The sequence below is a fragment of the Callorhinus ursinus genome, unplaced genomic scaffold (genome assembly GCF_003265705.2).
Source record: "Callorhinus ursinus isolate GAN/ISIS: 27379988/994484 unplaced genomic scaffold, GSC_fseal_2.0 scaffold1, whole genome shotgun sequence".
Taxonomy (NCBI): domain Eukaryota; kingdom Metazoa; phylum Chordata; class Mammalia; order Carnivora; family Otariidae; genus Callorhinus; species Callorhinus ursinus.
Window position 1 is genome coordinate 86,530,537 of NW_027397063.1, and position 64,439 is coordinate 86,594,975.

The 64,439-nt window shown below is 36.0% G+C and overlaps 1 long non-coding RNA gene and 1 pseudogene across 1 annotated transcript; one reads left to right on the forward strand and one right to left on the reverse strand.

The window, feature by feature from the left end:
• Positions 1–11,672: 11,672 nt before the first annotated feature.
• Positions 11,673–45,163, forward strand: LOC141370174 (uncharacterized). The gene is made up of 3 exons (XR_012374009.1): positions 11,673–11,785; positions 41,110–41,288; positions 41,393–45,163. It is a non-coding gene; the product is annotated as an uncharacterized lncRNA (long non-coding RNA).
• Positions 39,651–39,796, reverse strand: LOC112834842 (U2 spliceosomal RNA; annotated as a pseudogene).
• Positions 45,164–64,439: the final 19,276 nt, after the last annotated feature.

The following is a 64,439-nucleotide window of genomic DNA, read 5'->3' on the forward strand; positions in this document are numbered from 1 at the left end:
CTGACCCCTGTACAGTCCAAAGTCCACGTGTAACTTTTCACTCCCCCAAAACTTAAGCTCTAATAGCCTACTATTGACTGGAAACCTTACCAATAACATAAACAGTTGATTAACACGTGTTTTGTATGTTATATGCATTATACACTGTATTCTTATAATAAAGTAAGCTAGAGAAAAGCAAGTGTTATTAAAAAAATCAAAAAGAAGAGAAAATACAGTACTGTACTATGTTTATTGAAAAGATCTGCATATAAGTAGATCCACACAGTTCACACCTGTGTTGTTCAAAGGTCAATTGTGTTACTAGCAGAAAATATACAAAATATTAACAGTAATATGTAGCATTTTTCTACTTTAGCATATTTTTCAAATTTTTACATTTTTTCTATTATTTATTTTTAACTGTAACAAATAATACATAAATATGTTCTGATGCAGAAAATCACCCCAAAAAACCAATGAAGTGAAATTACCCTACATCCTCACTTAATCCCATTTGTTTCTCTAGAAATAACTATGTATTTGTGTGTGTGTGTGTGTGTGTGTGTATGTATCTCTATAGACTTTTTATAAGAAATATGTGTTATTATTGCAATCAGAGGTAAAGGCTGTTTTAGTGAGTGTTGATCCAAACAGGAGAAAATAATCTTTCTCCTTTACTCATAGGTCTAAATATTAAAGGCAACAACTATGGCAAACTATATAATAATACAGGGAAAGATATTTTGTATTATACTCAGATAAATCCCTAGCTTTGTCCCCATCTCGCCACTCCTTAAAATAGACCTTCTTGAATGTCGCTAAACATTCTGAGTCTACTGAAATGTTCTAGCAGAGGTAGAGAACATTACATTTCCAAAAATGACCATACACTTTATCAGGGAGAAGATGTATTCTCAATCTGCGGGCTTTTGCCTTGAACACAAGAAACTTTTTACATAAATTATCACTCATTTTTAAACAGAAGAAACATATTGCGTGCTCACTCTCACCTTGTAAGAAGCACAAGCAATGGACAGACAGGTGCAGATCAATGATGGATTATCTTGAGTGCTGTCTGACGCAACTGCACCACAGGCACTTACTAACACCACATGTTCACAAGGTTTTTTTGTAAATTAAAGAATGAGTGAGAAATGAGGGTATTACTATAATGAAAAGGCAACCAACTATGCTTTTAAATTGACCCTTAAAAATGGCTACCTCGCCACAGGGAGTATTTGAACTATGCGCTCAGAGGGGAAGCACATGACTCAGCATTTAATTAAAAAAAATAAATAATGTGATTAACTTGAATGTTTTTGATAGTGAGAGGAGAAAGCAGAATCACTTACTTGTTTAACCTTTACTAGTTGAGTGTTTTCTATGGAAAATGCATCATGTTAGGTTCTGGAGGTCTGGTGGGAAGATGGAAAGTTCTTTGCCCTCGTGGAGTCTGTAGCTTAGAAGGGGATATAGATTTAAAGATTTCCACAAAATTTTGCTGTGGTAAATGCTTTGACAGGGGTTCTGGATGCCATGGAAAGACACGAAAAATCAAATGGTGCCCAGAGGAAGTGATATCTAAGGTAAAAAATTACAGGATGAGTAAGAAGCTGGTAGACTGGTGAGGTTGGGACAGAGAAGATTGTTGGTTGAAGAGAGGATGCTCCAGAGAGAGGAAATATCCCCTATTTCCAGAGGTGAGCAGAAACCCGCCACATTGTGAGAACTGAAGACAATTCTCTGTGGCAGCAGAGGTCAGGGTTATGATTGTAGAGGTAAGCAGGGCAGATGATTGGTGGCCTTACACACCCATGTAAAGCAATCAGAACTTAATCCTGTGGGCAGTGTGGTGCTGCAGGAAGGGCCAATGACAGATCAGAGTTGGAATTCGAGAGTTCACTGTGATGGCAGAGGGCAGCTAGGAGGCTGTTGCTGTCCTCCAAGAGGGAGACCACGTGGCCTACAGGCAGAAGAGGCAGAGCAGATGGAGAGAAGCAGAAAGATTTCAAAGGTATAATGCGCGAAGAGAGTTAACCGTGGATTGCTGAGGAAATAATGCTGGACTCAAAGGAAAAATCCAGGGTTCTGGTTTTGGCGTGTAGGAATGAGCAGAAAACAAAACAAAACAAAACAAAACATAATACATGGGCACAGCTATGATGATTTGAAATTGGTTGAATTGAATTTGAAGAGCTTCTAAGATTTCCAATTAGAGATCTACAGAAAGCAATTGTATCTAGAGAGTTGGGAATCAGGGGCGTTCTAAAAGACAGTTGAAGAAATAAGCAGAGGAAAGAAAAAAAGAGAAAATTGTAGGTCATATACTTTTTTAAAAAACAGGCTTTTCTTCTCTAATCCAGAGTATGTGTGTTATAAACAAGAGAAACTAAATAAATATATTCTTTTTTTTATTATGTTATGTTGAAGCATAATTTACATACAATAAAATTCACCAAATTTGGGTGTAAATTTGATGATTTTGACAAATGTATACAATTGTGTAACCATCACCACAATCTTGATATAGAATATGTCCATCACTCCCAAAAGTTCCCACACAGCCCTTTGTTCTCATATCAACCCCACCCCAGTCCCTGACTACCACTGATCTGCTCTGTGTCATTCTGTTTTGTCTTTTATAGAATTCATATAAGTAATATCATACAATATGTATATGGTTTATTTCAATCTGTTTTTGAGATTTGTCCATGTTGTCGTGTGTATAGGAAGTTTATTCCTTTTTATTCCTGGGTAGTATTCCACTCTAAGGATATACCAGAGTTTGGACATGTGGATCGTTTCCAGTTTTTTACTATTACACATAAGGTTGCTGTGAACTTTGAGAATAAGCTTTTCTGTGAACATGTTTTCATTGCTTTTGGCTAAATATGTAGGAACAGGATTGTTGGGTACTATGGTAAATGTATTTTAACTTTACACAAAACTGCCAAACTGTTTTCCATTTTAAATGTGCATTTTGCATTCCTATCAGCCCTGTATGAATGTTCTAGTTGGTCCACATACTTCCTGACATATACCTTTAAATTTTAGCCATTCTAGTGTGTGATATTTCACTTTGGTTTTCATTTGAATTTCCCTAATGACTAATAATCCTAATCAACTTTTTGTGTACTTTTTAGCCATTTATAAACTTCTTTTGGCAAAGTTTCTATTCAAACCTTTTGCCAATTTTATTCATCTTTCTTTGTCTTCTTGTTGAATTGTAAGAATTTTTACATATTTTCAACATAGAACCTTTAAAAAATTTTTTTAAAATATTGTATTTATTTATTTGACAGAGAGAGAGAGAGAGACAGAACACAAGCAGGGGGAGTGGCAGGCAGAGGGAGAGGGAGAAGCAGGCTCCCCGCTGAGCAGAGTCTGACATAGGGTTCGATCCCAGGACCCTGAGATCATGACCGGAGCTGAAGGCGGATGCTTAACCAACCGAGCCACCCAGGCGCCCCTATATAGACCTTTATTAAAAAAAACCTGCAAATATTTTCACCCATTCTGTGGCATGTGTTTTCATTTTCTGAACAGTGTCTTTTGAAGTGCAGACATATTTTATTTTTATCAAATCAAAATAAATTCATTTTATTCATTTTCTTTAATGGCTTATACTTGTGTTCCATCCAAGAAATATTTGCCTAGCTCAAGTTCACAATGGTTATTAACCATTTTAAGCAAACGTTTCTGTATAGTGTGAAATAAAGGTCTGGGTTTATTTTTTTCCCCATGTGGATATCTAATTTTTATAGCACAATTTGTTTAAAATACCATCATTTTTCCAACTGAGTTACCTTAGTGCCTTTGTCAAAAAGCACTGGACAGTGTATACATGTATCCATTTCTGAACTTTATTTGTGTGTCATTGCACCAATACTTTATTACTGTAGCTTTTTTTTCCTTTCAAAATTTTATTTATTTATTTATTTGACACAGAGAGAGGGGGCACAAGCAGGGGGAGCCACACAGAGAGAGGCAGAAGCAGGGTCCCCGCTGAGCAGGGAGGCTGACACGGGGCTGGATCCCAGAACCCTGGGATCATGACCTGAGTCAAAGGCAGACGCTTAACCAACTGAGCCACCCAGGCGCCCCATTACTGTAGTTTCTCAATAAACCTTGATATCAGGTAATACAGGTCCTCAAACTGGACTGTTCTTTTGGTTGTTCTACATCTTTTTTTTTTTTAATCTTTTAATTTTTTATTGTTATGTTAATCACCATATATTACATAATTTGTTTTGGTGTAGTGTTCCATGATTCATTGTTTGTTCATAACACCCAGTGCTCCATGCAGAATGTGCCCTCCTCAATACCCATCACCAGGCTAACCCATCCCCCTACCCTCCTCCCCTCCAGAAACCTCAGTTTGTTTTTCAGAGTCCATCATCTCTCCTGGTTCGTCTCCCCCTCTGACTTGCTCCCCTTCATTCTTCCTCTCCTGCTATCTTCTTTTTCTTTTTTCTTAAAATATGTTGCGTTATTTGTTTCAGAAGTACAGATCTGCATCTTTTGATGTTCCATATATATTTTGAAATCAGTTTATAAATTTTTAACAAGGAAAAATGTGCTGCTGGGATTTTACTTGGGATTCTATGGTACCTATAGTTCAATTTGTGATAATTGCTATCTTAACAGTATTCAGTCTTCTGATCCATAAGCATGGTACATAGCTCCATTTTTTTAAACTCCTCCTTAATTTGTCTCAGGACTATTTTATAGATTTCAGTGTACATATTTTCATTATTTTGATTTATATATCCCTAAACTTTCTGATTATTTGATAATATTTAAATGACATGATCTTTTAAATTTTCATTTCTAAATGTTTATTGTTTATAAAATGTGGTATCCTTTCATATATTGACCTTGATTCCCAGAAGCTTGCTAAACTCACTTATTAGGTTTTGTTTTTTTTTAAGATTTTATTTATTTATTGGACAGAGAGAGAGAGCGAGAGAGCAAGCACACAAGCAGGTAAAGCGGCAGAGGGAAAGGGAGACGCAAACTCCCTGCTCAGGAGAGAGGGAGAAGCAGCCTCCCCGCTTTGCAGGGATCCTGACCCGGAGCTTGATCCCATGACTCCGGGATCATGACCTGAGCCAAAGGCAGATGCTTAACCAACTGAGCCACACAGGCGCCCCTGACTTACTAGTTTTAATAGCATTTTTGCAGATTCTTTAAGGTTGTCTATGTAGACTATTTTAAACTGTATACCTTGTTTTCTTCTATTGCCTTAATATGTTGGCTAGAGTCTGCAATACAACATTGAATAAAAGGAACAAAGGAAATATTTGCCTTCTTTTCAATATTTGCATGATGAGAGCAATAGGTCGATTCCTTTTATCAGGTTGAGGAAGTTGTCTTCTATTCTTAGTTTCCTGAGAGTTTTTATCATAAATAACTTGAGTTTTATCAAACATAAAAATATCTTATCATTTTTCTCTATTAGTTAAGTCGATCACATGGGTTGTCTTTTGTATTCTATAAATACAATGAATCACTTTGATTTTAAAATAGTAAAACAACCTTGCATTGTTTAGTTAAAACCCGCATGGTCACAATCTATTATCTTTTGTATATACTCCTGGATTCTATTTGCTAAAATTTTGTTAGGATGTTCACGAGGCTTTTTGGTCCCTAATTTTCTTATATTGTCTTTGTTTTGATACCAGATTGATATTGGTCACATAAAAAGAGGTGAGAAGTATTTCCTCCTCTTCAATTTTCTGGAAGAGATTTTATAAAATTGATAGTCTTTCTTCTTTATATTTTTGGTAGCATTTACCAGTAATGTTATCTGATGTTGGAGTTTTGTTTCCTTTTTTGAGGGAGGGTTTTTAACTATGTTTTCAATGAAACAAATGTAGAGCTATTCAGGTTTTCTGCTCCTTCTTCAATGGCCTTTTGCAATTTGCATTTTAAAGGAATTTCTTTTTTTTAAAGATTTTATTTATTTGTTTGAGAGAGAGAGTGTGGGAAGGAGAGGGAGAGAGAATCTGAAGGCCACTCCACTGCACGCAGAGCCTGACGCAAGATCATGACCTAAGCTGAAATCAAGAGTCTGACACTCAACCGGCTGACCACCCAGGTGCCCCTAAAAGAATTTCTTTATTTCATCAAACTTCTAAAATTTATTGGCACAAAGTGGTTCATATTTTTTCATTATTTTTAGAGTGTCGGTAGAATCTATCATGATGTCCTCCCTGTCATTCCTGATACTGATAATTTGTGTATTCTCTTTTTTTCTGATTCATATGGCAAGAGGTTTGCCAGTTTTTTCTTTTGAAAGGCATAAATTTTGGTTTTATTTATTTCTCTATTCTTTTTTCTGCTCTTTCACTGATTTCTGCTCTTATTTTTCTCATCCCTTTCTTCATGTTTACTTTGTGCTGAATTTACTCTTCTATATTTAGTTTCGTAAGGTGCAAGCACAGATCATTTTTTATAGATCTTTATTTAAATTGGAAGCATTTAGAATGGTAAATTTTCCTCTAAGCAATGCTTCATGTAAAATGAGCCACTTGGTAGTGGTATTCAAGTCTATAATGTTACTAATTTTTTTGTCCACTTCTTTAATTACTCAGAAAGAGTGTTGAACTCCCCAACCATAGCAATAGATTTCCTATTTATCTTGTCACGCTTTTCCCCTCAGTTATTGCTTCATGTATTTTGAAGCTTTTTTATTAGGTGCATACACATTTAGAAAGTTGTTTTGTTTTTGTCCTCTTGATGAACTGTTCCTTTAGCAGTAATCTTCCTTATTCTGAGGTCTATTTTGTTTGATATTAGTATGGTCACTTCAGATTTTTTTTTTTTTTGAAGACTTGGGTTTTTATTTTTTTATTTTTATTTTTTTAAAGATTTTATTTATTTATTTATCTGACAGAGAGACAGCGAGAGAGGGAACACAAGCAGGGGGAGTGGGAGAGGGAGAAGCAGGCTCCCCGTGGAGCAGGGAGCCCAATGCGGGGCTCGATCCCAGGACCCTGGGGTCATGACCTGAGCCGAAGGCAGACGCTTAACGACTGAGCCACCCAGGCGCCCCCAGGTTTTTTTTATTTGTGTTTTCATGATCTATCTTTTCTCATCTTTTAACTTTTAACATTGCTGTATTTATATTTTTGATGGTTAATTTTATGTGTCAACTTGATGGAACCACAGGGTGCCCAGATATTTGGTTGAACATTAGTCTGAGTATGTCTGTAAGGGTGTTTCTGGATGAGACTAACATTTGAATTGGTACACTGAGTAAATAGGGTTGGGCCTCATCCAATCAATTATAAATGTAAATAGATTAAAAGGAGAAATAAGGAAGAATTCACTCTTCTCTGCCTGTTTTTGAGCTGGAACACTGGTTTTCTCTTGCACTTGAACTGGTTGTTGTACCATCAGTTTTGATTCTCAGGACTTGAGACTTGGATTGAAAACTCGACTACCATCTCTCCTGGGTCTCCAGCTTGCAGATGGCAGACTGAGACTTCCTTGCCTTCATAATCATGTGAGTCATTTCAATATGTATATATATTGCATATGTACATATATGTATATATATGTAAAGAGATCTATTTTATATACATATGTATATATATAATCTGTATTTGTATGTCTGTATATATTCCATTGGTCTGTTTCCCTGTTGAATCCTGATTAACATAATAAACTGAATTTCTTGTAGACAGCATATTGTTGGTCTTGGTTTTTTTTTTTAAGATTTTATTTATTTGTTTGAGAGAGACAGAGCATGAGCAGGGGGTGGGGGGGGGGGGGGGGGGGGGGGTGGGGTGAGTCAAAAAGAGAAGCAGACTCCCTGCAGAGCAGGGAGCCCAATGTGGGACTCCATCTCATGGCCTGAGCTGAAGGCAGATGCTTAACTGACAGCCACCCAGGTGTCCCTAGGTTTTGCTTTTAATGCAATTTAAACCTTTGCCTTTTTATTTTTGGCAATGAATTTTCTGTTTCCTTGTCTGAAAATATATTTTAGCTAGTAAGAAAGTTGACAATTTCCTTCCTTCCTTCCAGCCCCTTCCTTCCTTCCTTCCTTCCTTCCTTCCTTCCTTCTCTTAAAAAATTTACTTCATTATCTCTGGCTTGCATAGTTTCTGACAAAAAGTCTGAAAATATTTCTGCATTTGTTCATTAATATATGCAGTACTGCATCTTTTCAAACCACTTTAAAAACTTTATCACTGCTTTTTAGCAATTTGATGATGATGTGACTTGACATGCTTTTATTAATGTTTATTTTGTTAGATATTCTTTATACTTCTTGTATTGGTGGGCAGATTATTTGGATCAAATATCAAAAAAATTAGCATTATTCCTTCAAATATTTTTTCTATTCCTCTCTTTCACCTGTCTCAGGATCCAACTACATATTTATTAGACTGCTTGGTATTGTCTCATAGGTCACTGAGGCTTTCTTCATATTTTACAATTTTTTTTTCTGTATTGCATTTTGGATAGCTTCAACTGATATGTCTTAATAGTTTTTACTACTTCAATAATTTTTTTCAACAGTCTATTGCTCTATTTTTCTGTAGTGACTAATATGCTGACAATTTAACCCAAATCACTTTTCATTTAATGTTCATTTTTCATCTTCAGAAGTGGTCTTTTTCATATCTTTAATTTTTCTCTTCATCATACTTATGTGTTTTTCTACCTCCATGAACATGTGGAGCATATTTATAACTACTTGAAATGTTTTTCTTGTAATTCCCTTATCTCTGTCATTTCTAGAACTATTTCTTTTTTTTTTAAAGATTTTATTTATTTATTTATTTATTTGAGAGAGAGAATGAAAGAGAGAGAGAGAGCATGAGAGGGGGTAGGGTCAGAGGGAGAAGCAGACTCCCCGCCGAGCAGGGAGCCCGATGTGGGACTCGATCCCGGGACTCCAGGATCATGACCTGAGTGGAAGGCAGTCGCTTAACCAACTGAGCCACCCAGGTGCCCTAGGACTATTTCTATTGATTGATTTTTCTCCTGTTTAGAAGTGATATTTTCAGACTTATTTGCATGTCTAGTAATTTTTTTAATGGATGCCAGACATTGTGAATTTTCTATTATTGCTGGCTGGATTATACTGGATTCCTACAAATAGTGTTGGATTTTGTTTTGGTGTACAGTTAAGTTACTTGGAATCAGTTGGATCACTCTGAGACTTGCTTTTAGATTTTGCTAGAATGGAAGCAGAGGAGGATTTGATCTAGGGCTAAGTCAGCCCCACTACCAATACATGGCCTTTCTGGGGATTCATCCCTATTACTGTAATATAATGCCTTTCCATTCTGGCTGGTGGGAACGCAAACTACTCTCAGACTGATGTAAGCATCTCAGACTGGCTATTTCTCTGAACTTAAGATCATTTTCTCCCGATTTGGACTGATTAGTACTCAGCCAAAAACTGAAGGTTGCTTCTGCAGATCCTTGGAGCTCTCTCTCTGTGGAGCTCCCTGAAGCTCCCTCCTTTCTGGCATTCCACCCCTAAGTTCTAGATGCCTTGGCTTCTGGAACTGTTTTCTCCGTTTCCTTGATTCAGAGACTACAAGGTACTTTTCAGATTTTTCCTCCCTGATTTGCAGCCTGGAAACTGCCTCTAGGCATTAGACTGGTATGACTGTAGGGTTCAGTTTGTTTCCCTTTTCTCAGAGATTCTAGGTCTGTGGTTTTTCAATGTCTGAAAAAATATATATATTTTCTCCCTGGTTTTTCCATTGTTTAAAATGGGAGGGTAAACTGAGTTTGTTGTTCGGTTTTGGGCTACAAGTATAACTCAATATACATTTTTTTATGATGGAAAATTAAATTTTCAAAAACAGATACTCATCTACAAAATGAATTACCCTAGGCAAGCTGCTTAACTGCTGGAAACCTTAGTTTCCTTGCACATCAAGAATTAATAACAATGTTCCCCTACTTGATGAGTGGATTGTAATTAGGATCCAGTGTGACAGAGGAAGTTCTTTGTAAACTGTAGAGCTCTATGCAAATAACAATGTTGAGGGTTGTGGTAGGGATGGGGGGATGGGAACTTTGTTGATTGCTTCAATTCCATAACTATTCAAATAATAAAACTGTGTTTTAGAAAGATTTAACTTCAAAAAATCCTGTGAATAATAATAACATGTACTCTCAGTCTTGTATGTAAGCAGACATCCTTATATCCAAGATGGTTTTAAGCAAGGAGAGAATATATTTACTCATTAGCTGTGAAGGCCGGGTGGGGGCCGAGCCCAGCTAAACCCAGTGTGTCCCAATGCTGTCAGCATTCTCATTCTCTCTTTACGTCTCTGGCTTTCTTGCCTCTGCTGTTCTGCTTCCTTCTCAGACTTTCTCCAGGTGGCAGCAAGATGGTTGTTGACAATTCCACATCATAGTCCAACAGCTCGGACTTGGCAAAATGAGTAGACAGAATGAGTCTTTCAACAATTGCCCTGGCAGAAAATTTCCGAGTCTGATTTGGGTGATTTTCCCATTTCTGAACCAGTCATTGTGACCAGGAAAAAGTGATATTCGAATTGGCCAGATCTCTGAAATCGGGGACATTTTATTAGATACTGGGGATTCAAAACTCAAGAGGATATGATCTTTGATCTTTCAGTTAATAAAGTATTTACAAGGCACGATGAGTCACAAAGGAAGTTATGGTTAGTTCTACTAAGTAATCAGAGAGAAGACCACAGTGTTTTCTGTTCTGGTACTTTCTTTAGTATCTTTGCTTATGCTGTGCTACTTTGCCATATGGATTAATATGAAAACAGGCAACAGGTAAGCAAGCAAGCTTTGACAAAAGAATCTTTATAGCAAAAGAAAACATACAAAATCACTACACTCCATAAATTACATGACTATAAGGGAAAAGCAAAAGCAGCATCAGCCCATCTCTGTCTTCTCTCTTCATATATAACATACTTAATTGATGCTTTTTGAATACTCTCTGACGTTATTTTTGTTTGTGCTGTTTCTCCCATACTAGACAGTTAACTACTTGAAAGCAGAAAAAGACTTTGCCTTTTTATCTTTGCATTCTTATAAGTTCTTGACATAGTGCCGCATCCATATTAGGAGCTCGATGAATTATTTGTTAAATAAATGAATGAGTAGATAGCTAATTATATAAGGTATGTGAAGTATCATTCTAAGTGCTTTACATGTATTTACTCATGGCATCCTCCCAGCAATCCTGTAAAATAGGTTTTACTTATTCCTCATTTTCCAAATGAGGAAATTAATACCCAGAGAGGTTGTTACTTACTTAAGAACTTGTAGGTAAGAATTGGATTTCAAACCCAGGCGACCTGATTTCAGACTGTTCTAGCTGCTCTTATGTTTAAAAAATAAACTTATTGAAATACTTTATTAGAGAATAGGAGACAAAAAAGAAAAAAAAATGAACTTGTACATTTGAACAGCAACAGCAATTGGTCACCTGTGAAGGAAACAGGAAGATTACACTTTGTTAAGAAACTGTCAAAGCACAAGGGTGTTATCCATTAGCTGGATGAGTCGAATGATGATGCAAGGAAAAACTTGTAAGGCTGAGCTAAAGCAGTCATCTGAGTGGTTGTTAGTGTTACACAAGGGCTGAGAAATGATTCCCTTTTGTTCTTAGGTAGGCATGTAGAAATAAACAAAATTAAATGATAGTTTTTTCAACTTTTGGTGATGCAAAGAAACCACATTCTGAGTTTCAGTAGACAGCAAATTACTTGACTCATACGATAAAGCTCCCAGAGGAAACTGAAGGCTTTAACAATAATAGCAACGAGACCACCACCAGCATCATCAGGTAAGCAAGGGACCACCATTAGAGCAGTGTCCAACTCTGGCTTGCAACCATATTTGGAGTCCTCTCTTATTGTTTATCTCTTTGACTGTGGTTATTGCTTTGATCTTAACTTGTATGTCTCAATAACTTGGGTCAAATCTAGTCAGTGATCATGGATGACTCTAGGAAAAATTGTAATTTGAATAGTTTCTCTGTGCTACTTCTTTAATCTCTTTTTCTTTGAGGATTTTCTTAGTATACTCTTGTCTCTAAGTCACTTAAACCCAGACTTAAACTAGTTTAAACAATAATAAAATAATTTTATTCATGTTAGAGGAAGTTTAGAGGTAGGGCAATCTTCTGAGCTGCCAGTTAGCTCACAACGGTATCAGAGATCAATTTGTTTTTATCTCTTTGCTCAGATAGCCACTATATTAGTCAGCCTCTCAGGCGGATTCTCTCTTGGTCACAGAATGGCTGCCAGTAGCAATCGCCATCTGTATTCATGCAGAATGGGTGAAAAAGTCTGGCTACCTGTGACAACATCTTGAGAAATAAAAAGAACATATTATGTGGAAATAAATGACTACAGACCACAAAGTCTTTGATTCAGTAATGAACACAATTATAGTTAAATTCATGAACCATAAGTTGCAAAGCTACCCAACTAAAAACTTTAGTGAAGAAGTTTCTGACACAAGATTTTAGAAAATACAAAGCACTGGATCAGGCATTAGTCTTTTCTTGGGGAGCCGGGGGTGAGGAGAGAGAATATTAGGAAAAATTTACATACCTGTTGCCATAAAATTTAAATATATCTATAGTTAATCTGTGTATAGTTATAAAAAAATTTCAGTCTATTTTGAGTGAATGAGTAGAGTTTTCTTGTGATATTCCAGGTTCATTTTAAAGTAATCTTCTAAATAGTGATTTGAGTCTTTGAGACATTAATTAGAATGTTGTTCAATTTGTTGCAGAGAATTGTGTTTGTTTCCTTAACGTCGTAAACACTTTGTTATTTGAGGTTAATTTTGCTCACCAGCCTTGTGATGCATAAATGATGACCACACTGCTCCGAATGACAAATCAGTAGGTCAGGGTTGAACATTTTCTTATTGAGTCGGGAACACGTTTTGACAGCATTTCTCTTCATGTAATGAAATGCACAACTAACAATTAAAATAAGTGATTGTAACATTTGTTTTAAAACACAATGCAAAATCTTATTTTTCCATACCTAGAAATCTTCAGCACATCCCTTCTCATGTATCATTAACTATACGCACACATGTGCACACACACACCACGCAATTTTATTAGTGTGAGATAAAAAATTGTTTTACCTATCTGATGTTATCTTTGGTTTCCAAAATCTTGGACTGAATGAGCTTGCTTTTACCTCTCAGAGTTGTATTAAATGTTAGAGATCATATAAGAAATGATGGTTGCAACATTCAAGGACCTTACCATCTATTTCAGAAGTAGAAGAGCAACTGATAAAATTGTAAAACTGTGAATAATTAATCCCACATTTTGTGCCGGAGATTACAGGTAACACTGTAATAAAGGAGTGGAGCTCAGTGCAATCTAGTGTCTCATTGTCTCTGAAACTCTCTCTAGTCCAGGAGTTTCAATAAAGGCCTGAAATGGAAATGACTAATCATGTGTATGTGGCATTAGCACCTGGATTCACAAATAAATAAAGGGACTTTTAAAATTGTATGTTGTGTATTTAACCAGAGTTAATATAAAATAGCGATGACTAGACTAAAATCTAAACAGTGGAGGGAAATATTCTGTCAACTCATCCTAAAGATACTGTGCATCAGTGAGAATTGTGGGTTTTATAAAATAAATATTATAAAATATATAAAATCTAAATGTGAAATAAATAAAAATATTTGATATTCCAAATTCTTTTTTTTTTTTAAAGATTTTGTTTAGTTATTTGAGAGAGAGAGAGAGAGAGGTAGAGAGAGAAAGAGAGCAAGAGCAGGGGGGAGAGGGAGAAGCAGGCTCCCTGCTGAGCAGGGAGCCTGATGCGGGACTCAATCCCAGGACCCCGGGATCATGACCTGAGCCGAAGGCAGATGCTTAACTGACAGAGCCACCCAGGCACCCTGATATTCCAAATTCTTTATAATTTTGATTCTATATCAGTTAATGTATGTGATGTCATTTTTGTAGGAAAAAAAATTCATACTTCTAGAAGGGAAAAATCTGTTAGCTAAGAGTCATATACAAACTGTCAGTCAATGATGTCAGCTGTTCTTTAAGATCAGTAAGAAATAGAACACATCGTCCTTGCTCTCAGAAGTTTATAATCTAATCAGGGAGAAAACAATGAGGCATTTGAACTCACAGGAAAGCAGTAAAAAAAAGCAAATCACATCTTTATGTGAACAATTTTACTAATTCCAACATTTTTTTTTTTTAATCTAAAGTAATTCTGCCATGATTCGTTTTACTTGCCTAATTATAGACATAGGCTACACCAGGATAATCTTGAGCCTGGGGAGGATTTGATTTAATAGTTATTTTCTAATATTTATTTCCTCTCCTGAGTCTAAAAATTAATCCCACACCTAGGACTTAGGGAAACTTTAGAAGGCTTTCTATCGAAACTTCAGAGGAAATTCCTATATTTTATATCCTCTTTGCTCAATCCCTGCTCTTACCATGAGCAAAGGTCAAATATAACTATTATAAACTTTTCATCAGGGTTTGTCCTGTCTTTGACATTTTATTTATTGTTTTAAAAGATTTATTTTTTTGAGAGAGAGAGAGAGGGAGAGAGTGTGTGAGCAAGGGGGAGGGGCAGAGAGAGTCCCAAGCAGGCTCCATGCTGAGCACCGAACCCCAGGTGGGGCTCGAACTCACAACCCTGAGAAGAGGACCTGAGCTGAAACCAAGACTCAGGCACTTAACCAGCTATCCCACCCAGGGACCCCTCTCTTTGACATTTTAAATGTTGCTGTGAAGAGGTCTTGAAAGGCCTATAAAGAATATCTACCCTAGTCCTGCTATGGTCCCCCTGAAACTTTGAGTTGGCTTATAAGCCACAGGAGAGGAGAAAAGGAGAAATAAGGGAAGTAAGCAAGCATGAATCAGGCAAGTGCTTTGAAAGGTGAAAGGGTCTATTTTTGTTCTATTTTGTTTTTAAGATGAGGTTAGGAGAAGAAAAGTCATTGGCTCTCCCGCCCAGATCCCACGAAGGGCCAGAGCTCACGGTGGCCGTGGAGTGACAGTAAGGACTCCGAGGGCTCCCTCCTGGGCTCTAACCACTGCACCACCATTTCCTGCTTAGTTTTCAGAAGTACATTTTATCGATCCTACACTTGTTTGATATATAAAACAAATTTAATAAACTTAAGACCCCATAAAAAATAAAATATGATTTATCAATCAGAAGAATTTCCTGACCCAGGGCACACCACGTTACCTTAGGAACAGACCCCAAACCGCAGCATTTCTCTAATGGCGCCTCTTAAAAATTCCTGACCTCCCAGCACTTGTGCTCTCACAGATTTTTCCTGTTTCAGCAGTGTTCTTCTCCCATCAAACAGCTTTCAGGGCATTATTTATTTGGGTAAAAATAACAGGAGTGGAGATGAGGGACTCATCAATTCCCACTTAGACAGAAAAAATGACTGAAATTATCTGGCCGTAGAGTTACTTTCTTTTTCACTTCATAAAACATCCCAAACATTCATCATATATCCACTTTCCGAGTGCATTTCGACGTGACCACTCTGTTTGTCAGTTCAAAGAACTCCCAGGGCCCGGTCTCTGGCTAAAGCTGCTGCTGGCGCCTTCACTTTCGCTCCTGGTCTTCTGGCTCACATGGCGAAGGCGATGGCGAAGCAGGCTTCCCCACAAGCTCCCACCCATTTCTGGCTGCCCATGTCCCTGTTCCTCAGGTCAGAGACCCGGGAAAGAACCGCTCAGAGGTAAAAGGGTGGGGGCCCAGGTGCCTCGTGGTGGGTTTTGGATACACTGGTGATGTACTTCCAGCCTGGTCTGAGCACCTTCCAAGGGGAAATCCGAACAAGATAGGCAACTGGACAGAATGGGAAAAGCACTGGGTTGGGAGTGACCTCAGTGTCCTGAGCAATTACTTAGCGTCTCTGACTCTCAATCCTTTCCTCTTATTAAAGGCAACAGCGATAGCACACAAGCCATAATTCCCACCCTGTTTATCTCGCTGACACAGTAGGGTGATCGAATTTCATCATGTATGGCAAAATCTTTTTAAACTGTTAAGCACGTCACAAATCATCAACTCTCATTAACACAGAAGCCCCAAACACTGGTGAATGGTTTGCCCCGGGACCTCGGCTTTGGAGGTAGCTTCGCTGAGTTCAGTTACGCCGGTCCCTTCCTCCCCCCCCCCCCCGCCCCAAACTAGACCCTACCGCCAGCCACCTGCAAAGGCAGCATGTGATGTCTGTGCATATCTGTGATAAGAAGGCTGTTACCTACCATCCCACAACACATTTCCCAATTAAAACAAAAACCCATCTGTTAACATTTCCCTCTTTCTTCCTCCTTTCATCCGTGGAGGTGACTGTGATAGTTCGGCTCCCAGTGGTGTAAAAAGAGTCATCCCAAGGTGTTTCTCTTGCAGGAAAAGAATCAAGACATCTGTGTATGACGCACTAAGGTAGTCATTGGCAACCTCCCTTCCATTTCCGGGTTGGCTCATTGTTTACCTAATTGCCAGTAATAATATTTCATTGTGTAAAGAATGTTGGCACCCGGGGCCCAGGTTGCAGTTTATTGATGGCTCAGAGTTTATGAATTGATGCCCTCAGCAGGTTGCTGCCCTGATGAATGGCAATTACTGGGCTCCCACAGAGGCAATTGTAGTCAGAGCATTTACTCCTTTCAAATAATTGCCCCTGAGAAGTTGAACAGGTAATTGTAACATCTGAAAACCATGCTTTTGGCTCCGAATCAAAGAGTATTAATCTCCATAACAGAGGTGTTTTGGAATGACCCAAAAGAGTTGTTAAAGAATGGTCTCCAGAGTGTTTAATTTTAAGATGAATTGGAGAAACCTTAGCAAGACCCCCCCTCTTCCTAGGGAAAATTAAAATGTTATAAAGACACCCAGATTGTCGTTAGGGGTGCCCACCTTTTTGAAGTTGTGATACTCTATGGTGATTGGTTGATTTTAGACTTTATGCCTACCATTACTCCTCCTTAAAATTCTTTAAAGCACCTTGCTCCAGCCAGGCTAACCTGCCCATTAACCCCTGAAATGTCGTGTTCACTCTCACCCTAGAATAATTGTTCATACTACTTTCTAATGCCATTCAATAAATGTGTGTGATAAAAAAATGGCAGAAGGTAAAATTATTTGAAATATCATTTAATTGTATACTGTGATTTAGGTGCGTTTAATTAATTACTAAAGGCCTTTCAATACAGAGTGCTAAAATCTTGAAGTCACGCGTATGTCTTCTAGAGAATCCAAAGATTACCTTCTACTCTAGTTATTTCATTAGAGCTTCTACTCTCTTTATTTTGGTGTCATGGGAGAAATGGGAAATAGCCACATAATACAGTTTATTTGTTTAAACTTCAATTTGGAGGGAACTGTTGCACACAATGGGAAAGAAAAATAAAGATACTAATCCATGATGCTTTGGGTCAGGGTGGGGGTGGAGAGAGAAAGGAGTAGCCAAGAAGAATGTAAGTATAGAATCACACCCACAGCTTTGAAACTTTGTGTGAAATAAAAGGTCAGAAATCTTTGAGAGATGACACTGGAGGGGAGGAAGGAAATCAGAAAAAAGAAAAAAAAATCCAAATTATACAAGGGTGTAGAAAAATCATATACTAGTGTTTAATTCTGGAATACTTGATGTTTAAACATTTATTCTTCTCAAATTGTTGGTAGTAAATCCAGTGTGGTGAAATCAGCCAGGTGTCTCTCCTTCAAGGCAATCTGCCCATCATTATTTGAAGTGCCAGGGGTTTAAAAAGTGTCTTAGCATCATCATATTTTGGAACTGGTAGGTAATGCCAAAAGGAGTGATTAGAACACTTCAGACTAAATTATGAATTGGTTCAGAAACATGCAACAATTAGAATAAAAGCTATAAAAATTATTAAGGGAGTAAATACAGGATAAAATTATGAACATGGGTAAACTCAAATATGAAGTAATTCTATAAACACACACACACACGTGAATGCACAACTAGAAGGATCTAAAGGATACCAAATTAAAGATATATTTATCCATAAAACCATAGACATAAATTTCCTTAAACTTGATTTACCTTAAGGCTTCAATTCTCAAGAGTTTCCATCTTATATAATCATGACCTTGTTCTACTAATTAGATTATTGGAACTAAGAGTTTTATAGGCTCATAGAACTAGACATGAATTTTAGAGACCATGTATTCCAGATGCCTGCCTTGAGGCAGATAAATATCTGAACCAAGGATGACAAATAGGTTTTAACTTAGAAACTAATTCCAATCCATTTGTGGTTGACTGGCTAGAGCAATGCATTGAGGTGAATTCTAAGGCTGAGTTTAGCTCCAACAGAAGGAGTACTGAGTCTGATTGATAATGGAGGTCTAAATTGCTCAGGTCCAGGAATAAGAGTCCAGACACATATTGGGATGGAGGTTGGCTTTACTGCCATGCATTTGTCCTTCACAGTATAAACCATGCAGGTACAAAGAAGGGAGCATGCAGTATAGATAGTAAGTATTCTGGGGCATAATTACATAGTACAGAAATATTTAACCTACATTTTCTTTTACTAAAATTGTCGTTGACATATTAGGGGATTTTTTAGTTGGCTTCTATATCTGGAGGAAATCGCAAAGGTTTCATTCCATAAGCTCCTTGCCCTTCATTCCTTAAGGTTTGGGAGTTCAAAACAAAGGGAGAGCACAGAGAATAAGAAACATGCTCTTCTTGTGAATGGTATGCCATGTCAATGGTTATTTTTGACCCCATGCCCTTGTCATTCAGGTGACTACAGTTACCTAAGGCCTCAGCCTAGTTCATAATTTTTTCCATAGCTAACTCGACCTAATGCTCAGTTAAGCCATGCAACCACAAATGGTAATTATAGTCATTTATCCTAACTGCAAACTATTTATACCTAATGATCTCACAGCATAATAAGAATTGTTCATACTAAAGATGTCCAGTTCTTTTTGTGGTATGCTTTATATGATCACAACAATGATCTCTGTTGTTTCCAGTCCCTTTTTCATAGAGGCTCATCTCTTTGGTATGATCTTCTTCCACAATTTAAAGCAATCAAAGGACGTTGAGGGGCTCCACTGAGTCTACTGACCCTGAACTATTCTCATTCTCTTCCAGTGGCATTCCTTCTCTGTGTTCTGTCTTTGTTCTTTTCCTTCCACCTTCACTCTAACACTTCTATTCATAAATCCAGCAAACTCTTCAGTGATAATTACTTTTAACCAGTTAAGGTATTAGACATTGTGTTCTGTCTTTGTTCTTTTCCTTCCACCTTCACTCTAACACTTCTGTTCATAAATCCAGCAAACTCTTCAGTGATAATTACTTTTAACCAGTTAAGGTATTAGACATTGCAGTAGGCATGTTTTTATACTTTCTTTTGGTTCTTCACAGCAGTCCAAAGAATTCAACATTACCGTCCCTATTGATTGGTTGAGGAAATTGAGAATCAGAGATGTCAAATAATTTATTCAATATCACACAGTGAGGGAGTACCCAGATTGGGATTGGAGTTTAGCAATCCTCTTTCTTATGATACTCTTTCACTTACAAATTGCTGCTTAATATTGTGATATCTACAGTAGCACACAAGACATTATCCAAACTTTTAGGGAACTTAAAAATGAGAAAATTATCTAGTTCATTACATACTTGTTTCATGTCCTATATCTACCCAATCATATGTCTCCATTTTGTTCCTTATCACCAGCACCAAGAACCTGGTCCTGCCTTTACCACCTCATGGCTGGGATAAAAGTCTCTTCACGAATACCCTAAACTGTGTTGTATTCTTTCTTATATGTGATCTGCATGCAGATTTCTTTTTCTGCTCAGAAACCTAGAGTGCTATTTCACCTGGTTTGTCAGGAATCACTTAGGTGGGTATAATGCCAACTATGTAATTTATCACATGTATTGTTGATTTCTTTATAGCATACCCATTCATTTGGTAAGTAATTCTTGAGTATGTAGCCCTTATTAGGCTCTGTCAAAGATATAAAGTAGAATCATTTTTGGTAAAGATGCTGTTGGAGAAAAGAGAGGAACTTAGTCCCAGACACCAAGAGCTACAATGTAGAATAAACCATAGTCCTACATTAAGAAAGGTGGAGATTAAGAGTTCATGAAAGAAAAGAACTGGATCGATCAGAAATCATGAAGGAAGAGGTCTGAAGTAGACCTGAAGGGAATACGTTTCTGCCTTGTGAAAATGGTGGAAGAGGCTGAGAACACATTGTAAAGACACAGCCATTAGAGTTGTGTGGGGTGTTGGGGAAGGCCATGCAAGCCATGTGCTTGGAGTTGCTGGGTCATGGAGCACCTTCTGCTCAGACCACTGAGTCACTCTGGGTGGAGGCCAGTCTGCTCTTTGGCTTTGTAATACTCTTCATCTACCAAACTCTGCTTGTTCAGTTTCTGGGGTTCCCTCAATAATTCTGTCGCTCTCGCTCCCTTTTTAAAACCATACCTAAGGTCCTTTCCATACTCTGAAGAGTTTGATTCTATTTGGTCTCATCAATGTTGCTATCATTTCTGTGTGCCGGTTGTTTTCCCAATTGGAGCATAGTCTCTTCGAGGTAGAAATGCATTCTTTCTAATCTCACATAAAACAGAGCCTAGGGCTGTGCACACAGCAGGCAGTCAGTAAACACTGGATGATTTATTGTGTCTTTAGTTATGAATAAATGAAACTGTCCATAGACAATGTGGCTAAAAAATGTTAAATGACTGTTTCAGATTTATCCCAAATTGCTAGCTATGGAAAAAACTAAACATCAATTTAAGAAAGGAGATGACCTTTCTTAAAAAATTCTTGGTACACCCTATTTCTGTAAGAGATATTTCTCCAATCAAAAACACTCATGTTGGACACGTATTATGGTATGTATCTGGCTTTGAAGATCTATCTTAAGAAAATAGGAAAAAGAACTCAGTCATTTCAGTTTTAAAGCAACATTTTTGATTTTATGTTGAAATGATTTATACCTCATTACCTACTTAGACTGAGTAATAAGCTTTCTAACCAGAATTATTTCCATAAATATAAAGAAGTCTATTTCATCTTTCCCCATTGAAATTCAACTTCATTTATTAATGCAGAATTATCACCAGAATAAAATTTAGAATCTAAAACTGCTGGTAATTTACACACATTCTTTTATTGAAATCTGCCTATGGGATCACCTTGGCAGAATTAAACTTAACCAGTTAAAAGAATAACTTATGTGAGAACTATCAGGAAAGATGAGAACCCAAATTATATACATGCAACATGAACATATAGTGCCTGAGCTGACCCAGCAACTGAAGTTTCATGAGTCCTGATATCTGAGAAAATTAAATGAAGAACATTGCATTCTTTCTTTGATTTATACTTGGTCTGATATTGATTGTTTCGGCCTCTTGACTAAGAATGTGTGCAACTCGCCCAGAGAATAATTACCTCTGCTCCCCAATTTAGCAATCTGCTAAATCTTTTCTCATGTGAGAGAAAGTTTTACAAACTACATATTTAGTTTCCTGTTTTTCCTACTGTTATTTATAGTTTCATGCATATTTTCTGTGCTCCCAATTCAACTGTGTCTTCTCTTATGGCAAAACACAGCATTTTTCTTTGTATGCCTATTTGCTCTGTCACAGTGTTTTGAACAAGGTTTATTAGTTTTGTAGAAAACAGTAGAGGATGAAATATAACAACTTAACTTATCTTTTAAAATGTATTTCTAATACAAGTGACAGCTGTTTTTTTTTTTTAACTACCAACTAAGTCAAGCATCTCAAACCATTGTCTATCTAGAAATGTGGCCCAGGACAAGATCAAACTACAGTACAATGGCACAAATTCTAGATCATACTAAAACTGCCTGCTACCAAACACACACTGTTCAGTTGCTGAAAATACACATCCAGCTATTGGATGTATGCCTGGATCAAAAATGCTCAATGAGTTGGGAATTATTCATTGTGGTTGAAGAATACTGCCTTTGGTTAAATAAGTTGGGTTTTATCTCTTGAGAACTCTACATATATACTCTTATTTTTTTGGTAGAGTGCTGTTCCCATGGTGCAACCACATGGATCAGATTAGAAGTGTGATACACTCTCAGACTTCCCCCCAAAACACAGTTAACCTTGAGCTAAAGCAATCTTGCTGAACCATTGATTGAGGTTCTTGGCACCGTGCTTTTATACCTTCCCTTTGACCTTGTAGTTTTATGGAAACTGCCTCTGCCCTCAAACTCTATTCTAGGACACTCATATTAATAGGAATATGTATTTTTCTTGCAGTCTGGTTGCCACATTTAGCTAAAAGAAATTTTTTTTAAAGATTTTATTTATTTATTTGACAGAGACACAGCGAGAGGGGGAACACAAGCAGGGGGAGTGGGAGAGGGAGAAGCAGGCTTCCCGCTGAGCAGGGAGTCCAACGCAGGGATCCCAGGACCCTGGGATCGTGAACTGAGCTGAAGGCAGAAGCTTAACAACTGAGCCACTCAGGTGCCCCCCACGTTTAGCCGAAATTAATTAAATACACAAAAAATCCCAGGTAGTCAAAGGTGCCTTAAAATATGCTTCAAGATGATATGAAACATATGTACATACAATTCAGTTTTCATCACAAACTTAGTGCCAAATAAAGCACATCTTTGTGGGAAATACTTCTTAGATGTTCTAACAAAAGAGTATGTTTTACATATAGAATTATGAACTTAACTCTATGTGGTGATGGGGACAACTCATTATGGAAATGATACAAGAGTTGGATATTAAAGAATAAGCAGGATTTTTTTCCAGGAGAGCGTGGCAGTTTAGGCATAGGGATGTGCATGAGCAAAATGAGCAAATGTTCAGACTATAAACTTAAAAGTCAAAAAGATTCCATTAATTACATTGTATAAACTATGGCCTAAGAGTTGAGGAAAAACAGTGGTGAATAAAAAGTGGTCCCCACCATTATAATCCAGTAGAAAAAGTGATTTAAATAACTCAGTTATAAAAACTAAAAATGGTATGAGTGAGCAGTCATCTAACAAGGGTGAAAATATTGTGGGACTGTAGAGAAGGGGAGAATAAGGTAGTGATACAAGAAGTGTTCTCAGATAAGATGGAATCTGAGCTAGCCCTTGAAAGATGAGTAAGAAGGTAAGAGGTCAAACCAGGGGAAATTCCAAGGCATTTCTGGGAGACGAGAGTGGGAGAGTGAACTGAAGCATATAGAGAATGTTCCTAGACCGGCACAGATGCCATTGGGACAAGACAGTGGGGCTTTTTGGTTGCAAGTTGGGGATGGAGGGGGCAATGTCAGTAAAAACCTGAATGGTACTCTGAAGTTGAGTCTCAGAATTGTCTGAGTGATGGATTGAGGACCTTTGTCACTGGGATGAGAAGAGAATGTTATGATTTGATCTGTGTCTTGAGTTCAATAAAGTCAAACTTCCAGAGATTTGAGCGTCATCCATGATGAATGATATAGCAAAATGATTGTGTTTAATGTGAGGAGACATGGCTGAAGATAAAGGTTGGGAAAGCCTTTCATACAAAGAGAGGGAAGAAGTAGAGAAAAGGGAGAAGATTAAGAAGACTGCAAGAAGACAGGAAGGAATATATTACACACCAAATTTTCATTCTTTGAAAATATATTCAGACACATGGAGAGGGATATTGGAACACTTTGGCCTGCTGGACTTCAGCAAAGACCTGACATATATGCTAAGCAATTCTTTGAAATGTTGGGATGATGTAAGACCCTTTGCTCCCCTCTTTTTTATCCTCTCCTTCACCATGTCATCATCCAACCCAAAGTTCATTTATTCTATCAATCTATGGTCTCACCCTCTACAAACTCCCCATACATAATTTCAGAACAAACCATAAGGGATAATTCTGTACAACAGCTGTTCAAGGATGTCTGAATGGCTTGTGGCTTGTCCTTGTCAATATGAAGGGCAAGAAATGACTAGAATTGTATTCTGAATAGTCCTAAAAGAAATTTCTTTTAGATCCACAAAAAGTATGATCTAAATCAATTCTTTTTTTTTTAAGATTTATTTATTTATTTGACAGAGAGAGACACAGCGAGAGAGGGAACACAAGCAGGGGGAATGGGAGAGGGAGAAGCAGGCTTCCAGCTGAGCAGGGAGCCCGGATGCGGAGCTCGATCCCAGGACCCCGGGAGCTGAAGGCAGATGCTTAACAACTGAGCCGAAGGCAGATGCTTAACAACTGAGCCACCCAGGTGCCCCTAAATCAATTCTTTAGGGTAATTTAATGCCAAGCTAATAATTTAGAACCCTAATGTGTGAAGTCTTTTCTAGACATTTGTCCATTTATTGACATATGCTTTTATTCTTCTTAGTATTAATTATTGTATGACTTACCATTTTTGTTCCCAACATTGGTAATTAACGCCCCCCTGACTGATCAGTGTTGCTTTATTATTACTAACTCTTATTACTATTTTTAAAAATAATTTTTGCTTCTGTTGAGTTTCTCCATTGCATGTTTGTGTCTATTTCATTAATTTCTGCTACTATATTATGATTTCTTCTACTTTCTTTGGCTTTTCTTTCTTTTTTTTAATTAATCTTTTTGAGATGACATTTAGACATTAATTTTTCAACCTTTCTTCTTTATTAATATATGTAATTGAGGGTACGTATTTCCTTCAAAGTGTGGTTTTAGCTGTTGCATTTCACAAGTTTTGATAGTTACAGTGTTACTACACTTTGAAAATACCATTCCTTTGGCTTCCGACCATCATTGGCCATCGGTGCTATTGTTGCTAATTTGTAGGGAGTATGTCTATTTTCTTTGGATTACCTTAAAATATTCTCATTGTTTTGTTTTGAATTTTCACTGTGATGGTCCTACATGTTGTATTTTCTGTAATTATTGTGTTTGGAGTTCATAGTACTTTTGACTCTGCTTAGAGACATTTTTGTTAGGATTTAGAAAATTCTCTTTTCTTCCTTTCTAGGACTCCAATTACAACTATGGTAATTTCCTCACTCCACCATGTCTTAAATGTCTTTTATGTTATTTTCTGCTTCTGGATTTTTTTGTTGTTGTTCTTTTTTTAAAAGATTTTATTTATTTATTTGAGAGAAAGAGGGTTGGGGAAGAGGAACAAGCAGACTCTGTGCTGAGCTCAGAGCCCAACATAGGGCCTGATCCCATGACCTGAGATCATGACCTAAGCCGAAATCAAGTCAGAGGCTTAACTGATTGAGCCACCCAGGCGTCCCTCTTTTTTTGTTTTTTAATACTTTTTTCTCTTCATGCTTTAGTCTGGATATAATTTTCTTTTTCTGATCTGTTTTCCAGTTCAGTAGTCCCCATCTCAGTTGTGTCAAATTAGATACTAACCTCCTCTATTGTGTTTTAATTGCAATTTTTTTATTTTTCACTTCTAGAATTTATAATTTATTATTTTTGGTTTTCAATTCTATGCTGAAATTCTCTTATTGTATTGTATAATTTTTTGAATATATTAATTATGGTTATTTTAAAGTTTGTGCTTGATAACTATTATATCTGGATTTTTTTGAAGTTTATTCCTCTTGTCTTCCCCCCCCCCCCTTATTTTTGGGTCATATGATCTTGCAGGCAGTTAAGGTAAGGACAGGTCATTTTAATCCTATTAGATGAGTAGTCATGCCAAGGCCAATCTAATTCCAATTTACCGCGACACCTAAAGGTGGTCCTCTGGGGTGCCCCAACTAACAGCCAGAGATCTTTTCTATCACTCCTTATTGGTAAGCCTAAAACTCCAATTTTTGCTACCCACTCTTTCCAGTCTATTCAGCCTCTCCATCTCATAGCTTCTTGTGATCAATGTACAGTGAGAAAAATCATCCAGGACATTGGACTCATCTTTTTACCCCTCTGCACTTCCTTTTTTTTTTTGCACTTCTTTCATCTTGGAAATAATTTTGAATTTTTTATCCTTATTGCCTTAATAGCTATCCAATTCCTAAACACAAAAATTTATCTATCTATCTACCTAGAGAAAGAGAGGTGGAAATATATTTGTATGTATATGCATGTTTGTGTGTTGTCCAGTTTTTCTTTTCTTTTTTTTTCATGGAATGGTTCGTCTATTGTAGCTCGCCATTACCAGACTATTAAAATGCCTGATATAAACTCCTAAATATTCAGCTTGTTCAATTAAAAAAAATTTTGTAAGAATAATTTGCAAGAGGTTCTGACATCCAATGCCGACCTTGAAATTCTGTCAGAGAACTGGTTGCTAAAAACAGAAATCAAAAAAGAAGGTAAGGGAGAAAAGAAGAAGACAAAGAATTTTGCAAGAGAAAGTGGAGGCAGAGAAAAGAAAAAGAAAAAGGGGAGATACCATGGCAGAGTTGAGACAACAGATCATTACAGGTCTCCAGATAGGTTTCATTCTGAGGCTGCATTTGTTTGTTTTTTTGTTTTGTTTTGTTTTATTTACATTACATATCTTTTTTGTCCCTGTCACTTCTTGTCACTTCAATGAACCCATCCAAGAAGTTCATGGCCAACCCAGTCACTGGATGCAACCCACTGTCCTTCATTTAGACTCTTTGTTGGACTGTAGATCTAGGGCATATATTACCAGCACTTCTTGTACATACTCCAGCTGGAAATGGGAGTGGATGCTCTCCTTTTTCCTTCCTCCACCTCTGACCCTCCTTCAGGCCTTTCTTGGTGTTCCTGGCCATCTGCCTGACATCCAGAGTTGCCTGCATTCTGACAAGACAGCGTGGCTCACCTAGCTTCAGAACAACATCTAGAGGTGCCAACACAAAGTAGACCAGATACACTATCCAAAATACCCCTCCATGGTTATTCCAAACCAGGACTAAGCCAGGAGTTGTTCCAAAAATATATCACTATATTTTGGCCCGAGTGTCACTTCCCCACTTGGCAAGCTAGGGCTAGAGAAATTGGAACAGAGATTTCCTGTTAGCCTGTCTTATATTCTCTCCTCTCAGATATACATCTTTTACTTGTCCCATCTCTAATAGGACACAGTTGCCTCAGCTTTTACAATTATTTATAGCATATCAGAAAGAAGCAGCAGCTCTACATTTTCTCTCTGACCTTCTCCAAAAGAATTTCAGCCAAACTGTTCCCTTTACACTAAACAAATGTTTTTGAGAGAATAAATGATCAGCCAAATGAATATTTGCTGTATATTTGTACTTTCATACCGTGGTTCACTAACTATGTGTATTTTCTCTTTTTCTTGGCTCAGTGCAATTGTACCCATCCTTTGGGGTCGTCTCAAGTCTCAAATTTCAAAGCCTCTTCTTCCTATCCCAGTCTGCTGAAAATCAACTATTAAAGCAGTTACTTTTTTGTTAATCATCGTGGCTAATCAAAAAACTTACTTTAATTAGTGCCAAACCATTTTATTTAAAGATACCTTGTCTCCAGAAATAGATGAGAAGCTCCTTTGGAGTAGGAAAAACATCCTCCCCTTATAAAACCTATGTTGGCCTCATGCCTATAATTTACAAAGGATTATCATCTATTTAATATTGTCTTTCATATCCTCAAAACCAGAGTAGGGCAGAATAGTGGCTTTATTTCAATTTTCAAAGTGATGAAATTGAAGTACAGGGAGAATAAGTGATTTCTTCAAGGTCATATCCTTGATAAATGAAGTCAGGATACAACTAAATATTCTTACTTCAAAACCAGTGACCCTTCTACTGTAGCATACTCTTTTCCACTTTTTAAAACCCCCTTCAGCATCCAACAAAGTCTTTCATGAGTTATAAGGGCTCAACAAAGAATGAGTGGATAAATGAATATACTTTTTTCAACTCACCATTCATACATCTATTTAGAAATATACCTAGTTGATATTTGCTTCAGAGTAAAAGAAGAATTCTTCTGAGAGGATGTACATATATAAAGACGTGAGCATTAATTGTTGAATGCATATATATAAACATATGAGCATTAATCATTGTAAGAAATAACCAGCAACAACTAAAATCTCAGTGCAAAAGATGGATTCCATGGTGTTGTCAATATTTCTAAGTTTTGAATCAGACTGTTCACAGACTTGGGTAAATGGGTTCATTTACAAACAAACCACTTTCTGATCTTGTGCCTTAACTTTTATTTTATTTGGATACTCTAATAGGCCCTGCCTTGTGCATGGGCACACTTGTCGACATCCAGAACACACCCAGATAACACAGTCAAACCAATGGCTTGATCATCCTCCCTGACCCAGCTCTCTTAGAGATGCTTTGAGGCATTTTGAGTAAGTTCATACTGCTTGAAAAGAAAAAAAAGTTGTTTTTGTAGCCTGAGACCAGATCTTCCAGGAACTGGAGAAGCCAGTTCCTGGAAGGTTTTGAAAATGTTAGACCATCTGTACATTGCCTTTCTGACATGTTGGTAGAGATTGCAAAGTATTATCACCACCACTAATTTACTTTTCTAACAAAGAGAGGGTGTACTTAAAAATGTGGAAAAAAGAGAAAGAAATCCTAATGATAGGTTCTTGAACGTTATCAGCATTACTGTAAATTAGCTTTTGTGTTAGAACAGCCTGTTTGGTGCCAGGAACACTTCTAAAGCTTTACAATACAAAACGGTGAGGTTTTAACACAATGTCGTCTAGACAGAACTGGTGTGACAATACAATCAAATCATTACTGTAAAGTTAAAAAAAAATAAAAGATGCAAAATTACTTTTAATTATTTCTTGGTGCCAGATCCCACCCCTCTAAATGAAGCGATTTTTCACTGTTATTTCTTCTGTTCCAGAAGATTTTTTTCAAGTAACTACCCTGGCCACAGGCAGTGATTTAAAATACTAGGGTTGAAGCTACAGTTTTTACTTGTGCCTTAATTCAGATTGGCCATCAGCTCTTCAGCTCAGCTCTACCATTGCCAGTTGTTTAATATACCTGTGTTGGGGAATTTAGACCTGCAACCCTGCCAAGACCAGGGCCAATTGTTTCATAAGTTGGCAGGCTGGAGCTCTGCTGCAAGTCAGGACAGTGTCCTAGCAACCAAGTGACTCACCTCTTAAATTATCTCATTATTCTCTTACCCTAAAGTGGGAGAAAGCTCATAATTTCCTTCCAATATATTTTCCTGCCACAGTGTAGTTTCTCTTTTAATTATATGCAGGAAAAGAGGTTTTCATTGTGGTGGTGGCTTTCTTTTCTGTACCATTTAGGGCCTTTTAAAATAGAATACATTCCTCAATGAGTATATATGTATAAATATATCCACACACGCACACACACACACACACACACATACACATATAAATTAAAACTTCATCTGTTGCTTCCTTTAATCTCTATTTTTTAAAAAATATACATTTTTTTTTGTTAGTTTAGGACCGGTTCCAACTTCCAATCCCCAATTTAGATTACATGCTCTGAAACTAACTCCAAACATTTACTGAGTTTGAAGGTCACAGTGCTATTGATTGATTTCTACTTATAATGTATGTTGTCCTAACATGAGTTGTGCTTTTTTCTATAACTTTGGGCTAAGTCCAAAAATGCAAGGATCAAAGCATCTGGACTTGTTGCTTTCATGTTTGGCATATAAAGGGGCTGGCAGTCACCAATGTGGTCTTGGCTGGGCCCTACTTGTTTTCATTCTCTGATGTGAAACAGTTGGGAATCACAGACCCTCCAACAACTAGAGTGGACTCAATAAAAATTGGCTTAATAATCTGCCAAGCATTTGGAAGTGCCAGTCTCCACAGTTTTTCGGCAGTTATTGGCCATGACATGTTTCTTTCTTTCTTTTTTTTTTAAGGAAAGAATTTGCTGTGAAATTAGTTTTGAGATCAACATTTGAAATAGGTAAACTATTCATCTCAGTAAACTGACTTTATCATCTTTGATCTCATCTAGTTCATTATTTTACATGTTCTATTTTTCTGATGTGATGATTTCTTTTATCCTTTTGTCTGTTTCTCATGAAAATCAAACATAGAATACAACAAATAATGGGGAGGCTTAAACATTTGACCATTCTATTGAAAGTCCACTAATTTCAGAAAGTTATCTAGTCATCTTAAACTTTCCAGTTCCTTAGATGTAAGATATCCCCTATTAAATAATTGAAGTTTGATTCCAGTAAAAAAAATATTGAACATATTTGTAAAGCACTATGAAATGTGAACATTTATTTTGATTAGGGTGTGGAATTTTCCAAATGGATTTTTTTCCCACTAAACTCCAGGGCAATGCTATTCTTTGCATTGAATTTTATTGCTATGAATATATTTAAAAAGGTGGAATTGTTAGCGAAGGCTTATAAATATTTTCATTATTTACAAATTTCATTGGTTTTCAAGATAGTTTTTCAACTCATCACCATTTTTACCTTTCTTTACTGCCTTATTTTCCACCAGAAAAATAGTTGTAGTTAACATACATTTGCTGTGGGTTGTTAAGATCTTCCAAAAGAAGGCTGTGCCGGGGTAAATTTACTAGCATTCGGGATGGGGGGGGGGGAAGAGAGCAAAATTGGGAGAGTATATTAATATTTTTGTAATTAAATTAGAGTCTTAATTTGAATTTGAACTTCTACGCAAGCCATTGCAATTGGAAAAAAAGGAAACAATAATAAGCTTAACAAGCCATTGCAATTGGAAAAAAAGGAAACAATAATAAACAAAAATTTTTCCTGGAAAGGAAAAATATTATCATTATTTGTTAATCATATGTTTATTTAAAAATTTAAGAAAATGGGGGCACCTAGGTGGCCCATTCAGTTAAGCATCTGCCTTTGACTTAGGTAAAGATCCTGGGGTCTTGGGATAGAGCCCCCCATCAGGCTCCCTGCTCAGCGGGGAGCCTGCTTCTCCCTCTCCCTCTGCCTTTCCCCTTGCTTGTGTTCTCTGTCTCTCTCTCTGCCAAATAAATAAATAAAAATCTTTAAAAAAATTTATGAAAATGAATGAAACAGCTTCACAAGCAATAAATGCATTTGTTAAGCTTGTTGAGGAAATGTTAATATTCTGAAATCATGCTAGCCAGCTGCAGTGGCATGGTAAAAGAGAAAATGGACACTCCTTTTACAATAACAATAATAGCAACCCAAAGTGACATATAGAAGAATAAATAAACAGGAGATGCATAAGATCCGTAAGAAAAAAATCATAAGATGCTACTGAGGAAACAAAATAAGATTTAAATAAATGGAAATGTGTGTAATGCTTTCGAACAGGGAGACACAGTATCTTGAATATTGTTCCTTAATTAATTTGTAACTTTCCTGTTAAATGCATAAGAAAAGAATAATTTTTGGAAGTAGCCAAGCTGTTTCTAAAGTTCATGTGGAAAAATAAACAAGCAAGAGGAGGAGGAACCATTCAGAAAAATGAAAATAACGAGAGACCACGCCCAATATTAAACCACATTATAATGCTGTAATAATTAAAATAGTGTGATGCTGGTGCATGACTAGACAGATTGATTAATGGAACAGACATAAAAGGCCAAGAATAGACTCAGATATGGATATGCATTTGGTGGCATATCAATACATACCATACAAAGGTGGCATTACAAATTAGTAAGGAGAAAGGGTTTATCCAATAACTATGTTGGAACAATTGGGTAAACACCTAGGAGAAAGTGAAGTTGAATCCCTACCTCACATGCTACATCAAAATGAATTCCAAAATGGGTTAAACACTTAAGTCCATAGGAAAATGTTTTTATAATCCGAGTGGAGAAGGCCTTTTCAAGTGAGATGTGAATCTAGAAGCCATTAAAAAAAGAAAAAGACAAATTCAGCTGCATAAATGGAAAAGAATTCTGCATAGATTAAATAAAAAATTAAGAGGTAAAATACAGATTAAAAGCTAAGAATTTATAAATTATATAAAAATAAAGGAATTGTGGGGCACCTGGGTGGCTCAGCAGTTAAGCATGGTACTCTTGATTTTGGCTCAGATCATGGTCTCAAGATGGTGAGCTGAAGCCCGGAGAACTCCTTGTTGGGGGACAGGGGGGGTCCATGCTCAGAGGGGAGTCTGCTTCTCTCCCTCTCCCTCTGCCCCTCCATGTGCTCACATGCTCTCTTTCTCTCTCTCTCAAATAAATAAATAAATCTTTAAAAATAAAGAAAGAAAGAAATTGTTTTTCTCACATATGAGTATTCTTTTGAATAATTAGGTAAAAATGAATGCAATGAAAGTAGGGCAAATTAAGTCAGAGGCTGTGGATAAGGGTAAATAAATGACTATTTAACAAATAAAAAGATTTCCAACCTTATTTACAATGACAGAAATTTAAATAATTAAAACTACATAGGGATCTGCCTTTTACTTTTCAGTTTGGAAAACAAAATCTCAAAGTTTGATCTATCACATTAATAAGAGTGTAGAGAAACCTGCTTTTTCATGAATTGATGTCAATAAACTGGAACAATTCTTATGGCAAGCAATTTGACAATAAGGAAAAAGGAAACTTATTAAATGTGTGCAGCCCTTTGAACAAGCAATTTTGCTTCGAAGGATTTATTGCACAAATCTACATGTTCATGCACAGAATGACATTACCTCGCTAGTTACTGCAGAAGTGCTTTTTATGGCAACATTAAAACAACCTAACTGGACTTTAGTGGGAGGCAAGACATAAATTATACCATATCCACAAAGTAGAATATTATACTGCTGTTAAAAGGATGCAGTACAAATTAGGTATTTTATTTTTCTCACACAAAAGCCGTCTAGTGCTACCACACTGATACCATTTATGCTTGCAAACATCCAGGCTGCTGCTTTCTTTCATTAATTTTCACTGTGTGTGGGACTGCATGGGTGGCTTAGATGGTTGGCATCTGCCTTCGGCTCAGGTCATGATCTCCAGGTCCTGGGATCAAGCCCCACATCAGGCTCCTGGCTGGCTCAGTGGGGAGCCTGCTTCTCCCTCTCCCTATACCTCTCCCCCTGCTTATGTGCTCTCTCTCTCTCTCTCTCTCTCTCTCTCAAATGAATAAATAAAATCTTTAAAAAATTTTTTCACTGTGTGGCTTACCACTTACTTATTGTGGATGGTTGTCCCCTTTCTTACATCTTAGTGATATTTCAGGCAGAGAGAAGTGAAACTATACATTCAACACCGTTCCAAAGAACATTCCCCGAAGACCTATCAGCATCTGCTTCCCTTTCATTGGCCAGAACTGTATTGGATAGCCGCTCAAATCACAAGACATCTTGGAAATATTGTGTTTTAGCTGGGCACATATTTATCCAGAACAGAATGAGCTTCCATTATAAGGAAGGAGAGACTGTTGGAGATTGGGTAAGAAAAGTGTGCGTGTGTGTGTGCAGGTGTCCAGACAGGCATGCACACACATTTGTGCACACTTATGTATGCAGTGGATATGTATGAGGGGGAATAAGAAACAGGGGTTTTAGCTTCCTCTTAGGAGGAAAATCTAAAATTCTAGGTAAGAGTTAAGATTTCCTTTTTACTGTATAATCTTTTATAACTTTTGAATTTTGTACTTCAGATATATTATTTAAAATATTTTAATGAAAAATGGTACCTCTTTTTAAAGTGCTTTTCAATAAAATTCTTCAAAATTTCAAATTCACATAATTTTTTAATCAAGTGTTTTCATATTAAAAGTGTAGTAGTACCATACAATTTGTGCTGTTAAAGAAATCTATTAACCCCTTCATGGACAGAAGGATTTGGGCTAAAACTTCAGTTTTGTGAGTAGTATGGCTCAAAGGAGATTAATGGCAATTTCTCTAAGCTTCTGTTTTCTCATGTACAACATGGGGATAAGGTTATTTTTGGCACATTAAACCAGATAATGTATGTAAATGCATTTAGCATAGTACCAGGTAGGGTAGGTGTTTCATAAATGGTGTCTGCTATTTCTATTATTATTATTATTATTATAATCACCGTTCCTGAGAACATTCATATGAGGCTGTGTATTTTCTCTCTAAATAGCATTAAAAAGAATGATGATATAAAGATTGGCCAGCTTAGAAATAGTTTGTCTTAACTGCAATCTGAGAGCATCATAGTTTCTGTGAGTTTTATATCATGTGATATAAAAGCAGTTAAGTCACTAGGCTTCTGTAAAACGAATATATCCTCTATGCTGAGTACTATTAATGTTAGGTTCTGGACACTGAAATTGAACAATCAGTCTTAAACACATTTCTGCCAGATTAAAAGGAACTTGAAGTTTCTGATTCAAGTACAAATATATAACACCCTAACTTTGATTGGCAATTTGTTGCAAAATTGACTTCCCAAAAAGTCAGGATGCCTCAAAATATAGAATTTGGTAAACCCAAATTCTAAATACCATTATTGGAATATGTCCCACAACTCAAATGCAAAAGATTGTGATTGAAAAAAACACTTCAGATTGTTAATAATTTTATAAAGAGGGATGTCTGGGTGGCTCGGTTAAGCATCTGCTTTTGGCTCAGTTCCTGATTTCAGGGTCCCAGGATCGAGTCCCACATTGGGCTCCCTGCTCAGTGGGGAGCCTTCTACTCCCTCTCCTGCTCCTGCTTGTACTCTCTCACTCTCTCTGTCAAATATATGAATAAAATCTTAAAAAAATAATTTTATAAATAAAAGACTAAATCCATTTATTAAGCAGTTGGCTTTCTTTTGAGATCTATTTCCCACAAAAGAAACAAAGATTTTCTATCACCTGGAAAAACATTTTTACCTATAAATGTGAGAGAAGAAAATCAGCTGGACAAGTAGGTACCAGGTGACCAGTGAAGCTCAGACTCTTGTCATCTCAGCTGCACACTACACCCATCAAATCTGTTCCTTTTAGGGAGTGGGAAGGAAGATGAAACATTCCATATTCTGGTTCTTAAAGGTTGCCTGCAAATAGTGGAAACTTTTAAAGTTAAACTTATGAAAACCAGGGGTCTGATCTACTGTTATAGTGTGCCTAGTTTAGTATTTATTTAACATGGTTAATTATTTAGTATCCCTTTCATTGGCCAGAATTTAACATATTTAACATAGTTGACTATTTCAGGATCTTACTGTTTTTCTTTTTTAATTAAATATATATTGAGCTTGAAAAGTGTCTAATATTGATTTAATTCTGCAAGTATATAATGTTTCAGGAATCTTTGTAAATCAACAACATATTCAAAATTCCCACTTTCTTCAGAAATTGGAAATAACATTTCTAATATATAAGCAAGGCAACTGAAAGAAATAAATTTGATTTACCCTAAGGCTCTTGAAATGCTAGAGTAACAGCCTTAAAAAGTAACCAAATTTTAGTCAGTTGTTTAGAAATGTTGTCTTTAACTCTTGGCCCAAATATGCAAGTCTTGCAGTTTTCCAAACCATTAACTGTATCAGCAACACAGATACATGGGGAGGAATGTTGAAACCACAAGGGGTTGAATATGTTTCTTTGTGTTCCCTTATCCCTCCCTGTCCTTCACTAGCATGGCTGTGTCTTATACATTTCCATCCTTAAGATGTTCAGTTAGCTTCCCCCTTCCTCATTCCAATGCTGCTGGGAAGGGCTCGAAGAGGGAAGGGATTGTAATAAGCGCATAAGAAGGAAGCAGCTAAATAACGATCATTGTAAACCTTATGTATTTGTGTACTAATATTGCTTGTTTCTACAGTAAACATTGTGGCATTCATTTCAGATTCTTTATGTAGGTAAAAATTTTAGGGTTGGAAGCATTTCTTTCATCATTCCTTCAAAGCACCAGCAAACTTTTCAGTTTTCACAATTTGCACATATAATCCTTAAAACGAAAAGAGGTACCTCAGTGAGGGAGCATATGTGAGAAATAGGGAGGGAGCTGCAGAGGGAGAAGGGAAGAAAACAATGTTAAGTTATACAATTCTTGTATCCTTAAAGACAGCTTGGAGACATGGAAACCATATGTGAATTTTTAGCTAATAAAATAAAATGCCAAAATGTGGTGGCTAAAGCTATTGCACCCAAAATGTAATTGGACATATGCTCATTTACTTGCTTATAATCAAAACATTAAAAAAACTGTTTTGAACTCAGGCGAGGTGTAAGTATTGGACTAACTTAATTTATGCAGTTATCTCACATGGAAAGAATGCATTCGTGCCATGGTGTTATTATTCCATTAAGAAAAGTAAACAATGTATAAGCTGGAATAGATAATACTTAAGCAAAACCAAAAAGTTCCTATTGCCCATATTGAAAAGGGGAAAAAAACTTATTAATTTCACACAGAAACTATTTTCCAATGAATATGTTATTTGGCTCGTGTGCTTGCTGTAGATTTATCATGTTCACGTAAATGAATGTCAGTCTGTTTAGGTAATCAATGCAAATTTCATTTTGTTAGTCAAAAATAACAGCTTTTACAAGTCTGGTGAAATTGCCAGAATGTCAGGCTTTGGTTGCTAAACTCAGTTTATGTACTGCATGGATCTAAATTTCTCATGTGAACTCATTCAAGAATACCAAAATAGAACTGGGTTTTGCTTACCCAAAGCCCCTTTTTAGTCGGTCAATTTATTACTCTTTATTTACTTATTTGTTTGTTGGTTGATTAGTTAGTTGGTTTATTAAGCACTTACAAAAAAACACAATTATTAAAAAAATACGATCCTGAAATAGGTTATATACACAGGCATTAATTAAGGATTAAATAGAGTAGAAAAAGCAAAAGAAAAATCAGATTTAAAAAAATTTAAGTAATTACGAGGGATGATAAGGAATTTGACTTAAGAATAAAGAACTGTTGACATGGTTTTATTATCTCAGAAAACATTTAAGTAGGAACTTTAGAGGAGACCAGATGACAGGATTAAATGGAAAAAAAATTAAAACTCAAATTTCCTTCCTCAAAACAAGGTAACATAAGAAACTAAACAAACACATATGAAACATGTACAGATGTTTGTAAAGCAACTTTTCAACTCATGTAAAAACAGAACCCAAGCTGAGTAGCAATGTCAGGACTTAAGAGTACACCATGCTCACACACTTCTGGGATGTCATGTCATCAATATCTACATACATATACGCTTGTCCAAGAATTCACAAACCATCTCTCTGAATATAATCAATAACTCCTTGAAGACTTAGTCTATATTTATGATACAAAGAATTACCACACAGTGAAGTTTGTCAGCAGAAACAGTTTTGGAGACGGTCAGTTGGAAGGTAGATTGATGAAAGGCCAGTGGTGAGGACATGTTCCGGGTGTGTGAGTGTAGAAGGACAATTGCAAGACTGGGGAAACCACGTAGGATCTAGAAAGAGGAACAGTGGGAGGCTAGAGGAAGATGTGCATGTTAGAAGATAATGTTGAAAATCAAAGAACATTTTAAGGTGTTCAAAAAAAAATGAAATTGTCTTGAATTGAAATCTGAAAATAAAGCTAGTTGATTCAATCCTTTAAATTCCGTTTTGAAGCTTTCAAATACATTTTTCTTTACACAACTGGCTGGACATAAGGAATAAGCAGCATGGGGTTTATAGAAAGAAGACATGTAGAGGAGCTTATAGTTAATTGTACAGTTTGACATTCACAATGGACTGAGCAGGGACTTTGTGTGAAATGATGAAGGCATGTATTGGTTTGTGTCAAGTGTAATGGAAGAAAGGACCCTGTCTCCTACTGTGTAGCCATTGAATTAGAATTGTGTCCTCGTGGCATCTAGAGCTCAGAAACTCAACCGCTGAAAAGTCAACTGATGGATTGGCAAAATAGGAATCAAAATACATTAAGAAAAAAGAATCATAAGATCATATCAATTTATAGCAAAGCTAAAGATGACAGAATAAGATTGAAAATGAAAAATAAGTTTGTTTAATTTTCCCTTTCTATAAAAGAAAATCATGTCCTTAGGAACAGAGGGGGAAAAGACCCCTATTCAATGTTGGAACCATCTCTAGAGAATCGGTGTCATCTCTCAATTTATACTGAAGGGGAGTAATCTTCCTAAATCAGTGACCAGTGACCAGTGTACCAACTTTAAAGCTCCAACAAGAAATTTTCAAACTGAGTCAATATTTTTCTTAAAGATGTTATTTATGTATTTGACAGAGAGAGACATAGCGAGAGAGGGAACACAAGCGGGGGGAGTGGGAGAGGGAGAAGCAGGCTTCCTGCAGAGCAGGGAGCCCGATGTGGGGCTCAATCCCAAGACCCTGGGACTATGATCTGAGCCAAAGGCAGACACTTAATGACTGAGCCACCCAGGAGCCCCTGAGTCAATGTTTTTAAGCCAAATTTACTGATTGTTGTTCAAACTGCCAAAAACAAACCTTGATTATAAATGACATATATTGAAATATATAAATAATATATACATATAGATTGCATTCTCCCATTTATTAAATGTTAATTATATGCCAGGCAATATGTCAAGTGACCGAATTATATCCTAGTAGTTAAGAAAATGGACTTTCAGGTCAAATGGCCTATGTGAAAATTCTAACTTTGTCATCACTAACTTTGTTACCTATAGCCAGGTGTCTTTTCTCTTAGTTCCTTCATCTTTATAATCTAAATAATAATATTTGCTTTATACCTCAAAGGATTTTTGTAAAAATTAATTGGAATATTACAATCAAAATGCTTAGAATGGTGGCCAACATATAATAAGCACTCAGTAATGAGTGGAGGATTGTCCAAGATCCTCCATTGTGAGGATCTTGGACACAAGATCCTCACAATGCTACAAAGATATGAAAATTGAAGCTCATCAGTTTTAAGAATTTCATGCAAGTTCATCCACCTAGTTAGTAGTCAGGCTGCAATTTTAACCCACGTATGTCTGGCTAGCCTGTCTTCCCAGTTCTTTACTCTTTCATATTCACAACCTGGACCTCTGCCTTCCCCTGCAATTGGCCTACCAGGTGTTGGTACACAGAAATGGGTCAGCCTCCCAGACTCCATCTCCCTCCTGCACAAAGGCTGTCAAACATTCCTTACTCTCCCCTGACCTCTGCAGAATTCAGTGAACCTAATCCACAGATCCAACAACTTAACTCATTAAAAAGAAGAGAGAGAGAGGAAAAAAAAAGTTCAAATTTCTTTAGAAAAACCAGAATGGTTCTTCAGTTTGTTTGTTTGCTTAGGATCAGGTAGCCTTCCAAGGAAAACAGTTCAGATTTTGGAGAGAAGTTGATTTTTGGTGTTAAAAAAAAAATGACATGATAACGGGACAGAGCTGGCTCCAGAGAGGGCAACAGCATATAAAATCATGAGACACTTCAACCATCCTGTTAAAGTTAGAAAAATCCATTACCAAGTTGTAGAAGGAAAACAACTTGCGGAAATATCATTGAGGGCCGACCGTTTCCAATCACTGGTACTCCATTCATTATATGCTTGAGTGGTTCCAGGAACAACAGAAGACCGTGCACTGTTACAATGCCAAGGACAAGAAAGGCAACTCAGCCTGTCGGGCTGACTTCCCCTCACAGCAATCCGAACATTTCAGGCTTCGCTTCCCTTGCCCAGATGAGTTAGTCACTAGGGAAGTGAAGCCATGGCCAAGGACTCCTTTCTCAGAGAAGACTCACTGCTCTCTCGTGAACCATTGCCTGCTTTCACATTCTTCAGGACTAGCACACGCAAACTCTACTTGGAAGGGACAGGAATGACATGTCAATCCATCTTCATTCTACCTTCCTTGGTTCTTTAAGAGCTTCCATCAGAGGATACTATCTTTATACAGTATCACTAATTCTTAAACTATCCCTACAAAACTGTTGTGCTGTTTAGACAAGGAAACAGATGCTCATGATATTAAGTTTACACTTGATCTTAGCCAAAAGGCCGAGAAGCGATCATGATACTAAGTTTAAAAGAGCATATACTAGCAAGCAATAGAAATGGGACTTGTCCCCAGGCCTGTTGAGTTCTAAAACCCATGATCTTTCCACACAGCAGTTTAGCATGCTTTGGTGGGATGAAAAAGGCAGTATCCATAGTACAGTGTAGGGAAAAAAGTAGAAGTTTTGTTTGAGCAAATCCAAAATTGATGCCATTGAAAAAGTGGAAAATTTCAGTGAGGAGAGTGTCTGGATAAGACAGAAAAAAAAAAGTTTGTCTAGTAAATATTTTATCATAAAAGAATGGGTGGGGCAAGGGAAGATAGAATTTCAGCTTGCCTGGGGGTCCTATTTATTAGCTTTAAGCAGACATATGGTCAATGGCCAAAATGAATAAAATATGCAGACATAATGAAGCATTATTTTTAAATTTCCATTTGACATGCTGATTCATTTGTATTTAATTTAAACTTTTAGACTGAAATAGTTATTTTTGCTGAGCTTAAGCACACACATCCCAAACTTACTTCCTAAATTTAGTAATACGTTTATGAGTTAAATCTTTCTAATGAGACCTTAAACTTGGTGGAGAATCTGTAAATATTAAGTCTGGGTATTGTTTTGAAGTGAAGACCTTGATATTAAGACAGTTTTATGTCTAATATTAAAACCACACATCCAAAAATAAGAGAGCTAGTTGCTTAGTCTTGAGATGGCATTATTTGATTCACATATTTGGCAATGATTGCTTAAATATGTTAGAGACTTTTGTAAAAAGAATTGGCAACTGCAGTTTATCACACAGGGATACCTTAAAAGTTCTCCCCCTACAGTATAGCCCAGAGCTTTTATTAGATGCTTATGTTCTTTGTCTTTTGTTGTTGTTTTTTTTTTTTTTCAGAGAGAGAGGTGGGGAAGGGGCAGAAGGAGAGGGAGAGAGAGAATCTTAAGCAGGCTCCCCACCCAGCATGAAGGTCGACAAGGGGCTTGATCTCACAACCCTGAGATCATGACCTGAGCTGAAATCGAGTCAGCCGCTTAACTTACTGAGCCACCCAGGTGCCCCTAGATGCCTATGTTCTTATCACTGGTTCTGGATTGAACCATGGTGAATTTGTCCCTTAGCCTTTTTGTTCTCTAAAAAAATTGTAACTTAGAATAATAAAATTGGCTTTATCGATTCACTTTCTATTTTCCACTCTTTTTAGGGTTTTGTCCTAATATCTCCAGCTCAAGAAAGAATAAATTTATGCAGGGCTTGAGTTAGAGAACAGCTGGTATTGAAAATGTTTCTCTTCTTTAAGCCCTCTCCCTTCCTTATCCAAACAGAGAAAAGACAGATCTGTTTTTTCCTACTCAAAAGGAGTGGAGTGAAATCCAAGTCCTCCAAAAAAGAGACGGAATGCTGTTCTACCTCACTACTCACTCCTACTTCAAACTTTAACTTTTGGACTCACATCATTTTTAGAATGTTAAACCATTTTTCAAAGACATTCGACTCCCAAGAGGTAGGTGAGGATTAGTTCCAGTTTAAGCAAAATTTAAACACACGAATTTTAAAAAAACAAAGCAAAACAAACAAGCTGGATACTCCTTTTCTCTTCCTTTTTAGACCATGAAGTTACAACATTGAAAACAACCCAGAATGTTGCAGCCTCACAATCTGCACTCCTTCGACCCTCCAATCTTCCAAAAGGAGGTTTGGGAAGACATGAGCTGTTGAGAAGTTGCCAGTTAAGAAGTCAGTTTGGAAGCCACTTTAAACCAAAGTTGCGTAATCAGAACTGTTGGTCTTAAGTATGTGTTTGAGTAATGTATTAAATGGCATTAACATGGACAGTAAAACTCTTGCATTATTTTCTTCCCTGGGGGCATATAATGCAAAACTTCATTGACTGGATCCAGTTTGGTAAATGGGGCAGAAAATGCCTGTAGAACTGATGTAATGTTATGAAGAAAGTGGAACATAAGATGGCATATAAACTCCTAATGGTATTGTTTCCTAGATTCTCCTTGTGCAGCAAAGGGAATATTGCTGCTGCTTTTAAGGGACCAGGCTGATTACAATTAAGGCACCAATGTGTGCGTTTCCTGGCACACATATGACTATGGGGGCACAGATTAGAATTCATTTCATCAAGCTTTAATTTCATGTTCAGCCCCTTAAAAGTTCCATATCTTTTAAATATGCTGCCAGCAACCTGTTATCTGGTATAATGAAAAGCAATGTAACCACTCACCAAATAAAACCCCGTATAAAATCTCAACCTCAGTTTCACTTTTCAGGCCCTGGTTTCATTGCTTCAACCCACTCTTTCTCTCTGCCAGAGCCTCTAATGAGCAGCAACTCTGGCCAAACCCTGCCAAGTGTGAGCAGGTGGGTTTGATGGGATGTGAAATGTAGTTTGCCTCTAACAAGACTACCATTCGCTGGCAAGACCACATGGATCTTAGGCAGAGAGCGAGAAAATCTAATTAGATGTTTACAAATAAAAGTGAAAATAAATCATACTGTTTAATAATACTATATTATTCATTTGAAAAGTACTCATTATATGTCATAGCACCTTTAAAGAAATAGTTCTGGAAAGATTTCCTTTGTACTTGTTAAAGGTAAAATAAGTGGATTTCTAGAGAGAGGAGCACATTTCTTTTCATCTTCACAAAGTCCAGAACAGCAGAAGCTGTTTGGATGATATAACCATTCATTCATTCATTCATTCGCTTGGGAAAAAAACAACTAAGAAATTCCAAAATAATTATTTTTATTTATTTGTTAAACAAATCAGTGAATATAACTGTGGAGTTTACCAAACGAAAACAAGATTATTTTATTGTTACTTTGATTTGACTACCAAGTAATTTTCTAACAGAAAGAACTTGTATTTTCATAGCTAATACTATGTTTGGTTTAAATTATGCTCTATATGTTATGAGAAGAAAGAAATATGCTAAAGAAACTCAAGGCTGAATGTGAGAATCAAAACAGATGACGTGATATGGAAGGCATTTTGAAAGTGGTGAAACATTTCACAGACTTACAAGCTTATTATTATCTTTAGAGTTAAGATGGCGGAGGGGAGAGAGTAGACAGAGTGGGAAACCAAGTACAAACTTTGCAACCAGCCAGTGCGTGGAGCTGTGCAGGTCAGTTACCCTCGTAAAGACTTAGTTTCTGTTTATTTAAAAATTCCCTGTAATAACCGCCCTATCCATCCACCACCCAAGCTTACTGTGAGAGTCAAATGTATGTAAAATCACTCTTTTGAACTGCAAAGCACAATAAGTAATTTTGAAATCTGTGAAATGTGTTCTTGATTATAGTCACCATTTAGGAGAACTACAACACAATTTCAGAAATAAGGAAATTTCAGGAGCCCAGGTCATACAAATGCAGGAATTCAAGTGCTTCATTTATAAATGTGGTTAGTATTAATAAGAGACTATCCAATTAAAGCCTTTGGACCTAGGAGTATAAACACAATTCACAGATTTCTTAATCGACTTGCTATATTGATAATAACCATATTCTTTTTTAAATTTATAGTTTTCCTTTTAATATATATAAAAGAATGTGTATAATGTATGCATTGTAAAGTAATATAAAATATAATAAATATGTTTTAAGCACAAGAATGTACCCAACAATGATGAGCCTAAGAACTAGGACAGAGCTAAAAATGTGTATATTAAATAGAGTCATGGTAGAAATACAGGAGATACTTACAAGGGTTTAACTGAAAAGAATACTACACCAGCAATGACTAAGACTTTCCATATCTTTTCTATCTGCAGTTGGCCCTTGAACAACATGGGTTTAAACTGTGTGGATCCCACTTTTACGTGGATTTTTTACAGTACATACTATAAATGTACTTTCTCTCCCTTATGATACCTTAATAACATTTTCTTTTCTCTAGACTACTTTATTGTTAGAATATAGTACATAATACATATAGCCTACAAAATGTGTGGTAATCGACTGTTCATACTATCAAGAAGGCTTCTGGTCAATGATTGGTTATTAGTAGTTAAGTTTTGGGGGAGTCAAAAGTTACATGCAGATTTTCAGCTGGGTCAGCACCCCTAACCCCCACATTGTTCAAAGGTCAACTATCTTGTGTTGTCAAATTCTTGGTTTCTGCCAATTGAGTGGGTAAAATGATGACTATTGCATTTCATCTTGATTTCCATTTCCCTTACTTCTACTGCGATTGAACTACTTTTCATAATTTTGCTGACCAAAAATCTTTCCTATTTCGTGAAACTTCTGTTCATATCTTTTGACCAGTTTCCTATAGAGTAATAAGTAGTATTATTGACTTGGGAGGTTTCTTTTTAATATCTGAGACAATAATCTTTTGTTAGTCATATGTATTGCAAGTATCTTCTCAGAGCTTGTGACTTGTATTTTCATTTTCTTTTGAGGCACAGAAATTGTTAACGGAATCATATTTATCAATTTTTCTTCATGGTTAGTGCTTTTATGTATTATTTAAGAAAGTCTTTACCCTAATTTCAGAGTGACCTCGTCTATATTTTTTTGAAAAATGTTTACAGTTTTATTTTTTATTTTTTTATGTTATGTTAATCACCATACATTACATCATTAGCTTTTGATGTAGTGTTCCATGATTCATTGTTTGCGTATAACACCCAGTGCTCCATGCAGTACGTGCCCTCTTTAATACCCATCACATATAGAAATCTTTGAATCGTTAGCTTTAATATGATGAGAGGAGAGTCCTAACTTAATTTTTTAATATAAATTGACTTTTTAAATCCATGTTTATCAAATAGTCTTTCATTTCCTCAGCAATCTGCTATGCCACCCCTATGTTTATCAAGGTTTCTTTCATGCCTGAACTTGTATTCTGTCCTGTGGGTCAATCTGTGTATTCATTGTGGTAATACTACACTTTCTTATTTATTAAGGCTTTATCTTAATATTTAATATCTGGTAGGACAAATCATCTCTTTTTATTCTTCTTCTTCTCCATGAATATCATAGCTAATGTTGGCTCTTTTTTCTTTTATGTAAATATTAGAGTCTGATTTTAAAATCTTACATAAAACACTGCTAGAATTTTAATCAGAATAGCATTAAGGCTACAGATCAGTTTGGGGACATTTGATATCTTTATAACATTGACTATATCTTCATAGAAAATATCTTTCCATTAATTTAGGTCTTGGTTAAATTATTTGAATAAAGTTTTAAAATATTATTACATTAGGTCCTGCACATCTTTTGTTTGATTTCCTCTAAGAGATTATAGTTTTAATTGCTTTTACAAATGGCATTTAAAAACTATTTTCTGATCTTTATTGCTACTCTATAAAAATACTACTGATTACTGCATATTAATTTAATATTCTGTTAACTTGCTATATATACTCATTATATTCAACAACTCATGTTAGATTCTTTTGGTGTTGTTTCTTCCTTTCTGGTAACTTTAATTTCTTTTTTATTTTCTTAGAGGATCATCTGAGATAGTTGAAGCTTGCCTATAGCCTAATATAAATGTAATCATTTTTTTGTAAATGCCATAATTGTGCTTAAGAGGAATGTATATGTTATAATTTAGGCTGTAGATATATTTCTATATATCTCCACTATATCAAGTTTTTCAAAACTTTCTTATATATATTAATATTTTGTCTATGTGACCAATAAATAAATACATACATAAAGTCTCTTAAAAAATAAATAAAATAAAATCTTTGCTATCAGGCTTTTTTAATCTTTATGCATTAGGGGTGTCTCTTATAAATTACATATAGCTTTATTTCCTTAATTCAATTTGAAAAATTTGGCCTTTAACTGACAAATTATAATTATTGACATACTAGTTGATATAAATTTTTATTTTTCTATTCAGATTTTCTATCCTTTTTTCTCCTTTCTTGTCTTTTAAAAAATTGATTGGTTGAGGTAGAAATTTCAATTATTGTTTTTCTTTCTTTTCTTTTTTTCCTGCCCTGCTTTGGACTTTGTGATCTTTTTTTTTTTTTTTTTTCCCAACATATTTTACTTAACAAAATCTAAAGCTAAACAATATGTTAATTCCCACTCTTCAACCAGATGTGTCTTAAAGAATGTGTCTTAACTGAGGTCCAGTTAGTCTGTAGTCCATATTGTTTCTTTAGAGACATTTATCTAGGTCTCTAATACAAATTGGTAACACATGCTATATCATTTATTTTGAAGAATAAATGAGGACTATTATGGATTGAATGTTTATGCTCCCCCCAAATTCATATGTTGAAATCCTAATCCCCAATGTGGGAATTTTAGAAAGAGGGGCCTTTGGGAGGTGAGTGGGTCATGCAGGTGCAGCCCTCATGAATGGGATTAATGCTCTTTAAAAAGGACCCTAGAGAGCCCTCATGCCCTCGACTACGCTGTAAGGGGCTCCAAGGGAAGATGGCCATTGACAAACCATGAAGCGAGTGCTCACCTGGTACTGGGCACCCTGATCTTAGACTTACCAGTCTCTAGAGTTGCAAGAAATAAATGTTTACTGTTTCAGCCACCCGGTTTATGGTAGTTTATTATGGCAGCCTGGACAGACTAAGCCAAGAAGTCAAAACATTGTGTTTGCTTGAACTAGAAATCTTGGCACATGATAACATGGATTTGGAGATTTTAAAATATGGGTTCAGATTCTGGCTCTACACTTGTTATTGGACTTTGAACAAGTTCCTTATAGCCTCTAAGCCTAGGTTATTTCTGTTAGGTATGAAGGGAGCAATAATATCCACTACGTGGTGTTAACTTATTTGTTCACTTACTGATTGATAAATATTTGTTTGAACTAATATATGACTGATTTTGTACCAAATATTGAGTGTGTCATGATAAACAGAATGTACTTATTTCCTGCCCTCATAAAATTTACCGTCTAGGAAATACAGAATTAGAAGAAGATCATACAACCTTACCTCCCTTTATACCCTTCCCCATTTATAATTATTTTAAACTGGTAAAATGATGACATTTGTAGACTTTGATAAATTATGTTTATATAATGTAATTCCTAGAGAAAAACTAAAAAGCTATACAAAGAGATACACTCAAAAACACCATAGATAAATAAAAGTGGAATTTAAAAATATATCCAGGTAATGGGAAGGCAGGAAAAAGAAAACAGAGAAACAAAAGATATCAGAGAGAACAACCAAAACAAAAAATGAAATGGTAGACTAAATCCCCAGGATAAATGTAAATTGTCTAGATACACCAATTAAGTGATGGAGATTGCAGAGTAGACTGAAAAACATGACCCAAGTAACTGACTTCAAATATAATGATATAGGAGGTTGAAAATAAAGGGGTAAAAAAAAAGTATATCATGCAAACATAAAGAAAAAGCAGATTATTAGTTAATATTAATATCATTAATATCAGGTAAAGCAGACTTTCAAGCAAAGAAAATTATCAGAGGGGCATTATATTATAATAAAAGTGTCAATCTACCAGGAAGACATAGCAGTCTTAAGAAGTGTGTGCACCAAAGAACAGACCTGCAAACTATATGAAGCAAAAACTGGAATGAGAAATAGGCAATTCCACAATTACAGTTAGAGATATCACCACCTCTCTAAATAATTGATGAAAACACTTAGAAAATCAGCAGAGATATAGGAGAACTCAAAAACTCCATTAACCAATAGAATCTAGTTGAAATTATAGAACATTATACCAATGAAAGCAGGATCACACATTCTTTTCAAGTTCCCATAGGACATATACCAAGATAGAGCAAATCCATAATGGAATCAAATTAGAGAACAATAACAAAGATAACCAAAAAAATCTCCAAATATTTGGAAGCTAAACAATAAAGTTAAAAGTAACTGTGCATTAACAAGAAAGTCTCAAGAGATTAAAATATATATATATATATATATATATAAAGATTTTATGTATTTGATAGAGAGCAAGCACAAGCAGGGGGGAGGGGCAGAGGGACAAGCATACTCCCCACTGAGTGTGGAGCCTAATGGACACAGGGCTTGATCCCAGGAATGAGAAATGAGATAATGACCTGAGCCAAAATCAGACACTTAACCAACTGAGCCACCCAGGTGCTGGCCCCACCATTTTTTAAAACTGAACAGGCACCTACCACTCAGCAATAAAAAGGAAGGAACTCAATATGTGCAACTATAAGGATGACTCTTCAGAGAATTACACTGAAAAAGCCAATTTTAAAAGATTACATACTGTATGGTTTCCTTATATAACATTCTTGAAATAACAAAATTATAGAAATGGAAGACAGATTAGTGGATTCTAGGGTTTCAGGATGAGGGGGTCAGATGAATGTGTCTATAAAAGGACAACATGAGGGATCCTTGTGATGAAAATGTTTTGTATTTTGACTGTGTTATTGTACTATAGTTTTGCAAGATGTTACCTTTGAGGGAAACTGGGTAAAGGATAGATGGGATCTCTCTTACTATTTCTTAAAACTGCATGTGAATCTATGATTATCTCAAAAAAATTTTAATAAAAAAAGAAGATCATACAGATAACTGAGACAAATTCTCAAAAGAAATTGATGTGTGATAAGAGGCTATTAATGATATTGTGTATAAAATATATGGAATTTAGTAAGCACTCAATAAATGATGGTAGTTTTTTTATGAGCTATAATTTTCCATATCTTTGAAGTGACTAATTTATAACTAATATGACAATATGTAATAAAATACTAAACTATGTGTTATAGGCATTACATTTTTCTTTTTTAAAAAAAGATTTTATTTATTTATTTGAGAGAGAGAGAGTGTGCGTGCATAGGTGAGGGGGAAGGGGAGCAGAGAAAGGGACAAACAGACTCTGCATTGAGCGCAGAGCCTGATGCAGAGCTCAATTCCAGGACCCTGAGATCATGACCTGAGCCGAAACCAAGAGTTCAAGGCTTAAGGGGCTGAGCCACCCAGGCACCCCAAGGCATTATGGTTTTCTTAATGATATAAAAAAATTTGAGATTTGAATAACAGTCTATGGTATTTTCAAAAGTAGAAGTCAGTGCATGACAAAATTGGTTAAAGACACTTTCACTAATATATTTTTATCATTTCCATCAACGACATAGAATTGTACTTTCTGCCTTTTCTAAAAGAGTATTTCCATGTCTAAACTCTACTCATAAGTTTGCAGAATTTATTATATCAGTTTTTTGTGAGTTTTTTTTAAGATTTATTTATTTATTTATTTGAGAGAGAGAGAGTTCAAGGGGAGGGGCAGAGGGAGAGGGAAAGAGAGAATCTTAAGCAGACTCCCTGCTGAGTGTGGAGCCTGACACAAGGCTCAATCTCACCACCCTGAGATCACTACTCTGAGATCACAGCCTGAGCCAAAACCAAGAATCTGACTAACTGCACCACGTAGGTGTCCTTATTATATTCAATCATTCAGTAAATACATATTATTATACATTTATTATTATTATTTATTATGTACCATATAATGTGTTGTACTGGGAATCATGTGATAATTTGTGGTGGAATTTGAGCACTGAGCAGTTAGGAGGTAAGGGTAGCCCAGAAAAAAGGAATATGAGGTATTTTATGTAATTTATTTAGATTATGAGTCATGCTACTTTGTTTTGCTTTTATAAAAACAGAATAGAAATAAATTAATTCATGTATTCACCACACATTTATCAGGTGTCTGCTACGTATTAATATTGTCCAAGATTCTGGAAATACAAAAATTAGTAAGATACACTCCCTGCTCTGATGTTAAAAGCTAATTGGGAATGATTGATGGGTATAATCCAGTGTGATTTAGAAGATGAATATAACCCGGTATGATACTTAGGATACTTTATTATATTTATGATATCCTAAAATAATTTTCAGACCAGGAGAAGTATGTCTCATCACATTACACACTGCTTTACTCTGACGGTTTTTGTATCCTGTAAAATACAGTGAGTCTAAAATGGTGTGTTAAAACCACGTGACAGAAGCCTGTCTTTGCAAGGGACTTGAGAAATATGCATCATGCTTATGATTTGAAGAAAGAAACAAAGAAAATTTTAAAATCTGATACTTCTTGGTGCATTCAGTATTTTGTATCCAATTCAACTGGTGTAATCTTAAATTTATCTATGGTTTCAGTTCACCCATTTTTAAGAAAGAGATAAATCAACAATTTTTCAGGGCAAGGGAAAGAAATTTCTGTGTATATCAACAATTTATTAGAGCTTTAAAGTATTAGGAGCCAAACCCAGCTCAACCATGGCTCTATTTTTCAGGAATTCACTAGAATATTTGACATATAACATGTATCAAATTCATCCCTTAAAATGAAAATGATTGGCTGCTCAACTAATAGTTCGATGAGCCTAACAGTACAAATAATGACTGGGAAGACTAAAAAGGCCAATCAAAAAAGATAGACATTCGACTTACAATTATTTCTTGAGTTTTCTGCTCTGCATATATGTAGTGGAAGTTTTGCTGCACTGGGTCTGCTTTAGATCTAGCCATATATAGGTTGTAGTCCTTTATGGAATCAGAGACAATTAACATACTAGCTACAGAAAGTTTTTAAACTGGGAAAAAATAAGATTGATAATACAATGACTATAAGATATTTTGACCTTTAATTTCTATCTTCACTGAAACTGCCTACACTTTTGTCTTGTTTATTCTATGTTTTCAATAAAAATGGGAAGTTTTAGGAGTCACAGAGAGCTAAACCTTTTGTAACAGTTTCATTTTTCTTCTAAATAAAGTATTCATGATGGCTAGAATTGGTGGCTATGTAAATATAATACTTTTACTTTTTATTAAAGTAAGGCACATCAGGAAAAAAATCAACAGCTCTTGTGTTTTTTTTCTCCTCAAATGCTATTTGAAAACTCCAGGATAGTCAGAGTCTAGATAATGGGGGATAGTGAAATATATTTCAAATTGAGCACCAAATATGTTTTTGTAATGCCAGGCACCCTTCCCCATACCAAAATAACACTAATAACAATAAAATAACTTTTATTAAATTTGTTAATAGCAAAAGATTGCAGGTTCCTGGGACTGGGGTACGAGAAATTTAAGAATAGAGATCTGAACATATGAGAGTTTCTAGATGATACATTAAGGATTTGGAATAATCTTAGAGTCAAAGATGTGGCTAAGACTTGCTATTTATTCACCAAACTGTTTATCTTTCCTTCCTGGGCGGACAGACTACATTTCCCAGCCTTCCTTGAAATATTCTGTGGATAGAACTAATGTGAGCCATTTCAGAAATTGGCTTGTGTAATTGTCTCACCAATAATTCTGTCTCTACCTTTCCTCTTCATCTGAGGGTTCAATCCTGAGAACTCTAAGCACCCAGAAGAGGGCAGAACAACAGAAGAGCAAAGCCACAAGAGAGAAATTTCTCTCTGAAAGAAAACTAGCCAGAATAACCACTCAACCCAGAACATTGCATTAGACTATTGTGTGCCTGAGAATAAACTTTTATTATATTAAGCCCCTAAAATTTGGAGTTGTTAGTTAATTATGAATTCAAAAAATTCCAAGAATGAGAAGCAGAAAGGCTACCATCACATCCTAGAATTTATATCATTTATGGATGTTATGGAAGGCTATCAAAAGAGCTATATGCCCTAATGTCAGAATTCTATCACTAGAGTGAGAATTCCTCCAGTATCTTTTTAAAAAAATGCAAATATTCAGGGAGAGGAAATGTGCTTTCATCTTTTTTTAAAAATGCAAATATTCAGAGAGAGGAAATGTGCTTTCATGTCTACATAACAGGAGAAATGGGAGTAATTTCAGAGAAAATGATGATGTTTGAGAGAAGAAGAATACTGACGAAGGAAAAGGGTAAGAAAAGCAAGGGAATGGAAAACACAACTTCACTTATTCTGTTTAGGGACATAATGTCAAAGGTAATGGAAAACATATGATCTTTCTAGTGTTCATGGCTCCCTGAATAACGGAAGATGGTTTTGGGTGATGCCATCATTTCTAACAAAGTGGATTATGTCACTTGATTACTAAAAATCTCTTGTATCTCTCTTGTGATATTTTCACATTTTGACTTATTTTGCATTCATTTTAGAGTAAGGTATTATGCAGGTACCTTAAGATATAAAAGTGAAAAAACAGTCTCCAACTTCATGGAGCTTGCAGTCTGCTTATGGAAAGGGACATGACATATATAAATTAGATAAATATTTAGGTACATAAATGTAGCAATGTAATTATAACAACATAATAGGGTGATCTGAGTGCTCTACTGGAGGATGTTGAGTCACATGGGTAGGAAAGAGAAGGTCTCTGTGATAAAACAAATCTTCAGTCTGAAAAAATTATGGATTGGGCAGGTAGAACAGGAGAGAAAGAGAGACAAATTTAGGTGAGTGGAGAAAGGAGACAGACAACACCCAAAGAAAGGAACCAACATATGTACAAGTATGCAAAACCTCTGAGATGGGAAGGAGCATGCTATACTCAGGAAATAGAGAAGAACGAAGAGAGTATAGGAAGAATTAGGAAGGGGGGGAACAAAACACGAAGGCAGAAGGGAGTTGGATCACCCAAAGCATTGTAGACCCTTTAAGGATTTTGAACTTATTGTAATAGCAATGGGAGATCACTGAAGACTTGAGGAGGGGAACTGCATGAACTGTCATGGCTTTTAAAAGGCCAATTGTCTACCATGGAGAATGCATTTGAGGGGAAAGAGTGGAACCAGAAAGATCTATTTGGGAGTTATATCTGAAGTCCAGGCAAGAACTGATGGTGGTTTATATCAGGATGATGGCAAGGGAGACAGGGAAAAGTTTGAAGTCAAGATGATATATTTAGGGAGTGAAAGCAATAGGGATGATCGAATGTGAACGTTAAAGGAGAAGGAGGAGTGAAGACTGACTGCCAGAATTCAGACTTGAGCCACTGGTGATTATTTTTTTTTTCTGCATTTCTTATATTCCTTATTCTCCTAGGTAAGCTTCAAGATAAGAATACTTTTTCCTTTAGTGTTAAATTTTTAGCATCTGTTTAGTAATGCAAAAACAATAGATGCTTAGGATGTGGAAAGAATCAATGAATGATGTATATATATGCCTAAATAAGTGAATGCATAGCATTTTGAATATTTGGTTCATAACCTACTCAACTTAAGTTTCCAAGGCTGTCTACAATCTTTGAGATACTAATTTATGTCTTTTATTTCTGTATTATTCTCCTTTTTCTCCTCTTCATTCAAGTAGACACCAAGGCTCTACATTACATCACTCAATAGACATTTGTGCAGGTGAATTTATTTAGTAAATTCTAAATCTAAACAGAGAGGTACTGAGACTAAGTTCTGAAGAGGCCATGCAAGTGGGGGCTGTGGACTTCTTAGATATACCCTATGAATTACTGTCTCTATGACTGCACTTCCCAACCAACATCTTAGCAACCTTAATATATCCCTAGGGATAGAAAAATTGCTCAAAATCCTATGAGTAAATTAGCATTCCACATGGTGTAATGGAAGATCAAATAGATTTTAATGAACTTTTGTAAACCTGGATTTGTGGACTGACACTCATACCTATAATATATACTTTGTGACTGAAACTGTGGTAGTTAATTTTGTGTCACCTTAGCTGGGAGATGCTGCCCAGAGATGTGGTCAAACATTATTCTTGATGTTTCTGTGGGGGTGTTTTTGGATGAGATTTACATTTGAATTGGCAGACTTTGAATAAGCAGATTGCCCTCCATAATGTAGGTAGGCCACATTCAATTGAAAGCCTATAAAGGACAAACAAGAACAACAAAATTGACCTCCTGCGAGCAAGATGGAAATCTGCAACAAATGGCCTTTGGAACTGAACTACAACATTGGCTTCCTTCTGGGTCTCCAGCCTGAAGGGCTTTGGACTTGATCAACAGTATTGGTTCTTTCCTGCATCTCCAGAATGCTGGCCCACCCTATAGTGGTAGACTTTCCAGCCTCCATAATCATGTGTGCTAATTCCTTAAAACAAGATATTTCTTATATATATATCTGAAAAAAATTACACAATGAAATATCATTACCAGTGATTCACAATAATAAAGCTACAACCGTTATAAATTTATTGACGTTAATTATTCTCTATGTATAAGAAAGCTGAATAAGAAATAACTAACAGAAAAATATATAGACAAACTCCAAATATTTGTAAAATAAACAACCACCTTTATATATTCCATGATTCAAAAATAAGCCATAACAGATTACCTTGAAATAAATGAACATGAAAAATATATCAAAATTTGTGGGGTATAGCTAAAACTGCCATTAGAAGAAAAGCTATAGTCTCAAAAGCTCCTATAAAGAAAAGAAAATTTTCAAAATCACTTATCTGAGCATCTACCTTGAAAATATAAGTAAAAGAAGAGCAAATTAAATTCAAATTAAGCAGGAGAAAGGAAATAATATAGATAATAGCAGATATCAGTGAAATATAAAACAGATAAATATATAATAGCAATTGGATCAAAAGCTGGATTTTTTAAATCTTGATAGTTGAAAATAGAGCTGCCCTATGACCCAGCAATTGCACTCCTGGGTATTTACTCCAAAGATACAAATGTAGGGATCTGAAGGGGTACGTGCACCCCACTCTTTATAGCAGCAATGTCCACAATAGCCAAACTATGGAAAGAGCCAAGATGTCCATCAACAGATGAAAGGATAAAGAAGATGTGGTATATATATATATATATATATATATATATATATATATATGCAATGGAATATTATGCAGCCATTAAAAGGAATGGAATCTTGCCATTTGCAATGATGTGGATGGAACTGGAGGGTATCATGCTGGGCAAAATAAGTCAATCAGAGCAAGAGATGTATCATATGATCTCACTGATATGAGGAATTCTTAATCTCAGGAAGCAAACTGAGGGTTGCTGGAGTAGTGGGGTGGCTGGGTGATAGACATTGGGGAGGGTATGTGCTATGGTGAGCACTGTGAATTGTGTAAGACTGTTGAATCACAGACCTATACCTTTGAAACAAATAATACATTATATGTTAGAAAAAAAAGAAGATAGTAGGAAGGGAGAAATGAAGGGGGGGAAATTGGAGGGGGAGACGAACCATGAGAGACTATGGACTCCTAGAAACAAACTGAGGGTTCTAGAGGGGAGAGGGGTGGGGGGATGGGTTAGCCTGGTGATAGGTTAAATTAAAGAGGGCACATACTGAATGGAGCCCTGGGTGTTATATGCAAACAATGAATCATGGAACACTACATCAAAAACTAATGATGTAATGTATGGTGACTGACATAACATAATAAAAATAAATAAATAAAATCTGGATAAATATTTTAAATAATTGATAGATCTTTAGCTAGAATGATCAAAGAAAAAAAGAAAAAGATACCCCAAATTACTAACATGAAGACTTCAACAGATGATATCATTATACATACCAAAGGGATAATAAAGAAGTATTTTGAATAACTTATGGTAATAAATTTGGCAACTTCAAAAAAAATGGACAAATTCTTTTAAGATTTATTACCAAAACTGACTGAAAATATAAAAACAGTTCTATATTTATTAAAGAAATGGAATTTGTTATTAAAAATCTTTCCAAAAGTAAACTCTGGACCCAGATAACTTCACTAGTAAATTTATGCTCAAAACAAGACTTTTCAAGAAAAGAAAACTGCAGACCAGTAACCCTCACAAACATCAACACAATGTTTGACAAATTTTAGCAAATCAAATTTAATAATTTTAAAATGGCTAATATATCATGTTAGGGTTTATCCTTGTAATAACAAATTTGGTTTACCATTTAAAAAGCGATCAATGTAATTCACTGTACCAACAGAACAAAAGAGAAAACCATATGATCATCCAAACAGATGCAGAGGGAGGTGGGCAGGGGAATGGGCTAAATGGGTGGTGTGTATTAAGGAGGACACTTGTGATGAGAACTTGGTGTAGCATGTAAGTGATGAATAACTAAATTTTACACCTGAAACTAATATTACACTACAAGTTAACTAACTAAAATTTAAATAAAAACTTTGAAAAAAAATAAAACAGATGCAGAAAAGGGCACCTGGCTGGCTTAGTCAGAAGAGCATGCAACTCTTGATCTCAGGGTCATGAGTTTGAACCCCATGTTTGGTGTAGAAATTACTAAAACAAACAAACAAAATGAAAACAGATGCAGAAAAAAACCCAAAACAAACATTTGACAAAATTCCACACCCATTCATTATTAAAACCACCAAAATTGAGAATTGATAAGAACTTCCTTAATTTTATAAAGGGCATATAAGAAAAATCTATACCTATCATCATACTTATTGATGAAAAATTGAAATGTTTCCACCAAATATTGAGAACTATCACTATTCAACATTGTACTAAAAGTTCCAGCTAAAGGAGGAAAAAAATAATGATACAAAAATTAGAAAGAAAATTATAAACCTTTATTTTTTGGTATATTCATAAACCTAGAAGTTCATAAGGAATCCACAAAATTGCTCTTAGCTCTAATAAGAGCAATAATTAGCAAAGATACAGAAGTTAGGATAATAAACAATTTAATTATATTTCTATAAAAATGAAAAAACAAAATGAAAATTGAAATTAAATAAGATTTACAATACCATCAAAGATACAAAATACTTAGGGGTAAATTTATTTATTTATTTATTTATTTATTTATTTATTTATTTTTTAAGATTTTATTTATTTATTCATGAGAGACAGAGGGGGAGAGAGAGAGAGAGAGAGAGAGAGAGAGAGAGAGAGAGAGAGAAGCAGAGGGAGAAGCAGGCTCCCAAGGAGCAAGGACCCGATGTGGGACTCGATCCCAGGACCCTGGGATCATGACCTGAGCTGAAGGCAGACGCTTAACGACTGAGCCACCCAGGCGCGCCTACTTAGGGGTAAATTTAATAAAATATGGGTAAAATACTTTGTACTCTAGAAAATATAAAACGTTTTTAAGAAAATAAGGACCTTAAAAATGGAGAAATTACACCATAGTTTAGGTCAGGAGACTCAATATTGTTCAAATTGATACAGATTCAACACAATATAAATCAATATCCTAGTGGGTTTTAAAAAAGAAAGAAATTGACAAACTAGTTCTAAAATCCATATGGAAAGTTAGAGGGCATAGCATTGTCAAAAGAATGTTATAAAAGAAAAGAAATGTGAGAGAACTTACATTATCTGACTTCAAGGCTTACTTATTATAAAACTATAACACCAAGGTAAAGTATATTGATGTAAAAAATAGTAAGTTCAATGGGACAAAATAGAGATTCTAGAAATAGACCTATGCATATATGGCCAATTGAATTTGAACAAAGATGCCAAAGTAATTTAATGGTGCCAGAAGATTGGAAATCCATATGGAAAACAAAAACAAAAGCATTAACCTCACCTTTAACTAAGCCACATGTAAAAATTATCCCCAAATAACAATACATTTAAATATAAAAGCTAATATAAACATTTCTAGAAGAAAATTTTGGGGACCTTAGAGAAGGCAAAGCTTTCTTAAATAGAACACAAAAACTGGAGCACCTAGGTGTCTCAACTGGTTGGGCGACTGCCTTCTGCTTGTCAAGCCCTGCATCGGGCTTCCTACTGGTTGGGGGGAGCCTGCTTCTCCCTCTCCCTCTGCTGCTCCCCCTATTGTGCTCTCCTGCTCTCTCTCTTTCAAATAAATGAATAAAATCTTAATAAAAAATAGAACACAAAAAGTATAAACAATAAAATGTTGATAAATTTGATGTCATCAAAATTAAAAACTGCTCTTCAAAAGTCACTATTAAGAAAATGGATAGGCAAGGCTTGAGCTTGCAGAAAATCTTCACCATACATATATCTGAGAAAGACTTATATTTTACAATGCAATAATATGAAAATAAATCCAATTAAATGAAAAATTACCATTCAATTAAACGATAAAAGACTTGAGCAGACATTTTACCAAAGATATATAAATGGCAATAAGTTCATGAAAAAAAAAAGTGTTGAAGCTAAGTAGTTCTCATGTAAATGAAAATTAAAACTACAAGGAGATACTATTACACATCCACTCAAATGGCTAAATGAAGACAATGCCAGGTATCAGTGAGGGTGCAGATTTGGAGAAGGCCTTCTTGCTGTGTCCTCACATGATAGAAGGGGCTAGGGAGTAATGTGGGATCTCTTTCGTAAGAGCAGTAATCCTGTTCATGAGGGCTCAGGCCTTGATCACCTCCCAAAGGCCCGCCTCCTAATACCAACATATTAGGCATAAGGATTTCAACATATGGGTTTGAGGGGGGACACAAACATTCAGATCATAACAATACTTAAAATTTTCTAAGAAGATAAATCTTACATTAAGGGTTTTTTTTTACTACACTACACAAAGTGATATTTATAATGTAGAGGCTGGAGGAAACCAGGAGTGATGGATGTATCTATCTATGGCCTTGATAGAGATGATGGTTTGGTCTGTGTTTATATTTCTAAACTTATCGAGTTGTATACATTGAATACGTGCACCCTGCTTAGGATTCTCTTTCTCCCTCTCCCTATGCCCTTCTTCCCCTGGCCCTCCACCTCAGGCTCTCTCGCTCGGAAAAAAAAAAAAAAATACAACTATGGGACAGTTGTTTTGACAAGATCATAGTGACAGAAACTACTAGTCTTTACCCAACTTGGGATCTGTTTTCTCTCTCACGTAAGTCTTTTGACACATGAGGGGAAGATGACAGATGACATCAACAAGAGAGGTAGCATTGAGAACATATCACACAGTCTTCTCTCCTTACATTATGGTGATAGGTACTTGCACTGGGTTCTTTTCAGTGGGAAACAGAATATAGAACAGAAATCTCCACTTACCCAGCAATCATATGCCAATTGATCTCATTCTCCAAACTGGTTCTTGTGGCCTTGTTTTTCTCTTCTCCAGATGTGGGTGACATCACCAGACCCTAGTTTTGGTGAGTAATATGCACTATCAGCTCTTATTTCTCCCAGTCATATTTATAAGAATTCCAGGAAATAACAAAAAATACATATTCATCAAGAGAATGTCAGCAGTGTTACTTCTGATGACTAGTACAGTCCTTGCATTAGCTTGCAGACTGGAAGTATGGGGGGGCCACTAAAGAGCACAGAGATTATGCTAACAGTTTGTAATTAGGCAGACTTAAGTTTGTGCTCTGGCTTCTGAGCTTACTACCTATGTGATCTGTTGAAGCCTACTCCATATTTCTGGTGAGTGTTTTAATATGTACCCTATAGTATTTTCTGAGGATTTAAATAAATACAAAATGTGAAGTATTGACTGTAGTTCCCAGGATACTATTAAATATATAGTAGCTTTGATTATCCTTATAATCTTATTAGGAATGAGGACTTCTGGTCTCTAATGCCCGTGGGCAGCTACAGCGATGGACAATTCATAAGCTTTGTGCCTAAGTTTTCTCCTCTCTAAATTGGGGAATAATGTCTTTCCTATCTGATGTGATCATTAAAAAGGTCAAATGTAAAAGAACTGCAACTATTGCCGTGGGTGACCCATAATGTGCCCAATTATTTTGTGTTTGTGTTAGGAAGCAGATTGGGAGTCAGAAAAAACGTGAAAATTTTAAATAACCTTGGTGGTTTTTTTTTTCTTTAATTGGATGAGAGAACATTTTGGAGAAGAGAATTTGTAATTGCATAACTGGATGGAAAAGTTGGTTACGACTAAGAAGGTGAGAAACAGGATTCTAATAAAATCAGAATTAAAAATCATGGATTATCATTAAAGTGTAAACATTATTGAACTCCAGGAAATTATTGCTTAAAACTGCTAGGAAGTGAAACTCAGCTTGGTTCTTTTTTTGGCCTACTCACACACACACACACACACACACACACACACACACACAGTCTCTCTCTCTCAATTCCATGTGATTAAGCAGGTTTGTTTCTGTCATTTTCAACATGCCACTGCTTCCCAGAACTTGGGGAGGCTCTGAGGGATAGGGCTCCCTGGTCCTCAAGTGTTCCTCCTTGCATAACTCTGGTTTTTGAAGAGGTGCGCCAGAGGTGAAGTGCACACTCTGTCATTTCCAGGATTTACGGGGAACCAAAATGCTTGAGTCAGAAGTTGCCAAGTACACATTTCATTTTGATTTAAAAGACAGTTAATGCCTAAAATTGAAAAGAACGCAAGTGATTATTAATGAAATAGGCCACAGGAACCCACAGCTGAGAAGCAGCCCACTTGTCCATGCAGCCGATGATGCTGATTTGCAATTAGGTGGCTAAAGCAGGCTCCTAATAAATGAGAATCGATTTTCTGAATTGATGGTGTTCTGTGACTGAGCGTTGGATCTTCTTTGATGGTGAAGAGGCAAATGGGGCATTTTGATATGCTGCTGGAAATATCATTTTCTCTAGCTGTACTATAAAGTTCTGTTCATACCCCTGACTTCAATGCCACAATAACTTGGCAAGAAGCTACAATGGCTCACAAATGGATGCTTATAGAGGCATTTAAATTGTCCAGGCTTCCTTGCAGCTTGTAGAAAAAGAAGGGGTGCATGGTTACTGTAAATGTGGACCTTTCCATTGAATGGTGATATATAAGACTGATGACTAATAAACATACCCTACATGGGAAACATTTGAGTGATGACATCTTTTTTCTTTCACCCTTTTAACTAGCCACAATGGCTGGGATTTTACTTAAGAAATATATGGGAAACAGACTAGGCCCCAAGGCAGATCACCCTGGCAGCTGTAGAAAGAGAAGGCTATACTTTCCCATGCATGTTATCTGCATTTTTCTATCATTTTAACATCCACAGGGAGGTCAGCTTGGTCCTGTGCATGATGCACATTGAATCCCAAGTCTCACAGACAATTTCAGCTTCCTGCCATAAGGGAAAAAAGAGACGGACTCTTGGGCTGTGGCCCTGAGGCCCCCGCCACCTATCCAGACCGTCTGGGTTTTTGGACAAATGTACTCACGAAGGTTCCCAATAATCCTGGCAACAATTTATAGTTAGGCCACCTTTCTTCCCGTGTCCCCAACAAGGAATTTCCTTGACCCTCATAGGAGACTCATGATGATCAAATGACAAGATGATTATGATCTTGCAAAACATAAAGCAAAATACAAAATGTCATATTATTGGTTAACAGTACTTTGAAACAAAGTAAGGAGTTCTTTGCACCCTCTCCATATGATTGATTATGTCCAACTACCTCATTTTTGCCTGCAGCTATGTATTTCTGGTTGCAACATTAGCTTGGTTTGCCATTAGACTCTATCATATCACTGAGCATGTGCCTATTCTTTTGTCTACTCTGTTTTCTCCTATGTTGCTGAGACTTTCCAAGATTTTTCTGAAGTAGTACATGTAGAATTGTCCCATTCCTTTTTATTGAGATACAATTTACATGTAATAGTGTATTAGTTTTAGGTGCACAATGTAACGACGTGATATATGATATGCTTTGCAGAGTGATTACCCAAACAAGTGTGGTTAATATCCATCACCTCACATAGCTACAAATTTATGTTTTCTTGTGATGAGTACTTTTAAGATCTACTGTCTTAGCAACTTTCAAATATACAGTACAATATTGTTAACTATAGCCACCATGCTATACAGTCATCTCCAGGAGTTACTAATCTTATAGCTGGAAGTTTGCACCTTTGACTACGTTACCCATTTTTCCCACCCACCACCCCCGGCCTCTAGCAACCACCAATCTGTTCTCTGTTTCTATGTCTTTTTTTTTTTTTAAGAATACACATATAAGTGAGGTCATACAATATTTATCTTTCTCTGTGTGCCTTATTTCACTTAGTATAATGCCCTCAAAGTCCATCCATGTTGTAAAAAAAAAATGTAAGGATTTCCATTTTTTGTTTTTAGAGAGAAAGAGCACATGTGCTAGCAGGCGGTTAGTGGCAGAGGGAGAGGGAGAGACAGAATGTTAAGCAGTCTTCATGCCCACATGGGGCTCGATCTCACGACCCTGAGATCATGACCTGAGCTGAAATCAAGAAGAGTCAGATGCTTAACCGACTGAGCCACCAGGTGCCCCAGGATTTCCTTTTTATGGTTCAGTAATATCCCATCAGATATATCATGTGATATATGGGTGTGTATTTATGTATACATATATATATATGTGTGTGTATATATCTATATATCAAGTCTCTATATATACATATGTATATATAAAATATATTTTTAATTAATTCATCCATCAATGGACACTTAGGTTGTTTTCATGTCTCTGCTATTATAAATAATGCTGAGATGACATGAAAGTGCAGATATTTTTTCAAGATAGTGATTTCATTTCCATCAGATGTATACCCAGAAATGGAATTGCTAAATCATGTGGTAGTGTTATTTTTAATAATCTGAGGTACCTCTATGCTGTCTTCCAGAGTGGCTGCACCAATTTACATTCTGATCACAAGGGTTTCCTTTTCCCCACAGCCTTGTCAACCCTTGTTATCTCTTCTCATTTTGACAATAGCCATTCTAACAGGTGTGAGGTGATATTGCATTGTGGTTTTGATCTGAGTTTTCCTGATGATTAGTGATATTGAGTGCCTTTTCATTTATCTTCTGGCTATTTGTGTGTCCTCTTTGGAAAAATGTTTATTTAGTTCCTCTGCCCATTTTTCAATTGGACTTTTTTTTTGGTTTTCTACAAGGTTGTAAGATTCCTTTTCTATTTTGGGTATTAACCCCTTATCAATATATGATTTGCAAATGTTTTCTCCCATTCTGTAGGTTGTTGATGGTTTTCTTTACTGTGCAAGAGTTGTCTAGTTTGATGTAGTTTGACTTCTTTATTTTTTGCTTTTGCTTTTGGGGTCAAACCTAAAAAATCATTGCCAAGACCTATGTCAAAAAAGCTCCCCCCTATGTTTTCTTCTAGGAATTCCATGGTTTCGGGTCTTACATTCAAGTCTATAATCCATTTTGAGTTGATTTTTGTCCGTGGGCTAAGATAGGAGTTCAGTTTCATTCTTTTGCATATGGCTTTCCAGTTTCCTTAGCACCATTTATTAAAGAGACTGTCCATTCTCTATTGTATATTCTTAGCTTCTTTGTCACAAATTAATTGTTCATATATGTTTAGGCTTGTTTCTGGGCTCTCTATTCTATTCTATTGATTTATGTGTTTGTTTTTTTAAGCCAATACCATCCTGTTTTGATTACTATAGCTTTGAAAGATGTTTGAAATCAGGAAGTGTGGCACCTCCAGCTTGTTCCTTTTTTCCTCAAGATTGCTTGGGTATTCAAAGGCTTTTTATAGTTCCACACAGTTTTAGGATTGTTTGTTCTATTTCTGTGAAAAATGTTACTGGAATTTTGATAGGGATTGCACTGAATCTGTAGATTGCTTTGGGTAGTATGGACATTTTAACAATATTAATTGTTCCAATCCATGAGCATGGAATATATTTCCATTTTTTTGGTGTGTCTTTTTCAATTTCTTTCATCAATGTTTTATAGTTTTCAGTATATAGATCTTTTCACCTCCTTAGTGAAATTTATTCTTGGGTATTTTATTCTTTTTGATGTAATTGTAAATAGATTTATTTTCTTAATTTTTGTTTCTGATAGTTCACTGTTAATGTATAGCATCAAAACTAATTTTTGTGTATTGATGAGGTATTCTGTAACCTTAATTAATTAATTTATTAGTTCTAACAGTTTTTTGGAGGAGGGTAGAGGAGATTTTTTTCTTTAGAAAATTAAATAACTTGCTTAATCCTATTTCCTTCCATTCTTGAAACTAAGTTAGATAAATTTAAGCCCATAGGCAAATTATTCCAATTTTCTAGACTCTTTCTGCATCTTGCTTTTCTGCTACTGGAATCTGTCTCATTAGAATAAAGAAGAGCATATACCTACATAAGGATCTGGTCTTTCTAGGACCACATTATTACTAGAGAAGGGAAGGCAATATTTCTTTGCTCAGATATATGGTCCTTTTATATCAACATGAATATAAAATATGCCCAGATATCTAGAGTATTTCAAATTCTATGGGCCTTCTTATTTTACTTTCATAATATACTATTCAAGGTAGCTTCCGGGATCCAGTCTTCTGAGAAGTGAATGGAAGATGTTGAGGTCAGCAAGATTTAACATGACTAACAGGTCATTTTAAGGACGAAGTGCTAATCCCATGGTCAGCTCAAAAAATGATGCTGTCCCTTCTGTCCTTCCTTTTATCGCACTTGTTGCTAAGGCAAACATGCATTTGGAATCAAGATTGCATATCTAGGATGATGTAGAAAAAGAAATTATAAAGTTAAAAAGTTAAAAGCTCTTGCTCCTACTCTCTACTCCCCATCCTCACCCTGCCCAACTACATAAACATTAAAATACTATCTAGACATACTTCATGGTGAGCCTTAAGAAGGTATGTTGCTATTGGCAACCAACTTCCTAAACATCACTGCACACTGATTAGGAAAAAAATCAGGATTGATGAAAACACAAAGGTAAGATTTGTTCTAGATGATTTATTCTTCTGTAATTTCTTCCAAGAGCCCCAGACCCTCAAAACACACACACACACACACACACACACACACACACACACACACACACACACACACA